The 72,089-nt window shown below is 34.4% G+C and overlaps 2 protein-coding genes across 4 annotated transcripts; one reads left to right on the top strand and one right to left on the bottom strand.

Moving 5' to 3' along the window:
* Positions 1-33,221: 33,221 nt before the first annotated feature.
* Positions 33,222-62,769, top strand: LOC127732430 (caspase-3-like). Of its 3 annotated transcripts, none has more exons than XR_007996254.1 (9): positions 33,222-33,316; positions 34,998-35,147; positions 35,875-36,142; positions 38,213-38,325; positions 39,933-40,112; positions 41,583-41,796; positions 58,935-59,085; positions 61,554-61,663; positions 62,495-62,523. XR_007996254.1 is itself a non-coding variant. In XM_052241468.1 (9 exons), exons 2-9 carry the CDS (start codon positions 35,013-35,015, stop codon positions 62,576-62,578), a joined length of 1,212 nt encoding a protein of 403 aa, XP_052097428.1. In that variant the 5' UTR covers positions 33,222-33,316; positions 34,998-35,012; the 3' UTR covers positions 62,579-62,769. The 3 variants fall into 3 exon arrangements, 2 of the variants coding, with proteins under 2 accessions (XP_052097428.1, XP_052097427.1); XM_052241468.1 differs by having other exon boundaries at positions 38,216-38,325; positions 58,935-59,045; positions 62,495-62,769; XM_052241467.1 differs by having other exon boundaries at positions 58,935-59,045; positions 62,495-62,769.
* Positions 62,770-65,277: 2,508 nt separating this feature from the next.
* LOC127732431 (leucine-rich repeat-containing protein 70-like) lies at positions 65,278-68,126 on the bottom strand. Its single transcript, XM_052241469.1, has 3 exons — positions 67,333-68,126; positions 66,776-66,841; positions 65,278-65,792 (listed from the first exon to the last, which is right to left on the bottom strand). The coding sequence occupies exons 1-3, from the start codon at positions 68,024-68,026 to the stop codon at positions 65,557-65,559; spliced, it is 996 nt and encodes a 331-aa protein (XP_052097429.1). The 5' UTR covers positions 68,027-68,126; the 3' UTR covers positions 65,278-65,556.
* Between the last annotated feature and the right edge of the window lie 3,963 nt (positions 68,127-72,089).

Here is a 72,089-nt window from a genome sequence, read left to right as displayed (position 1 = left end):
ACATAATCATCTTCAAAGACTAATATCAAAAGAAATCACGTCTATTTAGAAATAAACATGTCCTGTTAATTCAACAGAAATAGTTTCAAATAAAAATTCAAAGGACTTCATAATGTCTACTTTTCACAATTTCTTTGATTCGATGCGACAAAAGAAAATCTAGCTTTGTTTGGTCGTGTCATGTTGTGATAGATTATCCTACAGAAACAATTTCAGTCTACGCGAGTATGATATCTCATAAATTTTTATCATTGTTGAAGGCGGTACGGTTGTCTATAATTGCTCACATCCACTTTATTTGAACTTTGGTGGATAGTTGTCTCATTGGCAATCATACCTCATCTCCTTATTGTTATATTAAACTTTGTATTTATGGTCTAACAAATAATTTCGCTGATATGAAATTCAACTAGAAACAAAATGTTAGACGAAAAATGGCACAGAGAAGAAAGTCTTTAATATGTTTAAAATAGAGAGACTTGATATTTGCATAGCTTTACATATAGAATTCTACTTCTTCCCCATGATTTAGAATAGTAAAACACTTACAATGCTTCTTGCTTTTACTTGCTTTTGCTTGCTTTTGCTTGATTTAATTATGTTTTTGTATTGAATGTTTAAAAGGTTTGTCATATTATTACAACATTTAATAGAATTATCGTGTAAGTTATCTAAATTCTGTTGCCTTTCCTTTTATTTGACAATTATTGTATATATCGCGCTTTCCCTCGAATACCTAATATGTCATAATGAAAATGATTCTTAAAAAAAAACACTATCAAAAGTACATCTTGGTATCTTTACTTTTTCTTACAAATTGCATGTATGTTCATTGTACCATTCTTCATAAAATTGCATATTACGACTTTGTGACGTCAATTATGCTGGACCCTGCCTCAATAATTTGCCAAGGACATTATGCCAATGGCAAAATGTTAAACTTGACTTCGACAAATACAATGTATGTAAATAACAGCAATCCGAGCTATCGAACTATAGACCAGGCGATGTAAACAATGCAACAGAAGGTTGAGCATTATAACGCGATGGGTTCCATTATTTATCATTATTATTATTGACAATGAACGTTTAGATTCATCCAGATTTACCTGATTTTATGATAATATACAATTATATATGTCTGTCCCAAGTCATGGGGCCTGTAGTTCAGTGGTTGTCGTCGGTTCATGTCTGTCATATTTGTTTTACGTAAATTGTTTTGTCATAAATTAGGCCGTTAGTCTTTTCTCAATTGAATTGTTTCATATTTTTCATGTCGGGGCCTTTTATAGCCGACCATACGGTATGGGGTTTTCTCATTGTTGAAGGCCTTACGGTTGCCTATAATTGCTCACATCCACTTAATTTGAACTTTGGTGGATAGTTGTCTCATTGGCAATCACACCACATCTCCTTACTTTTATATTCATGAAAAGTTAATATCAAAATTATTGAGGGAAGGTTATTTAACGATATTACTATACTAGATTAAATACAAATATATAATTTTCCTTGAATGAACATCAAAATTCGAGAAAAATTTGCACTGTTTCTCTCGACTGTAACTAGAAAAATGAAGAGTTATCATTTATCTGTACTTATTGCATACTCATTTAAGGAGAGCAACGCAACTTGTGTAGCCTGCTAAGTGCTTTTTGAGTCTGTTTGTTTCAGAATGCTTTCAATGTCTACATCTGAGCATGTGCCAAATGTTGAGGCGGCCGCCATATTTTTCAGATGTAAAAAACGATAAAACGTCACTAGATTGTTATTATTTTTTAAGAGTTAACCTCGCTACGCGGATATGTCTGAATCGTAATTTTGCCAACGCGCATATTCCCAAACATTTATTTTGCCTACGCAGATATTACCAAGCAGTTATTTTTTGCCTACGCACATAGTCCCAAACACTTTTTTTTTTGCCTCTGCACATATTCCCAAACAGTATTTGCCTTCGCACATCTTCACAAACAGTTATTTTTTGCCTACCTGCATATTCCCAAACAGTTATATTTTGCCTAAGCGCAATCTGCAACAGCAAAAGGTGGGTTATTCTCCTTGAAAGAATGAAAAAACATAAAGTAATATCGTAATTATTTTATTAGTGGTTGCTACAGTGAAGTAAGATAATTATACTAGTAATAGTTATTGTTATTATAAATATTATCATTATTTTAGATGATTAACCAGATACAAATGTATGAGGGATATCAGGAATTAAGATGAAGATTTAAATCTGATCGACATATTTATGAATTTAGTGCATTAAGTACATTCAAATGTGTTTTCAATTCCTTGCAATCCGATTGTACTCAACTTAATTGAGCTCTGAATTTTATACGTAATGCGAAAATAGTCTAACTGGTTTTACATATTTGAACGAAAGACTTGCAAAATCACTTTACATTTAATCGCGAGAGAAAACCTTTGACACGTGATATGGTAATATCATTGATAAATGACCACAGATATATATTTTCCGAATGGATAATATTGGAAGGTGTGTTAAAACCACAAACCTTGATATATTATCGATACATTTGCAAATAAAATTAAAGTAATCCCAATTTAGAAGTATTATTCCACGCTTTACAGCTTTTTGTTGCAGCCTCCATGGGAACAATTACTTTTCTACGGCTAAGTAAAAGCAATGATACATGAGGCATGCTTCAGCGTTATCTATTTTGATTAGCGGAAGTTGAATGTTATAACCTTGATGGAATTACAATTTTTATTTACGTAAAAGGAATGGTCACGATAGACCTTACTATACTAGTATTGAATAAAGATTAGTACATTATTCCGTAAGGGGATGAGATAGGGAGATTGAGTAAAAATCAGAACAATACATTAAGGAGAGAGACGGGAGATTGAATAAAAATCACTACAATACATTAAGGAGAGAGACGGGAGATTTAATAAAAATCAGTACAATACATTGTAAAGGGGAGAGACGGGGAGATTGAGTAAAAATCAGTACAATACATTTTTAAGGAGAGAGACGGGGAGATTGGGTAAAAATCAGTGTAATACATGGTTAAGGAGAGAAACAGGGAGATTGAGTAAAAATCTGTTCAATACATGGTTAAGGAGAGAGACGAGAGATTGAATAAATATCAGTACAATACATTGTGAAGGAGAGAGACGGGGAGATTGGGTAAAAATCAGTACAACACATTGTGAAGGAGAGAGACAGGGAGATTGAGTAAAATTCAGTTCAAAACATTGTGAAGGAGAGAAACAGGGAGATTGAGTAAAAATCAGTACAATACATTGTGAAGGAGAGAGACGGGGAGATTGAGTAAAAATCAGTACAATACATTGTGAAGGAGAGAGACAGGGTGATTGAGTAAAAATCAGAACAATACAATGTAAAGGAGAGAGACGGGGAGATTGAGTAAAAATCAGTACAATACATTGTAAAGGAGAGAGAAGGGGAGATAGAGTAAAAATCAGTACAATACATTGTAAAAGAGAAAGACGGGGAGATGGGGTAAAAATCTGTACAATACATTTTTAAGGAGAGAGACATGGAGGTTGATTGTAAAGGAGAGAGACAGGGAGATTGATTGTAATGAAGAGAGAAAGGGAGATTGGGTTAAAACCAGTACAATACATTAAGGAGAGAGACAGGGAGATTGATTATAAAGGAGAGAGACGGGGAGATTGATTGTAAAGGAAAGAGAATGGGAGATTGGGTAAAAATCAGTACAATACATTGTAAAGGAGAGACACGGGGAGATTGGGTAAAAATCAGTACAATACATTGTTAAGGAGAGACACGGGGAGATTCAGTAAAAATCAGTACAATACATTGAAAAGGAGAGAGACGGGGAGATTGAGTAAAAATCTTAACTACGACAAGGAGCAGTGATAAATTACCAATAAAACACCGGAATCCTTTACTACTATTTTTGAACTATTTTCTGAAATTCAACATATCATTCCTTTTCTTTAGTAGATAAAAATGAGAGATGTGGTATGATTGCCATTTAGACAACTGTCCACCAGAGTTCAAATGAAGTGGATGGAAGCAAATAAATGTCTATTCTGAATTTATTTTCGAACAATTTTGAAAATAGACGGAACATCTACTTTCAGTCATTTTTTTTTGTCTTTCATTAACAGATCGATTTGCTGTAAAACTTTAATACAAATTTTAACATGCGCCTTCATAACTGATAAATTTCAAAACAAATTTATAAACTAAGTGAAATTAAAAAAAAAATTATCCTCTTAAAATATACAGTACTGTGTGATTGATGTATCAATACAGGTCTTTTAATCAGAACGTATGAATACATGACATCAACAGTTTATAAAAACCAAAAATAAATTAAACGTTTGAAAGCTAACCCAAACGAGAGTCTACAAGTTAGTATGATAGGTACATCTTTACTTATGTAACTGTAAATTGGAAGTTTTACTGAGTTTGAATGTCTCCGTGGTATCTATCGCCTCTCTTTTATTTATGTAACTGTTAATTGGAAGTTTTACTGAGTTTTGAATGTCTCCGTGGTATCTTTCGTCTCTCTTTTAATCGGTATTTATTTTCAAGCTGGAAAGTAATTATTATTATTATAGCATGATACAAGACGACGTGAGCTGTGTTTATCATTTTATCTTTTTTATACCAGTTTAATTTGTTATTGTTAATTATCCCCACTGATGCAAATTTAATAAAACCTAAAATTAGTCATAAAATAAATTTTAATTTAAGTTGCTCAATATTAGTCAAATCAAATTAGAAACATAATAACGACCACAAACAAATTACAGACTTTGAAATAGAAAACCGTATCACGGAATAACGGCACAATAATCTCTGAGGGATTTCGGCAAATAAAATTGAATATTAAATGTATCTTTATCTCAAAGTAATTTAAATGAACTATATGAAATAAAAGTCGTTAGTTCATCAAAGCCTTAAGATGTTATGTATTGATGAATAGTAGAATGTTATATTATTTCAAACTTTTCCCCAATTTATATTGAATCATATTATATATTCCCTCCTTAGATGTTTTGTATTATCTATTGACAATATATGTATTTAACCTTACTACATAGTTTCTACATATTGTCATCTAGCTTAGCCTTAATACAGTCCCATTTTGTCATTGCTTCATCAATGCCATCACTATTGTTAAATTTGATTACTTTTGACTACATCTTTTCATTTTACCCACAGGCACTTGTCTCAGATTTTTTTTCCCTATATACCTTAATGTGTTATATTAAGGTATATAGGGGGGAAAAATTCTGAGACAAGTGCCTGTGATTTTATCCCATTTTTTCCCTTTAAAAAAAAACAATTACTTTGAATTTTTGACAACTGTAAAACTCCCTTGTACATTCAAAGTTCTTAGAACCGGGTCCTTCTTATTTATAATTTTAGACTGTTTACCACGGTTAGACTCGGTAGACTCATGTTTTGATGCAGGTGACATGGATATAACATCCATTCATTTATTGAAACTAATTACACTTTTTATTCCCCACTAACAATGCATGTTTCCCGAACTTTTAGTGTATATTTTTATTCCCCTCTAACAATGCATGTTTCCCGAACTTTTTAGTCTATATTTGTATTCCCCACAAACAATGCATGATTTCCGAACGTTTTAGTATATATTTTTATCAAAGCGTTGACAGGTTTATTTCTTTATAAGACAAACGTATTTATGTAATTTGAATAGTCCACTTAATACATCAATCAAACTATTTACATCCGATCGGTGATTTTCTAGTATTAACGATTAAATGTCAAACTTTATTTGAAGAGAAGAGATGACACTGAGAGCTTATTTCCGTAATAATAGATTAATCCGAGCAAATAATACTTCTATAAACGACAAATGATTCGCGTTCTTTGACGAATTATGTAATGAATTGGTTTTTACATAGGCCAGAACAAATATTTAAATCTATTTAAAGAGACAGACTGTCCAAGGAAGAGAAAATGGTAATTTTCGTATAACACAATAAGCGTAAAATAGACCATAGTTTAAACTTTTTCAAAATAATCTTATCAGGCTTAAATTATCGAGGTGTACTGTGAGCTTTTGCATGCTCACCAATTATACCCTCGCTCAGGACACGAGTTTTTAGCATAAGGGAAGTGGAATATAAACAAATTGAAAACGTGTCAAATGTTATGACATAAAAGGAATTTGCTTTGTGTCAAAAACAAGCAGCCATATCTTGTATTTGATCATGAAAATAAAGCACGCATATGATAAGGACAGACACACGGGCTGGGGTAAACCAGTATACCTCTCCTTTAGTGGTATAAAAATATTACAATATTATGCTAAAATTATAAGGAAGGGAGATGCCAATAATAATTCCCTTATCTTTACAAGACACTGGGTGAAACATTTGGTTGATATCAATTTATGATAAAATGTCAAAAGATATAGTCCGTCTTATCATGAGATATATAAAATTAAATGTTTTACAACAGTTAAATATCAAAGAAAATGCTAAAAATTCGAAGTCATTTGCATGCGACTGTTTCATTCATAAACAAACATTATCTGTGTACTGAATCATGCTTGATGACCTTACAACACATAAATCGAAGAGATAAAACATTATTTGTGAACTAAATCATGCTTGGTGACCTTACAACACGTGATTCGAAGAGATAAAACATTATTTGTGAACTGAATCATGTTTGTGACCTTACAACACGTGAATCGAAGAGATAAAACATTATTTGTGAATTGAATCATATTTGGTGACCCTATAACACGTGAATCGAAGATATAAACCATTGTTTGTGAACTGAATCATGTTTGGTAATCCTACAACACGTGAATTGAACAGATAAACCATTATCTGTGAACTGAACCATGTTTGGTAATCATACAACACGTGAATTAAAGAGATATAACATTATCTGTGAACTAAATCATGTTTGGTGATCCTACAACACATAAATCGAAGAGAAAACATTATATGTGAACTGAATCATGTTAAGTGACCCTACAACACGTGACTCGAAGAGATAAAACATTATCTTGAACTGAATCATGTTTATTGATCCTACAACACGTGACTCGAAGAGATAAAACATTATCTTGAACTGAATCATGTTTAGTGATCCTACAACACGTGAATCGAAGAGATAAAAAAAGGAAAATAGAGCTCATTACAAATGTCTATTTTCCACAAAAAATAAAATTGAGAAAGACATACTTTTGTTTGCATTTTTTATTAGAACTAGTAGGCAATACACGCATCGTGGGCATTTTGTATGATAGCAATTGGAAAAAAGCCTTGAAATTGAAAACAATGGAAAAGACAAAACAAAAATATTTCACAAATTTATATTAGATAGTTTTCATCACAAATACTGAGCAATGCTTGTTGTATCTCAAGAATTAAAGAAACGTGATTTTTCAAAAAAGTCATTTTCATTTGTTAAAATGAGCATCTGTTACAGTAAATGTGTACTCATTTATATTTTTTAGCACATGATCGATACTTCCACTAACTGTTCGGTCCCCTAGGGTATCACCATTCCAGTAGCTCAGCATTTTGGTACTTGCATGGAAATCAGGATACTATTTTTGTTTTAATTGGCAGTGATACGATAAAGTAAATCATTTAGAATTAATGAATGCCTCATAAAAAGATCTGATTCACTGAAAGTTTTTATTTGGTTTTAGTTTATCAAATAATTTGGCGTGACTGAAGTGAAATTTTTTGTAACCAAGTGTAATACAATTGATATACATGTAATCGAATGTTATTCATATTTACTTTTATTGGAAAAAATTCACATATTATTAGTATCAAATTATACACTACGAAGTGTGAACTACGGGGTACCATTTTTGTTTTTGGATTAAATTCCATAATGACTAATTAAATTCCAGCATTACTAAGACCTCTGTTGGTTCATAAATAACAGCTCTTGTTTTTTGTGTTAGAATAACTGTTACAGGAGAAGGAAGCAAAACTTTCATATGGATATCAATTAAAAGAAATAGAAGTTGGATTTATATCAATGCCATTATTTTTTTAAGTCGTTTTATTATCTTGCTGCTACTAGAATAGAATACCCAGGATTAAACAGAATGTGGGATTCTGTAATGAAAGAAGTATTGTCTATTTGTGTATTATTCATCTGACCATATCTCTCCAATCTGATTTCCGTAATCACCTCATGTCCTTTATATATTTACAATTCAAATAGAAATGTGTTGGTGAAATATCAAGCAGAAAGCATTGTTGTTTTGTAATGGAAGAAGAATAGTTTCCGTTTCTTAATAATTAATGGCAAAATTGTAATTGAATGTGAAGCTCGGATAATGATCTCTGCCGCCTGGAACATAATTTGAAATAATCTGATCTGAAAGTCGTATTATTGTGGCGCAGCGACAATTCAGATACATCGCTGTGTCCAGTGACAACTGGGAATTGCAGATTACAATGCAATCACCTTGAGCCGTGAATATCTGATGGGCAGTACATAAAGCAATAATCAAATTAATCTCTGACAACAGTATTCACTAGAACATTCACACCGAACATATCTGCTTGATCAAACCATTAACACTGACCGAAACCTTGATCAAATGCGAATGACCTTGTTTGGTTAATGAGTGTAAAAACAAGAGCCTCGTTACAATTGATGTAAATGTAAATATATACAGAACTATGCACGCACACAAACATACAAATATATATATTTTGGAAAATGTTATTTGTGCTGTATTTAGACCCCTCTACAAAGAAATTTGTTTTGCATGCACACGTATAAAAATTGCAGTTTTTATCCAACGCAATCATAGGTTTGAACGTTGTTTTCAATTTAGACTTGTTTATATTTTTTCGTTTGGGCTTGTATTATATTTGCCTTCGGGTTTATATGATCCATTCATCCTATTTTGACTCTTTCAAAATTCAAGAGTCTATCCTAAATTGAGGTAAATTATATGGCCTTCCAAATACCGTTTCGATTCCTAACATCACTGAAGAGACATTATTTGTCGAAATCCGGATATGGTGTACAAATTTATGCACCTTATGTTTGCGGTATACCATCTTTTCCGCAAGTTTTTTGTTTTCTGTTTGGGTATAAATTAATAATAAGATCTATTTTGTTACATCTTGTGATCCGTTTATTTGCAATCGCCAATGGCAGTCAGCAGGGTTTAAGAACATCAGTTGTTCGACCTGCTAATCAAATGCGTTTTGTTAAAATATACCTTTTCACTCATTTGGTCTTTTGGAAAATGTTGTTTGTGCTGTATATAGACCCCTCTACAAAGAAATTTGTTTTGCATGCACATGTATAAAAATTGCGGTTTTTATCCAACGCAATCATAGGTTTGAACGTTGTTTTCAATTTAGACTTGTTTATATTTTTTCGTTTGGGCTTGTATTATATTTGCCTTCGGGTTTATATGATCCGTTCATCCTATTTTGACTCTTTCAAAATTCAAGAGTCTATCCTAAATTGAGGTAAATTATATGGCCTTCCAAATACCGTTTCGATTCCTAACATCACTGAAGGGACATTAATTGTCGAAATCCGGATATGGTGTACAAATTTTTGCACCTCATGCATGTTTGCGGTATACCATCTTTTCCGCAAGTTTATTGATTTCTGTTTGGTAATGAATTAATAATAAGATCTATTTTGTTACATCTTGTGGTCGGTTTATTTGGCAATCGCCAATGGCAGTCAGCATGGTTTAAGAACATCAGTTGTTCGAGCTGCTAGTCAAATGCGTTTTGTTAAAATATATTTTTCACTCATTTGGTCTTTTGGAAAATGTTGTTTGTGCTGTATTTAGACCCCTCTACAAAGTAATTTGTTTTGCATGCACACGTATGAAAATTGCAGTTTTTATCCAACGCAATCATAGGTTTGAACGTTGTTTTTAATTTAGACTTGTATATATATATATTAATATATACGTACGTCTGAACCAGTGACGACTCTACAACAGATTTTATCAATCGGATCATCAGCAGTGTTGGTGATACAAGGCTGAAAATACATTCTGTATATATAATTCGTCTAAACAACAGCCCAACAATGTTAGATCTGTAAATTTGCGGAAGCAAATTTTTTGTCTTCCCCGGCCGGGATTCGAACTAATGCCACTGAGATATCGTGGCACCAAATCGCCTTGCACTATGCCCGACGCGCTATATACAAGTCTAAATTGAAAACAACGTTCAAACCTATGATTGCGTTGGATAAAAACCGCAATTTTTATACGTGTGCATGCAAAACAAATTTCTTGGTAGAGGGGTTTAAATACAGCACAAACAACATGTTCCAAAAGACCAAAAAAGTGAAAAGTATATTTTAACAAAACGCATTTGACTAGCAGGTCGAACAACGGATGTTCTTAAACCCTGCTGACTGCCATTGGCAAATAAACGGATCACCAGATGTAACAAAACGGATATTAATTATTAATTTAATACCAAACAGAAAACAATAAACTGGCGGAAAAGATGATATACCGCAAACAAAAGTCGCAAAAATTAGTAAGCATATCCGGATTTCGACCATTAATATCTCTTCAGTGATGTTAGGAATCGAAACGGTATTTGGAAGGCCATATTATGATATTTTATAGTGTGTCTTTTTATGTTGTTATGTTACACTACTGTCTCAGGTTAGGGTGAAGGTTGGCGCCTGTTTAAACGTTTAAACCCGCTTCATTATGCACCTGTCCTAAGTCAGGAGCCTGTTGTTCAGTGGTTATCGTTTGTTGGTGTGGTTCATAGGTGTTTCTCGTTTCTCTTTTCTCGTTTTTTATTTTGATTAGACCGTTGGTTTTCTTGTTTGAATTGTTGTACACTAGTCATTTTGGGGCCCTTTATAGCTTGCTGTTCGGTGCGAGCCAAGGTTCCGTGTTGAAGGCCGTACTTTGGCCTATGATTGTTAACTTTTTATACATTGTGACTTGGATGGAGAGTTGTCTCATTGCCCACATACCACATCTTCTTATTTATATTTGTACTCACTACGAAACAGGAGAAAAGCTCGGCGTGCCTCGCGGTTCGTCTTGTTTCTAAAGCTTTTCCGACTATATACATATAAGTCTGCATTCAATGGATCAAAGATCGGAAATTTGAAAGGCTATTATAGTAATAACATTTTTTTTCACTTAATTGTTTTTGCAATTATTGATGGATGACTGTTTGGCGTCCAGTTTCAAATTAAATGCATATTCAGGACGAGAACATGATAATTAGTTATGAATATAAACCCTGCTTTCTACTAGACCGACACGTTGAGCCGGATTTTTTAACGCGCGTCCACAAGGAAACCGTCCACAGGCAGACATGTGACCCTACCCGGACACATCATTTTGACTCCGACCCGACCAGTCTGCTCTTACTCATAAATTACGAGTGTTTAGCGGAGAAGCAGCAATTACCAATTTTCATGTATTCGGTTTGAACCGGCGGACTGGAATTCAAGACCTCCCGCACTCCAGGGGAGCACTGCAGTGTTTTTTTATCCTCTCTAATGATTATTCATTTTGAGTTGGGGAGGGGGGGGATATCGTAAAACAGAAATGATTACCGAATGTTTTCTTTCCGGCATTACCGTCGGTTTCGGATTTTATGCCTACAATTTCTTTTTTTAGGTAGGTTTACATTTTCATTAACACCCTACATTTGTACCTTATAACTTCTAACGCTAGACAAGGACTATTACTTTTTTGACGGAGAAGAAATGTTTTCAAGCTTAGGATGAGTGGCAGATAAAAGGTGACGAAGGATGGGCATAGTGATTATTATATAACTCCTAATTGCTGAAGGTGCAATAGAATAAACAAGAGATATGAAATATGGACAGCCATTCCCATTATAAAATATCTGTACGTTCTAGCATAAAGCATAAGCTTAAAAGATTTATCTAAAGTCGGGTATACATATAACAACATAAGCTCTGTAGAGTTTTCAACGGACATAACCTTTCTTTAGAATCTTACAGATAACAATTCGCAAACATGCACCCCAATAAAACTTCGGACAAAGTAAGATTCCCCAGAAGGAAAATCAACTTCTGATCCACTCTGACAAACGTCCAGCTTCTCACGGCAGACATCAATTAGTATTAAACTTTAAACCCGCAGCATTTTTATGCACATGTCTTAAGTCAGGAGCCTGTTGTTCAGTGGTTGTCGTTTGTTGGTGTGGTTCATAAGTGTTTCTCGTTTCTAGTTTTTTATATAGATTATACCGTTGGTTTTCCTGTGTGAATTGTTTTACAATAGCCTTTTTGGGCCCTTTATAGCTTGCTGTTCGGTGTGAGCCAAGGCTCCGTGTTGAAGGCCATATTTTGACCTAGAATAATTGTTTACTTTTTACACATTGTGACTTGGATGGATAGCTGTCTCATTGGCACTCATACCACATCTTCTTATATATAAATAAGAAATCAACGACGGGTTCAAAAATAAACCTAATACTGTCCACCTAATTCAGTACGTGACTATATCAGATGACAATACACATACTAAAAACTCGGCTTAAAAGAAACACAGTAATTAAATTCATGCAGTCACGGATCCGCCTTGTCGCGAGTGTGACTGTTCTAGTCCAGTAGATTCCTAAAAATAAGAATCATAAGATATAAGTCTTTGTTTAGAAGTACTGCTCCTCATGCAGTAGATCCATCATGAGATATAAGTCTTTGTTTATAAGTACTCCTCCTCATGCAATAGATCCATCATGAGATATAAGTCTTTTGTTTATAAGTACTACTCCTCATGCAGAAGTTCCATCATGAGATATAAGTCTTTGTTTATAAGTACTGCTCCTCATGCAATAGATCCATCATGAGATATAAGTCTTTGTTTAGAAGTACTCCTCCTCATGCAGTAGATCCATCATGAGATATAGGTCTTTGTTTAGAAGAACTCCTCCTCTGGCAGTAGATCCATCATGAGATATAAGTCTTTGTTTAGAAGTACTCCTCCTCATGCAGAAGTTCCATCGTGAGATATAAGTCTTTGTTTAGAAGTACTCCTCCTCATGCAGTAGATCCATCATGAGATATAAGTCTTTGTTTATAAGTACTGCTCCTCATGCAATAGATCCATCATGAGATATAAGTTTTTGTTTAGAAGTACCCCTCCTCATGCAGTAGATCCATCATGAGCTATAAGTCTTTGTTTAGAAGTTCCCCTCCTCATGCAGTAGATCCATCATGAGATATAAGTCTTTGTTTATAAGTACTCCTCCTCATGCAATAGATCCATCATGAGATATATGTCTTTGTTTAGAAGTACACCTCCTCATGCAATAGATTTATCATGAGATATAAGTCTTTGTTTATAAGTACTCCTCCTCATGCAGTAGATCCATCATGAGATATAAGTCTTTGTTTAGAAGTACTCCTCCTCATGCAATAGATTTATCATGAGATATAAGTCTTTGTTTAGAAGTACTCCTCCTCATGCAGTAGATAGATATAGCTCTATTGTTAGAAGTACTGCTACTCATGCAGTAAATTCATCATGAGATTTACTGTTTTGTTTAGAAGTACTGACACTCATACAGTAGATTCATACTGAGATTCAATTGTTTTATTAGATGTACTGATACTCATGTGGTAGATTCATTTACATAGAACTTGGAGCACGAAACCTATTGAATACTTCCACCAATGTTAACTATTTATGGAATAGAAACTGTTTGATTGATTGTTCCTAATAAAAACTGCTTACTTGACATATATGTTTTAGAAATATTTAATCATCCTTTGTATTGGAGGCCTAAATTTCATTAGTGTTCGTACAAACAACGTTGTATTGCAAGGTTTGCCAAATGCACCATGAATTCTCGTTCTAAATTACTAATAAATTTTCCTTTGAAAATTCAAACCGAGGTTCAGAGTGATTGTAAAACAACCGGCACATATGTTGATACCAAAGAAGTAAAATATAGACAACTTGAATCTATATACAATGGAAGTCTCAACTGTTTACGCTTTCATATTTAACTTAAATAAACTTAACTAAGATCATCCCCGGTTTTTGGTTTGATTGGTCGGACTCAGACTTCTTTTAAACTGAGTTTTACTGTGCGTATTGCTGTGTGTTTGTTTATTCTACATTGGCTAGACGAATTAGGGGGGGGGGGTTGAAATCTCACAAAACTTGTTTAACACCGCCGCATTTTTGCGCATGTCCCAAGTCAGGAACCTCTGCATGGCCATTGTTAGTCTTGTGTCTTGTATGTTTTTTTTTTTAATTCGGTTCATTTATATGTTTCGGAGTTTAGTGTGACGTCCATTTTCTATGAACTAGTACACATTTTTGTTTAGGGGCCAGCTGAAGCCCTCCTCCGGGTGCTGGATTTTCTCGCTGTGTTGAGGACCGATTGGTGGCCTTGGGCTGTTTTCTGCTCTTTGGTTGGGTTATTGTTTCTTTGACACATTCCCCGTTTCCATTCTCACTTTTATCTTCATGATCCGCCATAGATGATGTCCTCTCGCTGAATAAATAAATGTTTAATATGTTGATTGGATCTATCCAATGGGACGAGATTTTGTATTTGAAGATGTACGGGTATAATGTATCAATCGGCGATTTCCTGGTAGCAAATTGGGTTAAGGACAAAACTGATAACTCGGGTACTATTAGTTATGCTTCCTTATGATACCACGGGTACTCTTAGGAATTCTTCCTTAGGATACCACAGGTACGGTAAAGCATGCTTCTTTAGGATACCACAGATACTGTAAGGTATGCTTCCGTAGAATATTACAGGTACTGTTATGAATGTTTTTGTAGAAAGCTACAAGTAATATGCATGTTTTCGTAGAAAGCTACAGGTACTGTTATGCATGTTTTCGTAGGAAGCTACAGGTAATGTTATGCATGTTTCCGTAATATACTATAGGTACTGTTATGCATGTTTCCGAAGAAAGCTCAGTGCAGGTACTGTATGCATGGTTCCGTAGGACGCTGCAGGTACTGTTATGCATGTTTCCGTAGGAAGCTACAGGTGCTTTTATATAAAAATAAGAAGAAGTGGTATGATTGCCTATGAGACAACTCTCCACAAGAGACCGAATGACACAGAAATTAACAACTATAGGTCACCGTAAGGCCTTCATCAATGAGCAAAGCCCATACCGTATAGTCAGCTATAAAAGGCCCCCAAATGACAAATGTAATACAATACAAACGAGAAAACTAACGGCCTAATTTATGTACAAAATAATGAACGAAAACCAAATATGTTACACAGCAACAAACGACAACCACTGAATTACAGGCTCCTGACTTGGGACATGCACATACAGAATGTGGCGGGGTTAAACTCGTTTGAAGGCGCCAACCCTCCCCCTAACCTGGGACAGTGGTGTAACAGTACAACATAAAACAAATTATAAAAATCAGTTGAAAAAGGCTTAACTCACCAGATGGATACAAATAGAAACAAATCTAAAAAAAACACAGAGTGGACGTGGACGGGTACTTATACATCCACACAACAGAAAGACACTGAGTACAGACCTGAGAGTACTCGTAGTTACTGACAGCTAGTTTAATACCAATAACAACTAATGAAGAAATCATGCATCTAAGACTAAAATATCAATCAGTACACATTCAATATCCAATGGATTTAGTGTAAAGACGTCATAAACTGTCATAGGAAAACATGACCTTGTGTTATGCATGTTTCCGTAAGATACTAATAGTACTACAGGTACTGTTACACATGTATGCATGTTTTCGTAGGAAACTACAGGTATTGTTACATGTATGAATGTTTTCGTGGGACACTATAGGTACTGTTATGCATGCAGTGGCGGATCCAGTTGGGGGGGGGGGGGGGGGGGGGGGGGTGTTTGGGGGTTGGAACCCGTCTTTTTTTGACGATCAATGCTTTCGAATGGGGACAATCTGGTTGGAACCCCCCTTTTTGGATCCACCCCTAGCATTTGTCCGTAGGAAGCTACAGGTACTGTTATGCATGTTTCCATAAGATACTACAGATACTGTTATGCAAGTTTCCATAAGATACTACAGGTACTGTTATGCATGTTTCCATAAGATACTACAGATACTGTTATGCATGTTTCCATAAGATACTACAGGTACTGTTATGCATGTTTCCGTAGAACACAACAGGTAATATTAGGCATTCTTCCTTAGGATACAACAGGTACTGTTGGTCATGGTTCCTTTGGAAACTATACCGGTACTGTTGGGAATGCTTCCTTTCTTTTTTGATAAATTCGACGTTGGTTTTGATCGCATTGATTGCAATTAAACTTAGAAACCAGCAGTAAAAATACTGTATAGATCATGAAGAATGGTGTCGCCTATCGAACAAGTTTGTGAATAGAGATTACAAAAACTCATTTCAGGAACTTTGACTCTTTAGCAATAAATCTCAATTCATGGATATCTTTATAGTCATATTGAAAAGCAGTAATAGTAGATCACGCTGCAGTCCAGAGGTTGCAATTGCTGTAATTTATATTAACGCTAACAGTATATATCTGACAAATTCTTGATCAAATCTTCATCGATCTGTTCATTTATTCGATTATATTCTATAATGTAAAGTTCATATAAAAAGCGAAGGGCAGACTTGATTAATGTTGCTGCTAATTCTAACAATAACAACATGTACATTGTATAGACTCGTAACAATTAATAGTTTACGTTTTTATTACCGTTGCTGTTGGGCTGCTAGTCCCCAAAGTGTATCATCAGTATTTAATTCATACCTTTCTTAACTTATTTATTGATAAGAATTTACTAAGAAAACTAGAGTTTCAATTCACACAAACAGCGTTGACCTTGTCTTAATTTGGTCATAAAGTCACTAACGTATAAAGATACTCAGATATCCTCGACTTTCACCTTTTTGTGATCGCTCCTAATGCATTTTAGTTCTAAACTTTAGTTAAAATTATAATGTCTTATATTGATTTTCTTTACGATAATTCATTAGCTATATACTTTTTAACTTACCGGATATTGAATTTAGCAAATCATTATTGCAAACTGTTTGAAATAACATCAAATGCAATCAGGTGGTAAATAATCCACAAATTGTATACGTTGTATAATTGAATATTTCAAGAACCTTTAATAGGGAACTTTATAGACTAAGTCTAAAAGTTTAACAAAATAATAAAAACAAAAAATTAAGATCAAATTAAAAGGGAGATATGTTTTTTTTATATTAGTCAAAGTGTCACTAGATGTCTACGGTTTACAGTTTTTCGAAGTAGAATAGAACTGAAATAATGTCATGGGATGGAAAACAATTTTCCTATTTGAAAGTATCGTTGAAAATCGTATGTTTATTACATTTTAATCTCACAATTGCATGTCTCTCCTTCAAGAACTTCACAACTCGGTTTAATTTGACAGACTTAATGTTTGGGACAATTTTAGAAATTATTTATGTTGCAATTAAATGCGAAAAATGAATATATAACATGCACATTATGCAAAAAGTTGTTGTTAATTATCTGAGTGAGACAGATGAAGTGACAGCATTTTAAGAGGGGCTCATTAGACAAGCAGTAATTAATAACCGAGTTTCTGTCGTGGTACGGATAAAGTAAACACAATGATTCAGAAATACATCAGAGTTGGACGACATATTAAAATCGAGGGTTCTTTAATTAGCAACAAAATTGATTAATTCTGAAGACAAACCTTAAAAGAACATGTATACACATGTCTTTCTTTGCACGGAATTTGTCTAAGAAAATGTTTTTTATGTATACACATGTCTTATCTTCGCACGGAATTTGACTTAGCAAATGTTTTGTATGTATACGCATGCTTTCTTCGCACGTAATTTGTCCTAGCAAATGTTTTGTATGTATACACGTTTTATCTTCGCACGGAATTTGTCTTAGCAAATGTTTTGTATGTATACACATGTCTTATTTTCACACGGAATTTGTCTTAGAAAATGTTTTGTATGTATACACATGTCTTTGTCTAAGCAAATGTTTTGTATATACACACATGTCTTTCTTCAAACGGAATTTGTCTTAGCGAAGGTTTTGTTTGTAAACCGGTTTTGTCCACAACTTATTCTTTCCAATTTCATCCAATTTATTTTTCAAAAACAACAACAAACACAAAAAAAACCCCAAATACTAAGTTAGTATTATAGTAGACAAAGGATAATCACCACCCCTAAAAATAATATTAGGAAATATCAAATGATACGGTCACTGTTTATTTTCATTTAGTAAGAGTTAAATGAGGTGAAATTTATTTGTATGTAAAGAATCTAAATGTTTGGTGTTGTTAGTTTGGGACTTTATGTTGCCCTCCAGATGTTTTGTGTTGTTAGTTTGGGACTGTATGTTGCCCTCCAGATGTTTTGTGTTGTTGGTTTGGGACTGTATGTTGCCCTCCAGATGTTTTGTGTTGTTAGTTTGGGACTGTATGTTGCCCTCCAGATGTTTTGTGTTGTTAGTTTGGGACTGTATGTTGCCCTCCAGATGTTTTGTGTTGTTGGTTTGGGACTGTATGTTGCCCTCCAGATGTTTTGTGTTGTTGGTTTGGGACTGTATATTGCCCTCCAGATGTTTTGTGTTGTTGGTTTGGGACTGTATGTTGCCCTCCAGATGTTTTGTTTTGTTGGTTTGGGACTGTATGTTGCCCTCCAGATGTTTGGTGTTGTTAGTTTGGGACTGTATGTTGCCCTCTAGATGTTTTTTTTGTTGGTTTTGGACTGTATGTTGCCCTCCAGATGTTTGGTGTTGTTGGTTTGGGACTGTATGTTGCCCTCCAGATGTTTGGTGTTGTTGGTTTGGGACTGTATGTTGCCCTCCAGATGTTTGGTGTTGTTAGTTTGTTTTCTGATTGACGTTTACCCTACCCTATATCATGTATGTAAATATCTTCACGTATTGATCAAATTTAAATATTTATCAAATGGTGTTTTTTTTTGCCTATATTTCACTTTGCCGTTAATAGTGATCAATGACCGTAAAGGAATACATCTGCAATAAAAGGGGCGCAGATAGATCCATCGGAATGCAAATCATTTTGTGCTTTTCATATTTTCAAACGAACATAAATTACTTAGCAAACAATTATGCCGTTTATCATTTTCCTGCATGTCAAAGTTAAGCAGTTGTCTTTATGAAAATGGTCGAACTTTAATTTTATTCAATTCAACTTGTTTTCTAAGTAGATTCTAGTAACGAAGTGTAGAATTTGTAACAATATATTCCTGATTGGTGCTAAACAAAATAACTTTGAATTGCATGGTCTCAGTCATACTATTACTTTCACATCAAATAATTTCAAATTAATTTCTTTCCGACAAGGATCATTTACTAAACTCCTCATTCAATAACATTTTTGCCATCAATTATTGAGAAACGGAAATCATTCTTCAGCATTTTCGAAATCATATTACATTTGGCTTGACTTTTCTACATCAAATTTCCATCTAAATTGTACCGATTACAATAAGACGTAAAAAGATTATGGCAATGAGATTGAGCAGACATATTTAAAACTAACTTATTGAATGAAGAAATGACCTTTTTCATCTGATTGCTTGTCTTATTTTCTCTATATTTTTGTTGTTATCATTTCCATATTTATCTTCAACTGCAGGCTCAATATAACGGTTACTGGTAGTCCCTGTGGTTGCCATGTGCAATGTAACCAGTTTTTCAGTAGTCCCTGTGGTTGCCATGTGCTATGTAACCAGGGTTTCGGTAGTCCCTGTGATTGCCATGTGCAATGTAACCTGTGGTTGGTACTAAAAAAACATGGTGTACGTGGACCTTAATAGTAAACTCAACAACACTTATCGTTATCTTGGTGATACTTTTTCGTTAAATAATCAATAATTCTCTAAATATACTTCTGAAATTTACCCAAAGGAACTTACTTTAAAGAAATCTAATATCAACAGCAATAACTGTCCTTTCCTAGATTTAGATATTTCAGTATTACACGAGAAACTCTACACAAAAATTTACGACAAAAGGGATGATTTTTCTTTTCCTATTGTTAATTTTCCATTTTTGCACGGTGATGTTCCTTTGGCACCATCTTACGGTGTTTATATATCCCAACTCGTTATCTATGCTCGTATCTGAAGTGACGTTTAGGATTTGAATGAGCGTAATCTATGTATTACTAGTAAATTATTAAATCAGGGATTTCGTTACCACAAATTACTTAAAACCTTTACTAAATTCTTTCATAGATACAAAGATTTGGTCTTGTAGATTGTAGATTTCAAACGGAATATACATCCTAAATTTTACGGTGATGTTGTAAACCGAGCCCGGAAAATATATAGATTCGATCCGGGTAAACTTATCAATCCTTTAAATAAACTTATCCTAAAAGGTTACCTATTCAACACTGTAATTAAATCTTTGAATATTGTTTTTATTGGCATAAATATTGATTTTGTTATCAGTAAATTAAAACCATACTAAATATTACACATATGTACTTTCACGGTAATACAATCTGTCGATACTTATAGTTTGGCATTGCACAGGGTCATGTTTTTCTCTGACTGTTAATGACGTCTTTACACTAAATCTATTGGATGTTGGATGTGCACTGATTGATATTTTAGTCTTAGATACATGATTTTTTTCATTAGTTGTTATTGGTTTTTGAACTAGCTGTCAGTAGCTGCGAGTACTCTCAGATCTGTACTTAGTGTCTTTTCGTTTTCGGGATGTATAAGTACCCCTCCACGTTCACTCTGTGTTTTTGTTAGATGTATTTCTATTTGTATCCATCTGATGAGTTAAGCCTTTTTCAACTGATTTTTATAGTTTGTTCTTATGGTGTACTGTTACATCACTGTCCCAGATTAGCGGAGGGTTAAGCGCTCACAAACATGTTTAACCCCGCCACAATCTTTATGTGCCTGTCCCAAGTCGGGAGCCTGTAGTTCAGTGGTTGTCGTTGGTTCATGTCTGTCATATTTGTTTTTCGTAAATTGGTTTGTTATAAATTAGGCCGTTAGTTTTTCTCAATTGAATTGTTTCATATTTTTATACGGTATGGGTTTTTTCATTGTTGAAGGCCGTGCGGTTGCCTATAATTGCTTATATCAACTTCATTTGAACTTTGGTGGATAGTTGTCTCATTGGCAATCATACCACATCTCCTTATTTTTATATTAAATACACCAGGTACGAAGAACTAATTTGTAGAGCAAGCTTCATTGGCGTATGGAGAACTCATATTACATGGAGACAGTAGTACATCTAACCCCGTTATGTATGAAGTACATTGAAGTATAGAACAGTGCACCAACTAAACATGGTGTACAGCTTTCTGATGAGTATACTCAATATAATGGTGTATGAAGTACATTGTAGTATAGAACAGTGCACCAACTAAACATGGTGTACAGCTTACTGATGAGTATACTCAATATAATGGTGTATGAAGTACATTGTAGTATAGAACAGTGCACCAACTAAACATGGTGTACAGCTTACTGATGAGTATACTCAATATAATGGTGTATGAAGTACATTGTAGTACACAATACTGTACAAACTAAATGATATACTGGGAACTCAATTGTACAACAACCTTTAAGGTGTACTGAAAATTTAAAAGTACACCAAATTTCAATGGTGTACGGTGAACTATCAATAAAACTCAATCAAGCTAGTTACCAATATGATAGACGTAGGTTGCTAAGTAACCAAACAGACATACGTAGATAGCTTAGTTACCAAACAGACACACGTAGATAGCTTAGTTACCAAACAGACACACGAAGGTAGCTTAGTTACCAAACACACACACGTAGATAGCTTAGTAACCAAACAGATACACCGCGGTAGCTTAGTACCAAATTAGACACATGTCGGTAGCTTAGTTACCAAACAGACGACACACGTAGATAGCTTAGTAACCAAACCGATACACGTCGGGATAAATACACGTCGGTAGCTTGGTATCCAGACAGATACACGTCGGTAGCTTGGTATCCAGACAGATACACGTTAGTTGCTTGGTATCCAGACAAACACACGTCGGTAGCTTGGTATTCAGACAGATACACGTCGGTAACTTGATATTCAGACAGATACACGTCGGTAGCTTGGTATCCAGACAGATACACGTCGGTAGCATGGTATCCAGACAGATACACGTCGGTAGCACTTAAATTTGAAATAATGTTGTTACATTTTTACCAAGGGCTACAAAATACTTCCGAGCCTAGACACATGACACCATTACATTGATGTTTTGTCAAAACCATGACAACAATAACCCAACATTACTTTATTTTGTAATTTTCAATTTTTAAGTCCGTAATTTTTCCTTTAATCTCCATACCATAATTTCAATGAATTCTAACATTATATGTCTACCATTCCATTGAAAGTTTGCAGATTCTGTCGGAAAAGGACAGAAATAATGATCGTTTTTGGTTAAGTACCCAGATTCTTCAGTGGAACATCAACACAGTTTGCTTTTTGCGCGCTTTTTGAAAATGAAGCAGTAAGTTTTAAATTTCAAAATTAAATTGTATTTCCATTAATAAGCAGTACAAAAGATATGACTCTTTGGATACAGAATAAGTCTTCACAAAGCACATTTAATCCAAGGTCTCGTTTTAGGAACAAAAATTGAGTTTAATAATCTTTTTTTTTTTTGTAGTGAGAGAACATCGATTTTTAATGTGTTGATATAAGTAGTTTATAAGTATCAGGCAAATAGAGGTGTTTCCACATCACTCTTTATAAGTCAACAACTGCTGTAGAAGATTTTCAAACAGAGACTTTAATACTATTGCCGTTGAAAATATTAATTTGTGGTTCTTAACATTTTTGTTGAGTTTATATGTCATGGGTAATATATGTCGAACACAATTATTTGTATTTTTGACTAATGTACTCTGTTATCTGATCTTATATACACAATGATCAATGTGTTATTTTAGTATGTTATAAGAGAGAAACATTACAATGAGCATGGACAGGAATCGATATTTTTACAAGAATTTGCATCTCTACTTAAAACATTGGTTCTAATGTGGAAACTGGTTATTTTGACTATTTATAATATACGTTATCTTGTATAACACTGAATACGGGCTTTTAATTCTGGTATCAAGGGATTTCATTTAATCGTTAAGTACAAAAGCGTTTTAGGTAAAGAATTATTCACTACAAAATATTTACAATCTTAGTAACGAATTACAATAAATTGTAAGATCGTAATGTGACACGCGTGTCAAGTCTTAATACAAATCATAAAAGTAGAACAGTTTTATTCTGATTGGCTGTCAAATTATATAATAAATATTTCTTCTTGAGTAAAACAAAACATTCAATTATATACGCATTAAGATTTGTAATAAAACAAGTCATTATATCCTGTAGAGGATTTACGTCTTTCTGATGAAAGAAGATATGTTTATAGTTCTGTGACTGACAGCGAAGCGGGAGTCGGTCATCATTGACTTTCTTCCGATTGCTTGGAGAAACATTGAATAAATGCTATAAAGAAATATTAATGGCAATCTGTAAATATAAAACGGATGCTGTAAAATAAGATTTCTGAGTTGTCAAATGTCCATTTTTAAGTTATTACCATAAGTGTTTAATTCAAACATAAAACATTCTTATCATGAAGGTTGCAGTCTTGTTTTGACTGCTACAAAGACTTGCAGGCTAATAAGCGTATTGTTGCTACAAAGACTTGCAGGCTAATAAGCGTATTGTTGCTACAAAGACTTGCAGGTTAATAAGCGTATTGTTGCTACAAAGACTTGCAGGTTAATAAGCGTATTGTTGCTACAAAGACTTGCAGGCTAATAAGCGTATTATTGCTACAAAGACTTGCAGGCTAATAAGCGTATTATTTTTTTTTAAGAATAAAATAACTATATAGCGAAACAATTCCTGTATGTAGTAATAGAATACTAGCTGTGATGGTGCTACAAGACACGAAGGTTAAAAAGTTATGAAAACATGAAGTCAAAATTAGTTTTTATACTTTGTGTTTCCTGCTTTCACTGGGTCGCACCACTTCCAGTAGTCATGTTATTCTTCCACTTCCCTGGTTTGATGTCTCCAGTTACATGTTTGTCATATTCAGACAGATGTTTCATTCAGCATAAATTTTGAATTAAACAGAAATATTGAATGCAGCAAAATGGATTTTTTTTTCTCACTCTGCGTTTATCTTAGTTTGTGTTACATTTCTAAGATAGATAAAATGGCGACATCTCACTGTGACTTTAAGATGAAGAGCAGCAACGAAAGCGCTGTTTCTTTGCATTTTGTTTGCTTTTTATGCGCATGTACTAAGTTTGTGTCATGGATGGATATTCTATATCCTTTGTTTTTCTATAACATGAACTTAATCAATGCTTTAAACATAGTAAATAACAACTTCACTTGTTGCGATTCGTTTGTGTTATATTATAGGGAGACGTAAAATTGATGTTGCTGTGACAATTTGATAGACCTTATTGGATGTGTTTATTTCTTGAATCAAAGTTCAACCCACACTTAATTGATACTGAACTGTTCGTCATGTAGTGGTGTTATGAAATGGCAGGAAATTAGATGTTTGTAATCTAGTTAGCGTCATAATTAAAAGAGAGGCGTAAGATACCAAAGGGACATTCAAACTCATAAGTCGAAAATAAACTGACAACGCCATGGCTGAAAATAAAATAAACTGACAACGCCATGGCTGAAAAGAAAATAAACTGACAACGCCATGGCTGAAAAGAAAAAGACAAACAGAAGAAACAACAGTACACTAAACACAGCATAAAGACTGAGTAACACGAACCCCACCAAACACTGAGGGTGATCTCAGGTGCTCCGGTACGGTAAGCAGATCCTGTTCCACATGTGGCACCCGTGACAATTTCGTAATTCTCATTCCTGTATATACATTTTCGTTATCAATAGATTATAACTTTGGGTTATTTCCATAACCGTCAGTACTATGCGAATATCAAAATACAACGGGGACATTTTCATTATCAATAGATTATAACTTCGGGTTATTTCCATAACCGTCAGTACTATGCGAATATCAAAATAAAACGGGGACATTTTCATTATCAATAGATTATAACTTCGGGTTATTTCCATAACCGTCAGTACTATGCGAATATCAAAATACAACGGGGACATTTTCATTATCAATAGATTATAACTTCGGGTTATTTCCATAACCGTCAGTACTATGCGAATATCAAAATACAACGGGGACATTTTCATTATCAATAGATTATAACTTCGGGTTATTTCCATAACCGTCAGTACTATGCGAATATCAAAATACAACGGGGACATTTTCATTATCAATAGATCATAACTTCGGGTTATTTCTATAACCGTCAATACTATGTGAATATCAAAATACAACGGCGAATAACACAAAAATGTTAACCGTCTAAAAGCCCAACAAGTTGAAAAACTCCTCAATATCAATTTTAGTTTTATAGAAAACAAATTTGCAATAATAAATTTTCAGTCGAAGAAGTATCTTAAAGGAGAAAAACACGAATTATTAACAGAAAAAAAAATATAGCTTGAACAAGACGATAAAGGCGCTCCATTCTATTAAAGGCAACCTTCGTGTTGCTCATGATAAGTAAACACCAATTGAAACGTAGAATGTTAATATATATTATCTAGAAAAGGAAAACGGAATTAAGGTACACACCAATTGAAAAGTAGAATGTTGAGAAATATATTATCGAGAAAAGGAAAACAGAATTAAAGTACACACCAATTGAAACGTAGAATGTTGAGAAATATATTATCGAGAAAAGGAGAACGGAATTAAAGTACACACCAATTGAAACGTAGAATGTTAATATATATTATCGAGAAAAGGAAAACGGAATTAAAGTACACACCAATTGAAACGTAGAATGTTGAGAAATATATTATCGAGAAAAGGAGAACGGAATTAAAGTACACACCCATTAACATATATTATCGAGAAAAGGAGAACGGAATTAAAGTACACACCCATTAACATATATTATCGAGAAAAGGAGAACGGAATTAAAGTACACACCCATTAACATATATTATCGAGAAAAGGAGAACGGAATTATAACTAAGAACAATGAAACATATTCATGGAAATTTATGACACCGATATTTTGTAACGGTAAACCAATTCGTGGTGCTCCCAGTGAACTTTCTAAAAGGTGACTTAATTCATCCTTACTTTTAAGAATGTTTGTTTGAGTAGCTTCAGGTAGACATCTTTATTCAACTTTATATTAAAGATATTCTGTTATCAAGAATTAACTATTGTTTATGAACAGAACTTTATACAGCATTCACTTTTTTCTAGAAATAGTTCCAATTTTTCCACTTTATAGGACCTATCTTATAGAATACACATATGATTAGTTTTTGCCACTTGAAACTTGAAATATTTGCCACTGGATATTACACAAATAGTAATGAAATGGTTAAGACAAAACAATCGTTTCAGAACAACGTTTAGATATTCGTTGTTATTAGTTTTAGTCGTTTGTAAAGTAATTTGAATTCAGTTAAGTGAAAACATACTGCAGTGTTTGTGGCCTTAATTAGAAAAATTGTACTTTAATTTACGTAAATGAAATATCAGTGCGTCTTTCATAGCTTCGGCTACCACAATAATTAAGACAATAATGAAATAGTAAGTGATAAGATCATTGAAATCGGGTTAAAAGTAATACCATATATCCTAACGGGAAGACAAAGACATTTCATCAATCAGTATTACACGATTCCGATCTAATATCATTGGAAACCAGTAGACTGTATTGATACGATTAGACATGAAGTTGATTGTCAATACTCGATCACACTTATGATAAATCTATACATTTACGAAACAAAAGTATTATTGATACACAACAGTGCGCATGACACGTTTATCTGTAATTAACGAGACAAACGTATTATTGATACACAACGGTGCGTATGACACGTTTATCAGTAATTAAGGTACTATCTATACGTCTACGAGACAAAAGTGTTATTAATTGATACGCTTATCAGTAATTACGGTACTATCTATACGTCTACGAGACAAAAGTATTATTGATACGTTTATCAGTAATTAAGGTTCTATCTATACGTCTACGAGACAAAAGTATAATTGATTGATACGTATATCAGTAATTAAGGTACTATCTATACGTCTACGAGACAAAAGTATTATTGATTGATACGTATATCAGTAATTAAGGTACTATCTATACGTCTACGATACAAGAGTATTATTGATACGTTTATCAGTAATTAAGGTACTAGCTATACGTCTACGAGAAAAAAGTATTATTGATACGTTTATCAGTAATTAAGGTACTATCTATACGTCTACGAGACAAAAGTATTATTGATACGTTTATCAGTAATTAAGGTACTATCTATTCGTCTACGAGACAAAAGTATTATTGATACGTTTATCAGTAATTAAGGTACTATCTTTACGTCTACGAGACAAAAGTATTATTGATACGTTTATCAGTAATTAAGGTACTATATATACGTCTACGAGACAAAAGTATTATTGATACGTTTTTCAGTAATTGAGGCACTATCTATACGTCTATGAGACAAAAGTATTATTGATACGTTTATCAGTAATTAAGGTACTACTGTAATGAAATTATACTCTATATATTTGTTGCGTCGGAAGCGCTTTCCTGGATTTACCTTCATTAGGAACGCTCATGCCTCAACAATTGAAAGTCAAAGATGTATAAATATCAAAACACACGAAGAGCTATATAATGAAAAAAGGGGCATAAAAGTAAAACTAAATTTATCTAAGGTCAGATTAAGGGAGATGAACCTTAATGTATAGTCTATTATTAGCACTGATGGACATATATACACTACACAATCTTGAAATTATGCACAGGAAAATGCTTCAAATTGCTGACACATTAATAGTGCTGTACAACAAATTAAAATCTTTGAATTAAATGTATCGGCTAAATGAGATCTGCTCAAGTCATTTGAAATCTTTACCAAGATGAAATAAATCATCCACCTTAAAAAATAGGAAGACAGAGTGCGACTAAAGATGCGGAACGATACTGTTATTTTTTATTGTAACTCTAAAATTGTTTTTTCTTCTTCTGCAAATAATATAACTATTAAAAATCTTTGCCGAATAAAAGGTTAAAACAACCATGCTTTTTGAAGCTGTCATTGCTATTTTTAATTTAGATTATAATCGTAAGTTGAACAGTATAAGAAGATTTTTTATAAGATATATATTTTTGATTGTTTTCTGAATTTATTTATTATTTTACATTTACTATTAGTGTCTGATTTTAAAGATTTACAGAGATGTTTATACTAGATATAGGAAGATGTGGTATGAGTGCCAATGAGACAACTCTCCATCCAAGTTACAATTTATAAAAGTAAACCATTATAGGTCAAGGTACGGCCTTCAACACGGAGCATTGGCTCACACCGAACAGCAAGCTATAAAGGGCCCCAAAAAAAATACTAGTGTAAAACCATTCAAATGGAAAAAACAACGGTCTAATCTATATAAAAACGAGAAACGAGAAACACGTATGAACTACATAAACAGACGACAACTACTGTAATCAGATTCCTGACTTAGGACAGGTGCAAACATTTGCAGCGGGATTAAACGTTTTAATGGTACCAAACCTTCTCCCTTTTCTGAAACAATAGTATAACATCACAACATAGAAAAACACACTATAAAATATCAATTGGAAGCTGTCTTGTATTAGAAAACGGATGCCATTTTGCCATTTTTATTTTTATGAACATGACACTAATAACTACAATACATTAACCAAGAAATAACCCATGCTTACTATTGTAAGATATTAAGATTTGCTCCGAATTGATATAAAATAAAATCATGTTCATACATAACCTACATTTTCTAAATGCACCAATTAAAGAATAAGCTTCAAATCCTAGCTTGATACAACTTGGTTTCGGGAAGAGTGGCATGTTTCCTGCATACTGATTATTTGTGAGTTTCTACGCTTAAAACAGGCTCAGCGTATCGTACTATTTCAGAATAGGAATTTACATTCACACCATATTAAAAAAAAAACACGTTATTGTTCTGATTTCTAGTATTCCTGTATTTGCATGCAATATTTCCCACTGGACGTTTAGGAAGCAAAAAATCAATTAATCAAATATTTCCCGTTGGACATAAAACTGTCGTTTACCTGAAAAAGACGAATTTATACGTTTTAGTATTTAGCTAGATTTTCCCTAGAATGACCCTAGATTTAACTTCGAATAACCTTTTGACGTCACATTACATTCACTTTTTATACGCCTGTTTACGGGACGTATTATGGTATACCGTTATCCTTCTGTCCGTCTGTCCGTCCGTCGTCAACATGTCGGACAATAACTCAAAAATGCTTAAACCAATTTGCATGAAACTTTGGCGAATTGTTTATATCTATTGACGTGAGCTTCCTTTCGATTTTTATAAATTTTAGATTTTACGTTTCCGAGTAATAGGGTTTTATTCATTAAAAAAGGGGGATTTTCCAGTTTTCGGACAATAACTCAAAAATGCTTTGAGCAGTTTTCGTGAAACTGTTTATATCTATTGACGTAAGGTCCCTTTCGATTTTTATTAATTTTCGATTTTAATTTTCCGAGTAATGGGATTTTATTCACAAAAAGGGGGGATTGTCCAGTTTTCGGACAATAACTCAAAAGCGCTTTGAGCAATTTTCATAAAAATTTGGTGACTGTTTTATATCACAAGAGTGCGTATGTTGTGTAAATATCTTGTAGATTAGTCTAAGAACGACAACTCTAATACAACTATCATCAACACAAAAATGTTTTCTACGCGAACTTTTCCAATTGGTCAAAATGTGTAAAATGAAGAAGATTGGGGTAAGATACAATAACCAGACAACATGTGAATATGTTTCTGGCTTGAGATAGGCATATCAACATTTTGTGGGTTAGGGTTAGGGTTAGGAACATGTGAAAAGGTTTCTGGTTTGAGATAGGCATGTAGACATCTTGTGGGCTAAACTAGTTTTATAGCATTCAACTATTCATTTTCAAAAACGTTAACAGAAAAATGTACTAAAAATGTTAGTTCACAAAATTGTTTGAACAGTACAGGAAAAATTTATGAACTACTATCAGGTTTTCGCAAATCTTTCTGAAAAAATGCCACACTCGAAAGCAAAAACCAACTTTCTATATCAATACTACTAACATTATTCTTGCCAATGGAGATGCATGGTTTGGTGGGTAAAGGACATTAACAATTAAATAATTAACATTAATTTGAGGTTCATCTTTCTATCTAGTATTCATGTTACCTCTATGCAAACGTACATCTATATAATACATTGTATTGGTTTATTTAGATTATTAAAAAAAAGCTCTTCATGAAAGTCGTGATTGCGTTCCTTCAATTCCGTATTCTTTAATTTTTTTATGCCATTTTACTCCATTCTTTATACATTATGCCCATTATTCTCTATTCTTTATACATTATGCCCATTATTCTCTATTCTTTATACATTATGCCCATTATTCTCTATTCTTTATACATTATGCCCATTATTCTCTATTATTTTTATTTTATCACCCAATTATTCTTTATTCTTTATTTTTTAGCCATTTATTCTGCACGTTTTCACATTATTCTGTATTCTGTAAACCCCATCCAGACCCCCTCCATGTATTCATTATGTCAACTATAATCTAGGAGTTGTCGTTTACCCGTCCTTTGCATACACATGTAAGCCATAATTACATCTACCTCTTTATTACCCATAAGCTTTAGGGACATTATCCCCCCTGTTCCTTGAGCAGTCTTACAATTATATACAATGTATATAAATTATTTAGTAGATATGAAGTATACCCAAATTAGACAGCTACCAAATGAATCGCGCAAATTTACATCCTCTCGCATTCGAGGCGAGCACCCTACTTCTAAATCATCTCATCTCTAGCGTGCTTGTCTTGAGCGCGGGAGATTGCGGGTTCGAATCCAGGTCCGAGACGCTCTGGGTCAAACCAGATACTTGAAATAGCTTGTTTAAATAGGAATAAGAGTTTCGATCTAGTACAAAGGAGGTCCCATTTCATATCACAGTTACAAGTCATGATATACATGAAATATTTGCCACTTGACGTTTAATAGTTAAACACCAATCTATCATAAATTATATTGTCCTGTATCTTATAATGTTCACAGCAATATGTCTTGATCTATTCCATCAAATCCAATAAAAGGATTATAAGCGTACCTTATGAAACTAAAAAGATGTGGCATGATTGCTAATGAGACAACACTCCATCAGAGACCAAAGGAAGTACACAATTAAGAAGTAAGCAACTATAGGTGACCGTACCGCCTTCGACAATGAGAATTACCCATACCGCATAGCAAGCTATATAAAAGATACATGATAAATGTAAAACAATTCCAACGAGAAAACTAATGACCTGATGTATGTACACAACAATAAGCTTACCTTGCCTATATAACTAAATGGTACAATAAGGACACATACTTATTTAATTGGAAAGATTTCACATGTATTATCTATATTTAACCCAGTAATTACGATGACGTCAGAATTAATGCTATTTTTATCTTTGATAATCCTAATTAAATTTATAGAAGACACGGGTGGTTGGTTTCATAAAAAGTGTTCACTGTTGTTAAATAAAAAAAAAACTTTGTTTGAAAATGTTTTTGTGACATTGCTTTTGTTGGAAATAACAGATAGAAGACTTATTTTTGGACCCGTGTGGTGACTGAAGTGATACATGATGGGGTTTAAAAAAGATTCTTGCCACGAAAATTTGAGTAATGCCTGGAATATTGGTCATGGAGTAAAATACAAGAATTTGAACGAGTATGGTTGTCCAAATGTAGACACAGACAAGACTATTCCCGTCAACAAACATCACATGATAATAACAGCTTGGTTAATTCCTGACAATTAATTATTGGTGGAAGAAAATGATCCAGAAGTGGCTGAGTTGAGGCAAGAGCTTGACAGAACCAATGAAGATTTGAAGAATAAATGCAAAGAGACAGAGAAGGAGAGATTAAAGCAGGAGATTGAAGAGAAAGGGAAAAACCTAAGACAGTTAAGACAGAGATCGAGGTTAGATAAAGTGAAAAAGAAATACATGTAGGTCTAAACAGAATTAAGAACAGACGATTTAAAGCAAATGAAAAACATTAATATAAAAAAGAATGAATCTGACAGATTTAGGCAAATAAAAAGACAAAATAAAAAAAAACAAGAAGCCAGAAAAACAAGAAAAAGGGTAAAGTCTGAAATAAAATCCAACCATGTTACAACAAGTGTGGCTGCAGGTAGTTTGAAAATGAGAATGTAGATTTGAAACAATTTGTAGCGGGTGAGTTAAAAATATATAATTCTGAGTCAGATTCTGTGATATTAAAGAATGAGAGAAAATGGTTAGGCTTTATCTTCTAGAGAACGTGTGTATATAGTTAGAAGGGGTTGCTTAGTTTTTATTAGCTAAGCCCAGAAAAAAGTTTAATTCGGACTGATAGATTTCATTGTCAATTAATGCTTTTTAAATTCTTTCCTAAAATGTACATGTGTACCCGGGGTTGTACATGTGTAGTATCGAATATGGGGTTTATCGAATAGAGAGTATTGAAAAAAATAGAGAATAAAGGGCTAATAATGTAAAGAATAGAGAAAAAGACAGAAATGATTTTAAGTCCCCCCCCCCCCCCCCCCAAAAAAAAATCCAAACCTTTATATTTGATATTTGATATTTTGTAAATAAATTTCGTTCAAAACAACAATTTCTAAGTAACATTCTCAGTATTTATGTACTACTTCTATTCTTTTAAGATTAACTTTTACTATATTTAGGCAAGCTTTTAAAATAGCTAATGTTTATGTTATTTTCAGACCACTTTGTTTTCCGTGTCTGGTTCCCTGTTTAATCATTTGAAACCATAGTAGTGATCTGAAATCTGTCCAATTTATATTCTATTTTTAGGAGAAATCAACATGTGGACGCAGAATGAACTGATGTTATTTTCATTTCCCTCTAATATAAATCTAAATAGTACGCATAGCGGTTGACCATCTCCTTTTGTATACTTAAATAAAAATACACACGAACCTTGAAATGGTTATCAGATTGTTTGTTTATGTATTTTAACTACGTGGTGTCAATAATCTATTTATAGATACGGATTTTACCTAATCTTTCCATAGTGTGAATATTCCCCTTGTTAATACGCGGACAGAACACATCTCGAGGAACACATTGACGCAGGTAAGGATAACATTTAATTGTAAAAGAAGGTTACTTAAACAAAGCTTTATTTTATGCTGCATACATAAAGTACATAAAGCTTTTTTTCTCATTAAAATGAAATCTGACAGTTTTAGCATTTTGACCTCATATATTTTGCACAGACGCTTTATACACATTTTTGAGTTATTGATACTGTGATGCATGCAATGCAGGATACACTTACCCTGTCATGTCGATGGCGTGCATCGACATGACAGGGTTTATGCGATTCCCTCATTTGTTGTCCTATAACCCTGGCCTATAACATGTAATTAATGACAACGAGGTCAATATTTTCTTTCCATTTTACTTTATTTGCTATTTGTTATGAATAATAATACCAAGTTGTATGTTGATAGACTTAGTTTTATGGTTGTTACCTTGATTGTTCGCATCTTGATTGATTCACAAGATTTGAACATTGGTTAACTAATCAAATCAAATCAAAGCAAATGTATTTATTCCTAATTAAAGGGCCGGGGCCCATATAGAGCATATAAATCAACACAGTTCATACAATATCCACACAAACAACACATGCAATCTAACATATATACTGATTGTTAATAATTTAAAATGATTAAAAACAAATTAAAACATATAATACATGATTGGAGAGAGCCAATACAAAGAGGGATAACTCCATTTGTTTGCCTTAACTTGTGTCTCTTTTTTCCTGTCTGTATAAATAAGAAGATGTGTTATGAGTGCCAATGAGACAACTCTCTATCTGGAAAAGTTTTATTTAGGTAAAGACTAAAAACTGTATTAAAATCTTAATCTTCATTTGTCATGATCTAGATAAAGAGATTTTCTAAATTTTTTTTTGAAATAAACTTTGTAAGAATTCTAATGCAGTGACACAGTGTGTGTATGAGTATGGGGAAAAGGGGTGGGAGCTAACTCTCAAAGTGACAAGCAAACACAAATGTAGTACATGTAATGTCCCACTCATATCCTAGTGTACTGTTGTCTTAACTTACTGATTTCCTTTTCTATTTAAGATATTTACTTTCATTCATTTTTTACTTGTCAATGTCAAAACAACAGTACAGTAACTGAAGATATTGACAGCACACAGGAATTGCTGCTTCGTTAGTTTATTACCAGGAGAGTAACGATTCCGTGTACTCCAATATAACAACACAGGAATCAGATTCAAGTTTACAATGACTAAGTTTATTGTCTTTTGTGATAGAAAACATTTTGATGAAGTGCAAGATTAAACTTTGAAGACACAATTAGGGTTTACATTCATATATGAAGGAAATTATCGTCAATTAAATTTTGGAGATATTTCTTCTTCATTGTTATTAAATTAATTTCACGTACGGACTTAAATGACATGAATCTGTTCAGATAACGAACTCGTGTTTAATTCATTGTGAGGAATGCCGCGACAAAACATAAAATAGTCGTGAGAATAGCAGACTCTGGATATTACGTTAACGTTATTGTATGTATCTATCTATGGAACAAATATGTGGCAGCCCATTTAAAAATCTATGGTTAATTCACAGTCTCCATATTTTGGGTTGTAGTTCATCGTTATCAAATATCAAATCAAACTTACAGTGAAATAAATCTCATCATGAAATTAACTTGTGTCAACTTAGTGAACAACAAGTTCTTGAATTGTGGTTTATATAACATTTTACAGAAATAATTAAAAGACATGGACGAACGTTCCCGTACGATCCTAAGGAAAGGCCGCACTATTTTAATCAAAGGACTATGTGATATCCCTGGTATATGTGATAAATTGTTCGCATATGGAGTGCTGTCAGAGGGTATGATGTCAGAAATTACGGTAGGTACCATGTACATTTCATACATTTATGGATAGAAACATTAAAACGTATATATATGTAAGATTTAAGGCAATTAGCTAGACTTGTCTCCATTTCAGTAAGTTATTTTGCTTGAGTTGTCTACCTTTGTGGTTAATATTTTTGCTTTAAACAGTTGTCTCCAATAGGAAACGGTATGTTTGCTGTAATTGTCTCCAATTTGGGTGTTTTGATGTCTAATGTGATATAGGAAAGTGAACCATCATTGTCTTTTATGAGCCATGGAATAGCTTTTAAGAAAAGGAAAAAAGATCAAAGTAAATAGTTCAAAATAAATATAAAAACCTAAATGAGTTGAGATTCAGGACATTATTTCCGGAAAAAAAATATATTGCTTATTGGTAACACCGTTGCTGAACGTCTTGTAGGAAAAGAATAAAAAAGATATATTAAATTGTAATATAGAATACCTACTCAATATCTGCTATCGAATTAGAAAATACATTCCTTTTCGTGTGTATATATATATATATATATATATATAAATGACTGCTTGGTTCGTTTAATTCAGAACTTAATTGGACCCATCTTTGTCTATTTGGGTTTTCGTTTGTAACCATACTGCAATTTTTTTTGTTATATAAATTATGTCGTTCAAAATCATCCCAAAAGGAAATTATTGATTTTGATAATTTGCACTTTTCATAAAAAATCTCTCTAAATTAATATTCTAACTTCAAATTACAGTGTGAACATACTAGAGAACAACAAGCTCGAGCACTTCTGGATATACTTCCACGTAGAGGTCAATCAGCTTACGATTTTTTTCACCAAGCACTTGTAGAAACGCACCAGCAAGAACTCGCCGATGTCCTTAAGCCTGAATTTGCAAGCAGACCAGAATTGTCAAAAGCTAAAACAGTAGAAGAAGCACCACAGCGTTACGACAGGACAACATTACATCATGCTGCATCTGTTGGTTCGCCAATAACTGATCCTCAATCATTATTTCTAGGTAAGAACTAGATATAACCAATAACATTACAATAGACTACCAACAAATAGAAAAACAACATAGATTAACAACAAAATATACAGATATCAAATATAATGACTTGATACAGGCATACAATGTGGTGGTTAAGCCAGTTACATAAACTAACTTCGTAATTAAATTGATTTTCAAAATTGTTTTGATTCGAGCACCACTGACGAGTCTTATGTAGACGAATAGGGTTTCTGGTGTACTATATCACAAGCCTGGTAACTTTGATGACAAAAGGGTGTCTAGTGTACTATATCACAAGCCTGGTATCTTTGATGACAAAAGGGTGTCTGGTGTACTATATCACAAGCCTGGTAACTTTGATGACAAAAGGGTGTCTGGTGTACTATATCACAAGCCTGGTAACTTTGATGAGAATAGGGTGTCTGGTGTACTATATCACAAGCCTGGTATCTTTGAGGAGAATAGGGTGTCTGGTGTACTATATCACAAGCCTGGTATCTTTGAGGAGAATAGGGTGTCTGGTGTACTATATCACAAGCCTGGTATCTTTGAGGAGAAAAGGGTGTCTGGTGTACTATATCACAGGCCTGGTATCTTTGATGAGAATAGGGTGTCTGGTGTACTATATCACAAGCCTGGTATCTTTGAGGAGAAAAGGGTGTCTGGTGTACTATATCACAGGCCTGGTATCTTTGAGGAGAAAAGGGTGTCTGGTGTACTATATCACAAGCCTGGTATCTTTGAGGAAAATAGGGTGTCTGGTGTACTATATCACAAGCCTGGTATCTTTGAGGAGAAAAGGGTGTCTGGTGTACTATATCACAGGCCTGGTATCTTTGAGGAGAAAAGGGTGTCTGGTGTACTATATCACAGGCCTGGTAACTTTGAGGAGAAAAGGATGTCTGGTGTACTATATCACAGGATGGTATCTTTGAGGAGAATAGGGTGTCTGGTGTACTATATCACAGGCCTGGTATCTTTGAGGAGAATAGGGTGTCTGGTGTACTATATCACAAGTCTGGTAACTTTGAGGAGAAAAGGGTGTCTGGTGTACTATATCACAAGCCTGGTATCATTGAGGAGAAAAGGGTGTCTGGTGTACTATATCACAAGTCTGGTAACTTTGAAGAGAAAAGGGTGTCTGGTTTACTATATCACAGGCCTGGTATCTTTGAGGTGAATAGGGTGTCTGGTGTACTATATCACAAGCCTGGTATCTTTGATGAAAATAGGGTGTCTGGTGTACTATATCACAAGCCTGGTAACTTTGATGATAAAAGCGTGTCTGGTGTACTATATCACAAGCCTGGTAACTTTGAGGAGAATAGGGTGTCTGGTGTACTATATCACAAGCCTGGTATCTTTGAGGAGAATAGGGTGTCTGGTGTACTATATCACAAGCCTGGTATCTTTGAGGAGAATAGGGTGTCTGGTGTACTATATCACAAGCCTGGTATCTTTGAGGAGAATAGGGTGTCTGGTGTACTATATCACAGGCCTGGTATCTTTGAGGAGAATAGGGTGTCTGGTGTACTATATCACAAGCCTGGTATCTTTGAGGAGTTTTACAAAGTAGATATTGATTATTAATTATTCATGTGTGTTCCTCATCACAAGAATGCCTTTGCATTCCAATTTTTTTTATCTGCCTTCATATAGTACAGAATTGTCTTTAATCAGTTGAAAAAGTGATTAAAGATCTATAGAGGAACTATACAATAAAAGCATTTGGTCAGCAGATTTTGAAAGCGTTGTTTATGGCTCTGTTTCTACACATAGATTAAAGCAATACATAAAATGAATAGACAAAGCCTTATATCCATGCATGTGTGCTCGAAGACTTGGATCATGATGTTCATTTGTTTTCAATGGTTGCTATCTGCTTTAATTGTATTTCGTTATTATATATTGAATAATATAAATCATACCGGTTGTATATTTTCATTTATATTGTTTCACATTTTTTAGTTATCCCGGTCCGTACTGCAGCAGCATAAAGCTATATATATGTAGCCTACTATACGATATTGGCAACATATCCTCACTTTACCATAACCAGTTCAAAATCTTTTTTAGTAGGAAGCATTGATATACATTCTACAGACACTGTTCCTCCATTTACTCCAGAGACTGTAGAACCAATGAAAATCAAAATGCAAAAATGCAACAGACAACTGATTCAACCGGATGTATGTCAACTATTTTTCTAAAATATTATTGTGTTGTCAGAAAACATATGTTGTTTATAAAGCCCGTAAATTTAGATACGATCCATGTAAAATAGGTACTAACAGTGCTTTTGTTTTTGAAAAATTGTACGGTTATGAGAACTCATCCTACATCCTGCTGATACTGTTTACTTATATTTTGGGATTGCACAAGGTCACGCGTTTCTCAGACGGTTTATGTCGTCTTTACACTAAATCCGTTGGATGTTTACTTATTGATACTTTAGTCTGGGATAACATGATCTGTTTATTAGCTGTAATGCTGTAATGGCTTTGAACTAGCTTTCAGTAACTGCGAGTACCTTTGTGTCTATTGTGTTTAAGTCAGTTGTTTTTGTGCCTCTTACCGATCTTTTGAGTTAATCCAATTGCTACTGGTCTTTACAGTTTGTTCTTATGTTGTGCTTTTATACGACTGTCCCAGGTTTAAAAGGGGGAGGGTTGAGCCCTCACAAACATTTTTAACGCGCCACATTCTTTATGTGCCTGTCCAAGTCAGAAATATGTCAGTTCCCCCTTGGTTCATGTCTGTCATATTTGTTTTTCGTAAATTGTTTTTGTTATAAATTAAGCTGTTTGTTTTCTCGTATAAATTGTTTCACATTTTTCATGTCGGGGCCTTTTATAGCCGAATAGTTATGGGTTTTTCTCATTGTTGAAGGCCATACGGTCGCCTATAATTACTTACATCCACTTCATTTGAACTCTGGCGGATAGTTGTCTCGTTAGCAATAATACCACTTCTCCTTTTTTTTTATATAAGTGTTGCTATAAACATAAAGAAATAATCCTTTCTGTCATGCTCGTTTTAACATAACTTTGAATTGCTGACAAACAACTACATAATAAAACCAACAAAACGAACCCCAGCAAAAGCGGGTTGATCATCGGATGCTGTGGAAGAGAAAGCAGATCCTGCTCAACGAATGGCACTCGTCGTGTAGTAAGTGCCAAAACAGGCTGAAAATACCAACGGATATTCAAAAGTCAAAGTCTTAAAACAAACAGATAACGCCATGGCAAAAAACGAAAACGACGAAAAGTCGAACAAGTCGGTGATGCATTTCAGTCAGTGATATCACATTCATCATACAAATTCGATAAGGAGTCTCAGCTAGACTAGAGATGTCACAGTCAAATAAATGAGCATATGGTATGATCGTATTGTCAATGAAAAGTAAAAATCAATCTTAGTCGCATTTCATAACACTTCCTGCTGCTCTCGCGACTTCCATCGTATTGATATCGACCAAAGGGTCAAATACAAAATGAAATTATAACCGGATTTAACTTGATGTACCATATTTGTACTTTGAAATCCCACCAATAAAGAATTATCGTTATCGTTATACATCATAAAACTCGGAATAATCAAATGCAGCATGAATAAGTGGAAGCACATGTAAAATAAAATTTCTTTATTTGACCGACTGAGTAATGTTAAAGGGATTAAATTTGCAAAGATCATGAAATTTTAGTAGTTTCTATTATATTTAGTGACTGTAAAACTTCTATCATGAGTTCACGTTTATACCTGTTTATATTTTTTAACCTTTTGGCCATTACAGTGTTACAGCATGGACAGTAAACCAAGAGGAAAACTCATAATCATTAACATAATGTCATTCGATAACCATGGTATTCCAACACGTGACAAACAGGCGCATGATCTGTCAGCATCAAGTTTAACGCTGTTATTCCAACAGCTTAGATTCAAAGTTGTGCTAAAAACAAATATTAATACAATGGTAAGTGCTTTTATATCGACGTCAAAACATTAAGTTTTATATGGTGTATCGTACAATATTCTTTTGCTTCAAACGCATGAAATTTATAAAATACAAAAATAAAAAGATGTGGTATGATTACCAATGAGACAACTCTCCACCAGAGACCAAATGACATAGAAGATATGCAATTATAGTTCACCGTACGACCTTTAACAACGAGTAAAACCCATACCACATAGTAAGCTATAAAAGGCCCCGAAATGACAAATGTAAAACAATGCCAACTAGAAAACTTACGGCCAAATTTATGTACAAAACAATAAAAGAAAAAAACAAATATGATATACAGCAAAACAAAGACAACCACTGAATAACAGGCTTCTGACTTGCGACAGACACATACTGAATGTGGCGGAATGAAACATGTTTGAAGGCGCCAAACCATCCCTCCCCTTAACCTGGGACAATTGTCTAAAAGTACAACATAAAAACAAACTGTACAAATCAGTTAAAAAGTGTTGTTTTTAATTTTTATGTCTTAAGATATAATATTCGTTGTTACGAGTCTAGATACAAAAGAAAACAATGTATCGAGTTAACTCAGAGATTATATTTATGATAATTTATATTGTAATTTAGTAGATTGATGTGTTAATTAATTATATTTTACATGAACAAACGATTGGGTTGCTGTCTCTTTGACATAAACTCAAAATCTATTTTTCAGAATGTTAAGTTGAATATCTGTTAAATATTTCACAGTTAAAAATTTTAAAACCTTGTTTGTAAAAAATGCAATTGAGTAAAAAAGAAAATTAGAATAATAGTAGCATTTTTTAGATTTGGTGGTTTTCTGGATTTACCCTCCTCGGGTACACTCAAACCCAACATTTTTGAAAGCCATTGTCGTATGACTACTTAAGTAATTGAGGAGCTACAATATAAAACCGAAAGGGGCCGTAAAGGAAAGCAAAATTCGCCTACTAAAGGTCAACATTCCTTATGGAGTTGGATCCCTTCGTTTCTTGATAATTTTAAAGAGACCTATAAATATATGTGTTGCTTTTCCGGCTACGTCAACAGTTGTTAATTTTTCTGTATATATCTCCTCAGATAGAATTTTCTTATACTTTGCCAACATGTAGATTTGAACTAGCTTTTTTCAAAAATATAATAAAAGTAAGGGTCACAACAAATTTCGAGGCCCTGTCCCTTAGGTCATGGTCCAGTGACTTTGAATTAATATGCGATTTTCAATGTTAAGTTTTCTGCTTAACGGTCAGTTTGATAGGAACTACTTGTGATAGACAATGATATTTTCAATATAGTTGCATCTCAGTTTGTCGACCATTTCGATGCCGTGCCCCTAATTCATGGTTCTGCAACTTTGAATTAATAATTAGCATCGTTGCTGTTCATCAGATTGTCTTTTGCTGAATTTTCTGCCGACAGTTTATTGAAAAGTATATTACATGTTCTTTTTTCAAGGAATTATTAAGTCTGATAAAGGCAGAACAAACCAGTGCTGAAACTTACGACTGTTTTGCTATGGTTATTTTATCTCATGGACTTGGTGATCTGATATTCATGAAGGATGGAGAACCTTTGAAAATGCAAAATATAATAGATCAGTTTGATACTGAAAATTGTCCAAAACTGAAGGGGAAGCCAAAGCTTTTCTTCATTCATGCATGCCCGTCAGGTAAGTTTTACAGTATGTCTATAGTTTTATTTACTATTATTGCCTGATCTATCTGCTGCTATTATTTTTCAGTTAATTCTCCTTTCCTATCATTTTTAAAGTACTGCTTTTCTTGTCTGACTGCAAGAATCGTTAATCTTGGCGAACTGTAATGTAAGTTTCTCTTTTCTTGTTTGACGGTAGACTGTCCCTTTTTTGTCGCACAATTAGAACCCTCTTTCTTGTCTGACTGTATGCACCCCCTTTTCTGTCTTACTGTAAGTACCTTCTTTCTTGTCTAATTGGAGACCTCCCTCTCTTCTACTGTAAGTACCCCCTTTTTGTCTCATTGTAAATATCTCTTTCTTGTCGTATTTTAAGTATCTCTTGTCTTGTCTCATTGTAAATACTCCCTTTCCTTTCGTATAGCAAGTATCTCTTTTTGTTTCATTGTTAGTATTCCCTCTCCTGTCGTATGGTAAGTAATTCCTGTCTTGTATCGTGGTAAACCCCCTCTCCTGTCGTATTTTAAGTATCCCTTTTCTTGTCTCGTTGTAAATACCTCTTTCTTGTCGTTTTGTTATTAATCATTTTTCTTGTCCCATTGTAAATACCCCCTTTCATGTCGTAAAGTAAGTAAACCCCTACTTATCTCACTGTAAATACTCCATTTCATGTCGTACTGTAAGTCTCCTTTCTTGTCTAATTATAATCACAACTGCCTTGTTGTATTATAATTATCATATTTCTTGTCTTATTGTGAATACACTCTCTCCTGTCTTATGATAATTCCTGCGTTTCTCATTATAAATACCCCCTTTCATGTTGCTTGGTGAGTAACTCCTGTCTTGTCTCATTGTAAATACCCTCTTTCATGTCGCTTGGTGAGTATTCCTTTTCTTGTTGGACTTTTTAATTACCTCCTTTCTAGTCTCATTGTAAAAACACTCTCGACTGTCGTATGGTAAGTATCTCCTTCCTTGTCTCATTGAAAATATCCCTGCCATGTCGTTTTGTAATTTATGTCTCATTTTTAATACCCCCTTTCAATTCGGTTGGTTAGTAACTCCTCTCTTGTCTCCTTATAAATACCCCCTTTCTTGTCGTATTGTAATTATCTCTTTTCCTGTCTCATTGTAAATACCCCCGTTCCTGTCGTATGGCTAGTAACTTCTGTCTTGTCTCCTTGTAAATATCTCTTCCCTGTCGTGTTGTAATTTTTTTCCTTTCTTGTCTCATTGTGAATACCCCTGTTCCTGTCGTATGGTAAGTATCTCATTTTGTGTCTCATAGTAAATATCCCTGCCCTGTCGTGTTGAAAATTATCTATTGTTATTGTGTAATTCGTAATACCCCCGTTCCTGTCCTATGGTATGTATCTCTTCTTGGGTCTTATTTAAATTAACCTTTTTGATGTCGTTTGGTAAATAACACCTGTCATGTCTTATTGTAAATACCCCCGTTCCTGTCGTATTGTTAATATCTCCTTTTGTGTCTCATTGTAAATACTCCCTTTCATGTCGTTTGGTTTATAACTCCTGTGACACAGTCTTATCTAATAGTAAACACCCCCGTTCCTTTCGTATGGTGAGCATCTCCTTTTGTGTCTCACAGTACATATCCCTGCCCTGTCGTGTTGTAAATTATCTCCTGTCTTGTCTTATTGTAAATATTCCCGGTCCTGTCTGATGGAGAGAGTCTCATTTTAAATACCCCCTTTCATGTCGTTTGGTTAATAACTCCTGTGACACAGTCTTGGTTCATTGTAAATACCCCCTTTCATTCTCGTGTTTTAACTATCTCGTTTCTTGTCTCATTGTAAATACCTCCGTTTGTGTCGTTTGGTAAGTAACTTCTGTAGTGTCTCCTTGTAAATATCTCTCCATTGTCGTGTTGGTATTTTTCTTCTTTCTTCTCTAATTGAAAATATCCCCGTTCCTTTCGTATGCTAAGTATCTCCTTTTGTGTCTCATAGCAAACATCCCTGCCTTGTCGTGTTGTAAATTGTCTCCTGTCTTGTCTTCCCCGTTCCTGTCGTTTGGAAAGTTCCTCCTTTTTTGACTCATTTTAAATATCCCTTTTTTGTCTGTTTTCTTGTCTCGTTGTAAAAACCCCCGTTACTGTCTCATAGTAAATATCCCTGTCCTATCGTATTGTTTATTATCTCTCTTCTTGTCTAATTGGGGGCCTCGGTGGCCGAGTGGTCTAAGTAGTTACTACTGTAATCACTAGCCAGTCAACACTGAGGTTGTGAGTTCGAACCCCGCTGGTGCGGGTGCACTCGACTCCAATCTTAATTGACTAGGATTGTCAGTTTTCCTATTGAAAGTCGGTGGTTTTCTCCGGGCACTCCGGCTTCCTCCACCAATAAAAACTGGCCGCCACGAAATAGCCCAAAAGCGGTGCTTAAAAGTGGCGTTAAAACACCAAAAATCAAATCAAATCAAATCTTGTCTAATTGGTAATACCCCCGTTCCTGTCGTATGTTTATTAACTCCTTTTGTGTTTCATTATAAATACCTCCGTTCCTGCCGTATTGTAATTATCTCTTTTCCTGTCTCATTGTAAATACCCCCTTCCATCTCGTTTGGTTAGTAACTCCTGTCTTGTCTCATTGTAAATACCTCCTTTCTTGTCGTGTTGTAATGATCTCTTCTCTTGTATCATTTTAAATATCCCTGCCTTGTCGTGTCGTAAATATCTCTTTTCATGTCTCATTATAAATACCCCCGTTCCTGTCGTATGGTGGGTATCTGCTTTTGTGTTTCATAGTAAATACCCCTGTTCTTTCGTGTTGAAAAATTATCTCTCTTCTTGTATAATTGTTCATACCCCGGCCCCGTTCTTGTAGTATGGTAGGTATTTGCTTTTGTGTCTCATTTTAAATACCCCCTTTCATGTCGTTTTGTAAGAAACTCCTGTCTTGTCTCATTGTAAATAGCCCCTTCTTATCGTGTAGTAATAATCTCTTTTCTTTTCTCATTGTAAATACCCCCGTTCCTGTCGTATGATAAGTGTCTCTGTTTGTGTCTCATTGTTAATACCTCCGTTTCTGTTGTTTGGTTTGTAACTCCTGTCTTGTCTCATTGTAAATACCCCTTTCTTGTCGTTTTGTAATTATCTCCTTTCTTGTCTCATTTTAGAAATCACTGCCTTGTCGTGTTGTAATTATCTGTTTTCTTATCTTATTATAAAAACCCCGTTAATGTCTCACAGTAAATATCCCTGCCCTATCGTGTAGTAAATTATCTCTCTTCTTGTCTAATTGGTAATACACCGTTCCTGTCGTTTGTTTAGTAACTCCTTTTGTGTTTCATTTTAAATACCCCGTTCCTGCCGTATTGTAATTATCTCTATTTCTGTCTCATTGTAAATATTCCCGTTCCTGTCGTATGGTAAGTATCTCTTTTTGTGTCTTATAGTAAATATCCCTGCCCTGTCGTGTTGAAAATTATCTCTCTTCTTGTCTGATTTGTAATACCCCCGTTTCTGTCATATAGTAGGTATCTTCTTTTGTGTTTCATTTTCAATACCCACTATCATGTTGTTTATTAAGTAACTCTTGTCTTGTCTAATTGTAAATACTCCTTTTCTCGTCGTGTTGTAATTGTTTCTTTTCTTGTCTCAATTTAAATATCCCAGAGCTGTCATATTGTAATTTTTTGTTTTCTCCGTTTCTGTTGTTTGATAAGTAACTCCTGTATTATCTTCTTGTAAGTTCCTGCCTTGTCGTGTTATAATTTATGTCCTTTCCTGTCTCATTGTAAATACCCCCGTTCCTGTCTTATGATCAGTTTTTCCTTTTAGGTATCATGGTAAATACGCCATTTTTTTTGTCGTATTGTAATTATCTCTTTTCTTGTCTCATTTTAAATATTCCTGCCTTGTTGTGTTGTAATTATCTCTTTTCATGTCTCATTGATTATAAATACACCCGTTCCTGTCGTATGGTAAGTAACTCTGTTTGTGTCTTATTGTAAATACCTCCGTTTCTGTCGTTTGGTTAGTAAATCCTGTCTTGTCTCCTTCTAAATACCCCCTTTCTTGTCGTCTTGTAATTATCTCTTTTCTTGTCTCATTGTAAATACCCCGTTCCTGTCGTATGGTAAGAAGAATCGATTGTGTCTCATTGTCAATACCCCCTTTTTGTCGTGTTGTAATTATCTCTTTTCTTGTCTAATAGGCAATACCACCGTTCTTGCGTATGGTAGGTATACCCTTTTTTTGTCTCATTTTGAATACCCCCTTTCATGTCGTTTCGAAAAAACTCCTGTCTTGTTTCATTGTAAATACCCCTGTATTCGTCGATTTGTAATTATCTCTTTTCCTGTCTCCTTGTAAATACCCTCGTTCCTGTCTTCTGGTAAATATCGCCTATTGTGTCTCATTTTGAAAAACCCCTTTTAATGCCGTTTAGTAAGTAACACCTGTTGTGTTTCATGAATATCCTGTTCTATGTTTAGAAACTTCTGTATTGTCTAATTGTAAAAACTCGTTTTTTTGTCGTGTTGTAATTATCTCTTTTTTTTTTCATTTTAAATATCCCTGTCTTGTCGTGTTGTAATTATTTCTTTTCATGTCTCATTATAAATACCCCTGTTCCTGTCGTTTGGTTAATAACTTCTGTCGTGTCTCCTTGTAAATATGCCTCCAATGTCGTGTTCTCCTTTCCTGTCTAATTGTAAATACCCCCGTTTCTGTTGTATGGTAAGTATCTCCTATTGTGTCTAATGGTAAATATCCCTGCCCTGTCGTGTTGTAAATTATCCCTCTTCTTGTCTAGTTGGTTATACCCCCGTTCCTGTCCTATAGTAGGTAACTCTTCTTGGGTCTCATATAAAATACCCCTTTTGATGTCGTTTGTTAAGTAACTCCGGTCATGTCTTTTTGTAAATACTCCCGTTCCTGTCGTAATGGTTAATATCTCCTTTTGTGTCTCATTGTCGAGCCTGCGACTTTTGTCGCAGAAAGCTTGACATAGGGATAGTGATGCGGCGGAGGCGGCGGCGGCATTAGCTAACTTCTTAAAAGCTTTATATTTTAGAAGCTAGACGTTTTTGAGTTTTGGTCTTTTTTTCTAATACTATATGCAATAGGTCAACTATAAATAGTGTATGGAAATATTTTATGATGTACTTGCCAGTCTCACAGGTTTTATTTGACCTTGACCTCATTTTCAGGGTTCATTTCTCAGTGTTAAGTTTTTGTGTTTTGGTCTGTTTTTCTTCAACTATAAGCAATAGATCAACTATATTTGATGTATGGAAGGATTGTAAGGTGTATATGTCTGTCTGGCAGGTATCATCTGACCTTGACCTCATTTTCATGGTTCATTGGTCAATGTCAAGTTTTCATGGTTAAGTTTGTTTCTTGGATACTATAAGCAATAGGTCAACTATATTTAATGCCTAAATTGATTGTAAGGTGTACATGTCTGTCTGGCATGGTTCATCTGACCTTGACCTCATTTTCATTGTTCATTGTCAATGTTTAGTTTTCTTGTTTAAGACTGTTTCGTAGAAACAATAAGCAATAGGTCAACTATGTTTGGTTTATTGAATTATTGTTAGGTGTACATGTATTTCTCGTTTGGTTTATCTGACCTTGACCTCATTTTCTTGGATCATGTTAAGTTTATGTGTTATTTGTAGTAAAGCTCTGTATTTAGGACTATCAACATAAAATCAATGGTAAGTAAAGAAGGCCAGACATTTCAGCGTGTGCACTCTTGTTTTAAATACCACCATTATGTCATTTGTCTCCCTGCCCTATCGTGTTGTAAATTATCTCCTTTCTTGTCTCATTGTTAATAACCCCTTTCTTGTCCTGTTGTAATTATCTCTTTTCGTTTCTCATTATAAATATCCCTCTCCTGTCGTGTTCTAATTTATATCCTTTCTTGTCTTATTGTAAATATCCCCGTTCCTGCCGTATGGTAAGTATCTCCTTTTGTGTCTCATTGTAAATACCTCCTTTCTTGTCGTGTTGTAATTATCTTTTTTCTTGTCTCATTGTAAGTAACCCATTCTTGTCGTGTTGTAATTATCTCTTTTTTGTCTCATTGTAAAAGCCCACGTTACCGTCTCATTGTAAAAATCCCTGCCCTATCATGTTGTAAAAATATTTCTCTTCTTGTCTAATTGGTAATACCCCGTCCATGTCGTATGTAACTCCTTTTGCGTTTCATTTTAAATTCCCCCGTTCCTGTCGTATTGTAATGATCTCTTTTCTTGCCTAATGGTAAATACCCCCTTTCTCGTCGTGTTGTAATTATCTTTTTTACTGTCTCATTTTGAATATTCCCGCCTTGTGTTGTAATTATCTCTTTTCTTGTCTCATTGTAAATACCCCCGTTCCTGTCGTATGGTAGGTATCTCCTTTTGTGTCTCATAGTAAATATCCCTGCTCTTTTTTGTTAAAAATTATCTCTCTTCTTGTCTTATTGGTAATACCCACGTTCTTGTCGTATGGTAGGTATCTGCTTTTGTGTCTCATTTTAAATACCCCCTTTCATGTCGTTTGGTAAGTAACTCCTGTCTTGTCTCATTGTAAATACCCCCTTCTTTATGTGTTGTAATTATCTCTTTTCTTGTCTCATTGTAAATACCCCCGTTCCTGTCCTATGGTAAGTATCTCTGTTTGTGTCTCATTGTAAATACCTCCTTTCTGTCGTTTGGTAAGTAACTCCTGTCTTGTCTCCTTCTCAATACTCCCCTCTCGTCGTGTTTACATCTCTTTACCTGTCTAATTGTAAATACCCTCTTCCGGTCGTGTGGTTAGTTTTTCCTTTTTTGTCTCATAGTAAATAACCATCCTCTTTCGTGTTGATAATTGTCTCTCTTCTTGTCTAATTGTTTATACTTCGTTCTTGTCGTATGGTAGGTATCTGCTTTTGTGTCTCATTTTAAATACCCCCTTCTTGTGGGTAGTGTTAGTAACTTCTTTCTTGTCTCATTGAAAATACTCCTATTTCTTGTCGAGTTGTAATGATGTCTTTTTTTGTCTTATTTTAAATATTCCTGCCTTGTAGTGTTGTAATTATCTGTTTTTTCTGTCTCATTTTTAAAACACCCGTTAATGTCTCACAGTTAATATCCCTGCCCTATTGTGTTGTAAATTATCTCTCTTCTTGTCTAATTGGTAATACCCCCGTTCCTGTCGTTTGTTTAGTAAATCCTTTTGAGTTTCATTTTAAATACCCCCGTTCCTGCCGTATTGTAATTATCTCTATTTCTGTCTCATTATAAATATCCCCTTTCATGTCGTTTGGTAAGTAACTCCTGTCTTGTCTCATTGTAAATACCTCCTTTCTTGTCGTGTTGTGATTATCTCTTTTCTTGTGTCATTTGAAATACCCCCGTTCCTGTCGTATGGTAAGTATCTCTGTTTGTGTCTCATTGTAAATACCTCCGTTTCTGTCGTTTGGTTAGTAACTCCTGCCTTGTCTCATTCTAAATACTCCCTTTCTCGTCATGTTGTAATTATCTCTTTTCCTGTCTAATTGTAAATACCCAGTTCCGGTGGTATGTTAAGTATCTCCTTTTGTGTCTCATAGTAAATAACCCTGCTCTTTTGTGTTGAAAATTGTCTCTCTTCTAGTCTAAATCGTAATACCCCCATTCCTGTCGTATGGTAGGTATCTGCTTTTGTGTCTCATTTTAAATACCCCCTTCTTGTCGTGTTGTAATTATCTGTTTTCTTGTCTCATTGTAAATACCCCTGTTAATGTCTCATAGTAAATATCCCTGCCTTATCGTGTTATAAATTATCTCTCTTCTTGTATAATTAGTAATACCCCCGTTCCTGTCGTTTGGCTAGTAACTCTTGTATTGTCTTCTTGTAAATATCTCCCCCCTGTCGTGTTGTAATTTTTCTCCTTTCTCGTCTAATTGTAAATACCTCGTTCCTTTCGTATGGTAAGTATCTCCTTTTGTTTGTCAAAGTAAATATCCCTGTTCTGTCGTGTTGTAAATTATCTCTTTTCTTGGCTCTTTGTAAATATTCCTGCGCTGTCGTGTTGTAATTATCTGTTTTCTTGTCTCATTATAAATACCCCCTGTTAATGTCTCATAGTAAATATCCCTGCCTTATCGTGTTATAAATTATCTCTCTTCTTGTATAATTAGTAATACCCCCGTTCCTGTCGTTTGGCTAGTAACTCTTGTATTGTCTTTTTGTAAATATCTCCCCCCTGTCGTGTTTTTATTTTTCTCCTTTCTCGTCTAATTGTATGGTAAGTATCTCCTTTTGTGTCTCATAGTAAATATCCCTACCCTGTCGAGTTGTAAATTATCACCTGTCTCGACTTATTGTAAATATCCCCGTTCCTGTCGTATGGAAAGTTCCTCCTTTTTTGTCTCATTTTAAACATCCCTGCCTTGTCGTGTTGTAATTATCTGTTTTCTTGTCTCATTGAAAAACCCCCGTTAATGTCTCACAGTAAATATCCCTGCCCTATCGTGTTGTAAATTAGCTCTCTTCTTGTCTTATTGGTAATACACCGTTCCTGTTGTATGTTAAGAAACTCCTTTTGTGTTTCATTTTAAATACCCCCATTCCTGCCGTATTGTAATTATCTCTTTTACTGTCTAATTGTAAATACCCTGTTCCGGTCGTATGGTAAGTATCTCCTTTTGTGTCTCATAGTAAATAACCTTGCTTTTTCGTGTTGTAATTATCTCCTTTCTTGTCTCATTGTAAATACCCCCGTTTCTGTCGTTTGGTTAGTAACTCCTGTCTTGTCTTCTTCTAAATACTCCCTTTCTCGTCGTGTTGTAATTATCTCTTTTCCTGTCTAATTGTAAAAAACCCGTTTCGGTCGTATGGTAAGTATCTCCTTTTGTGTCTCATAGTAAACAACCCTGCTCTTTCGTGTTGAAAGTTGTTTCTCTTCTAGCCTAATTGTTAATACCCCCTTTCATGTTGTTTGGTTAGTAACTCCTGTCTTGTTTCATTGTAAGTATCCCCTTCTTGTCGTGTTGTAATTATCTCTTTTCTTGTCTCATTGTAAATACCCCTGTTAATGTTTCATAGTAAATATCCCTGCCCTATCGTGTTATAAATTATCTATCTTCTTGTATAATTGATAATACCCCCGTTCTTGTCGTTTGGCTAGTAACTCTTGTATTGTCTCCTTGTAAATATCTCCCCCTGTCGTGTTGTTATTTTTCTCCTTTCTCGTCTAATTGTATGGTAAGTATATCCTTTTGTGTCTCATAGTAAATATCCCTACCCTATCGAGTTGTAAATTATCTCCTGTCTTGATTTATTGTAAATATCCCCGTTCCTGTCGTATGGAAAGATCCTCCTTTTTTGTCTCATTTTAAATATCCCTGCCTTGTCGTGTTGTAATTATCTGTTTTCTTGTGTCATTATAAAAACCCCTGTTAATGTCTCACAGTAAATATCCCTGCCCTATCGTTTTGTAAATTATCTCTCCTCATGTCTAATTGGTAATACACCGTTCCTGTCGTATGTTTTGTAACTGCTTTTGTGTTTCATATCAAATACCCCAGTTCCTGCCGTATTGTAATTATCTCTATTTCTGTCTCATTATAAATATCCCCTTTCATGTCGTTTGGTAAGTAACTCATGTTTTGTCTCATTGTAAATACCTCCTTAATTGTTGTGTTGTAATTATCTCTTTTCTTGTGTCATTTGAAATACCCCCGTTCCTGTCGTATGATCAGTATCTCTGTTTGTGTCTCATTGTAAATACCTCCGTTTCTGTCGTTTGGTTAGTAACTCCTGTCTTGTCTCATTCTAAATACTCCCTTTCTCGTCATGTTGTAATTATCTCTTTTCCTGTCTGATTGTAAATACCCAGTTCCGGTGGTATGTTAAGTATCTCCTTTTGTGTCTCATAGTAAATAACCCTGCTCTTTTGTGTTGAAAATTGTCTCTCTTCTAGTCTAATTCGTAATACCCCCATTCCTGTCGTATGGTAGGTATCTGCTTTTGTGTCTCATTTTAAATACCCCCTTCTTGTTGTGTTGTAATTATCTGTTTTCTTGTCTCATTGTAAATACCCCTGTTAATGTCTCACAGTAAATATCCCTGCCCTATCGTGTTATAAATTATCTCTCTTCTTGTCTAATTGGTAATACCCCGTTCCTGTCGTTTGTTTAGTAACTCCTTCATTGTCTCCTTGTAAATATCTCCCCCTGTCGTGTTGTAATTTTTCTCCTTTCTCGTCTAATTGTAAAACCTCGTTTCTTTCGTATGGTAAGTATCTCCTTTTGTGTGTCATAGTAAATATCCTTGTTCTGTCGAGTTGTAAATTATCTCTTTTCTAGCCTCTTTCTTAATATTCCTGCGCTGTCGTGTTGTAATTATCTCCTTTCTTGGCTCATTGTAAATACCTCCGTTTCTGTCGTTTGGTTACTAAATCCTGTATTGTCTCCTAGTAAATACACCACCCTGTCGTGTTGTTATTTTTCTCCTTTTTCGTCTAATTGTAAATACCCCGTTCCTTTCGTATGGTAAGTATCTCTTTTTGTGTCTCATATAGTAAATATCCCTGCCCTGTCGTGTTGTACGTATTGTATATTATCTGTTTTCTTGTCTCATTGTAAAAACCCCCGTTACTGTCTCATTGTGAATTTCCCTGCCCTATCATGTTGTAAAATTAATTCTCTTCTTGTCTAATTTTTAATACCCCCGTTCCTGTCGTATGTAACTCCTTTTGTGTTTCATTTTAAATGCCCCTGTTTGCCGTATTGTAATGATCTCTTTTCTTGTCTCATTGTAAATTCTACCTTTTATTGTTTGGTAAGTTACTCCTGTATTTTCATCTTTTAAAGATCCCTGCCCTGTCGGGTTGTAATTTATGTCCTTTCTTGTCTAATTAAAAATACCCCCGTTTCTGTCGTTTGGTAAGTCTCTCCTGTATTGTCTTATTGTAAATATCCGCGTTTCTGTGTGATGGAAAGCTCCTCCTTTTGAGTCTCATTTTTAATACCCCTTTCATATCGTTTGGTTAATAATTCCCGTGACACAGTCTTGTCTCATTACCCCCCAAGGGTGACTGGGGAATAGAAGTATGGTCACCATTGGTCTTCCTCCGACCGGCAGTAAAACCCTTGCTAAAGTGGGGCGTCCGTTTGGCTGTGCGGGATGTACAAATTTGCAGCCACGTCCGGTCAGAATGGGGACGTTAAATCCGATGCCTCGTGTAAAGAGAGTGCCACGCTCTTTGCACGTTAAGAACCCTTGCAACAACTCTTTGAGGGGTCCGTAGGTGACCTGTTGCAAGGCAAAATTTCTGTCCCTATCCAATATATCCTCATTTCCCGTGGCAGTCTAAATTTATCCGACCTTAATCCTGGAAGCCCCTATTACAGAACCTACCTATTGTATTTATTGTTAACTTGTTCTCGTCCTGAATATGCATGAAATATTTGCCACTGGACGTTAAGCAACCAACAATCAATCAATCAATCTTGTCTCATTGTTAATACCCCTTTCATTCTCGTGTTGTAATTATCTCTTTTCCTGTCTTTTTGTAAATACTCCTGCGCTGTCGTGTTGTAATTATCTCGTTTCTTGTCTCATTGTAAATACCTCCGTTTCTGTCGTTTGGTTAGTAGCTCCTGTATTGTCTCCTTGAAAATATCTCTCTCCTGTTGTGTTGTTATTTTTCTCCTTTCTTCTCTAATTGAAAATATCCTTGTTCCTCTCGTATGGTAAGTATCTCCTTTTTTGTCTCATAGTAAATATCCCTTCCCTGTCGTGTTGTAAATAGTAAAATCACAAAAATACTTAACTGTCATATTCGTATAATTATCTCCTGTCTTGTCTTATTGTAAATATTCCGGTTCCTGTCGTATGGAAAGTTCATCCTTTTGAGTCTCATTTTAAATACCCCTGCCTTGTCGTTTGGTTAGTAACTTCTGTCTTGTGTCATTGTAAATACACTTTTTTCTTGTCGTGTTGTAGTTATGTCTTTTTTTTGTCTCATTGTAAATATCCCTGCCATATCGTTTTGTAAATTATCTCTCTTCTGGTCCTATTTATAATACCCCCGTTCCTGTCGTATGTTTAGTAACTCCTTGTGTTTCATTTTAAAAACCCCGTTCTTGCCGTATTGTAATTATCTCTTTTCCTATCTCATTGTAAATATCCCCTTTCATGTCGTTTGATTAGTAAGTCCTGTCTTGTCTCATTGTAAATACTCCCTTTCTTGTTGTGTTGTAATTACCTCTTTTCTTGTCTCATTGTAAATAACCCCTTTCTCGTCATGTTGTAATTATCGCTTTTCCTATCTCATTTTAAATTTCCCTGCATTGTCGTTTGGTTTATAACTCATGTCTTGTCTTATTGTAAATACCCCTTTTCTTGTCTAATTGTAAATACCCCCGTTCCTGTTGTTTGGTTAGTAACTCCCGTCTTGTTTCATAATAAATAACCTTCCCCTGTCGTGTTGTAATTTTTCTCCTTTATTGTTTAATTGTAAATACCACCGTTCCTGTCGTATGGCATGTATCTCTTTTTGTGTCTCACAGTAAATACCCCCTGCTCTGTCGTGTTAAAAATTATCTCTCTTCTTGACTAATTGTTAATACCCCTATTCCTGTCGTATGGTAGGTATCTCATTTTAAATACCCCCATTCATTTCGTTAGGTAAGTAACTCCTGTCTTGTCTCATTGTAAATACTCCTTTTTGTTTTGTAATTATCTATTTTCTTGTCTCAGTTTAAATATCCCTGCCTTGTCGTGTAGCAATTTTTCTCCTTGTCTAATTTTAAATACCCCCTTCCTGTTGTATGTTAAGTGTTTCTTTTTGTGTCTCATTGTGAATACCACCTCTCCTGTTGTATGTTTGATTACTCCTGTTTTGTCTCATTGTAAATACCCCCTTTCATGTCGTTTGGTAGGTAACTCCTGGCTTGTGTCTTTGTAAATACCCCCTTTCATGTCGTTTGGTAGGTAACTCCTGTTTTGTCTCATTGTAAATACCCCTTTTCTTGTCTTGATGTAATTATCTTTTTTTCTCGTCTCATTTTAAAGATCCCGGCCTTGTCGTGTGATGTCTCATTGTAAATATCCCCGTTCCTGTTTAATGGTAAGTATCTTCTTTTGTGTTTCATTTTAAAACCCCTTTTCATGTTGTTTGGTACATTGTAGGTACCTCCTGTCATATCTCATTGTAAATACCCTTGTTCCTGTCGTATGGTAGGTATCTCTTTTTGTGTCATTGTAAATATACTTTTTCTTGTCTAATTGTAAATGCCCTTGCCTTGTCGTGTTGTAAATACCCCCTCTTCTTTTCTTGTCGTGTTGTAATTATGTCTTTACTTTTCTCATTTTAACCCTTGTCTTGTCGTGTCTCACAGTAAATACCCCCTGCTCTGTCGTGTTAAAAATTATCTCTCTTCTTGACTAATTGTTAATACCCCTATTCCTGTCGTATGGTAGGTATCTCATTTTAAATACCCCCATTCATTTCGTTAGGTAAGTAACTCCTGTCTTGTCTCATTGTAAATACTCCTTTTTGTTTTGTAATTATCTATTTTCTTGTCTCAGTTTAAATATCCCTGCCTTGTCGTGTAGCAATTTTTCTCCTTGTCTAATTTTAAATACCCCCTTCCTGTTGTATTTTAAGTGTTTCTTTTTGTGTCTCATTGTGAATACCACCTCTCCTGTTGTATGTTTGATTACTCCTGTTTTGTCTCATTGTAAATACCCCCTTTCATGTCGTTTGGTAGGTAACTCCTGGCTTGTGTCTTTGTAAATACCCCCTTTCATGTCGTTTGGTAGGTAACTCCTGTTTTGTCTCATTGTAAATACCCCTTTTCTTGTCTTGATGTAATTATCTTTTTTTCTCGTCTCATTTTAAAGATCCCGGCCTTGTCGTGTGATGTCTCATTGTAAATATCCCCGTTCCTGTTTAATGGTAAGTATCTTCTTTTGTGTTTCATTTTAAAACCCCTTTTCATGTTGTTTGGTACATTGTAGGTACCTCCTGTCATATCTCATTGTAAATACCCTTGTTCCTGTCGTATGGTAGGTATCTCTTTTTGTGTCATTGTAAATATACTTTTTCTTGTCTAATTGTAAATGCCCTTGCCTTGTCGTGTTGTAAATACCCCCTCTTCTTTTCTTGTCGTGTTGTAATTATGTCTTTACTTTTCTCATTTTAACCCTTGTCTTGTCGTGTTCTAATTATCTCTTTTTTTGTCTCCTTGTAAGCATCCCTCCCATATCGTGTTATAATTTATGTCCTTTCTTGTTCAATTTTAATTACCCTCCGTTCCTGTTGTATGGTAAGTATCTCCTTTTGTGTCTCATAGTTAATATCTGCCCTTTCGTGCTGCTAATTATCTCCATTCTTGTCTTATTGGTTAAACCCCGTTCCTGCCGTATGGTAGGTATCTCCTTTTGTGTCTCAGTAACTCCTAGCATGTCTCTTTGTAAATATATCTACCCTGTCGTGTTTTATATTTTATCTCCTTTCTTGACTCATTGTAAGTGGTGTATCTCCTTTCTTGACTCATTGTAAGTGTTGTATCTCCTTTCTTGTCTCATTGTAAGTGTTGTATATCCTTTCCTGACTCATTGTAAGTGTTGTATCTCCTTTCTTGTCTCATTGTAAGAGTTGTATCTCCTTTCTTGTCTCATTGTAAGTGTTGTATCTCCTTTCTTGTCTCATTGTAAGTGTTGTATCTCCTTTCTTGTCTCATTGTTAGTGTTGTATCTCCTTTCTTGTCTCATTGTAAGTGCTCTATCTCCTTTCTTGTCTCATTGTTAGTGTTGTATCTCCTTTCTTGACTCATTGTTAGTGTTGTATCTCCTTTCTTGACACATTGTAAGTGTTGTATCTCCTTTCTTGTCTCATTGTTAGTGTTGTATCTCCTTTCTTGTCTCATTGTAAGTGCTCTATCTCCTTTCTTGTCTCATTGTTAGTGTTGTATCTCCTTTCTTGACTCATTGTTAGTGTTGTATCTCCTTTCTTGACTCATTGTAAGTGTTGTATCTCCTTTCTTGTCTCATAGTAAGTGTTGTATCTCCTTTCTTGTCTCATTGTAAGTGTTGTTTTTTTCCTTTCTTGTCTCATTGTAAGTGTTGTATCTCCTTTTTTGTCCCACTGTAAGTGTTGTGTCTCCTTTCTTGTCTCATTGTAAGTGTTGTATCTCCTTTCTTGTCTCATTGTAAGTGTTGTATTTCCTTTCTTGTCTCATTGTAAATGTTGTATCTCCTTTCTTGTCTCATTGTAAGTGCTCTATCTCCTTTCTTGTCTCATTGTTAGTGTTGTATCTCCTTTCTTGACTCATTGTTAGTGTTGTATCTCCTTTCTTGACACATTGTAAGTGTTGTATCTCCTTTCTTGTCTCATTGTTAGTGTTGTATCTCCTTTCTTGTCTCATTGTAAGTGCTCTATCTCCTTTCTTGTCTCATTGTTAGTGTTGTATCTCCTTTCTTGACTCTTTGTTAGTGTTGTATCTCCTTTCTTGACTCATTGTAAGTGTTGTATCTCCTTTCTTGTCTCATAGTAAGTGTTGTATCTCCTTTCTTGTCTCATTGTAAGTGTTGGTTTTTTTTCCTTTCTTGTCTCATTGTAAGTGTTGGTTTTTTTTCCTTTCTTGTCTCATTGTAAGTGTTGTATCTCCTTTTTTGTCCCACTGTAAGTGTTGTGTCTCCTTTCTTGTCTCATTGTAAGTGTTGTATCTCCTTTCTTGTCTCATTGTAAGTGTTGTATTTCCTTTTTTGTCTCATTGTAAGTGTTGTATCTCCTTTCTTGACTCATTGTAAGTGTTGTATCTCCTTTCTTGTCTCATAGTAAGTGTTGTATCTCCTTTCTTGTCTCATTGTAAGTTTTGTTTTTTTTCCTTTCTTGTCTCATTGTAAGTGTTGTATCTCCTTTTTTGTCCCACTGTAAGTGTTGTGTCTCCTTTCTTGTCTCATTGTAAGTGTTGTATCTCCTTTCTTGTCTCATTGTAAGTGTTGTATTTCTTTCTTGTCTCATTGTAAATGTTGTATCTCCTTTCTTGTCTCATTGTAAGTGATCTATCTCCTTTCTTGACTCATTGTTAATGTTGTATCTCCTTTCTTGACACATTGTAAGTGTTGTATCTCCTTTCTTGTCTCATTGTTAGTGTTGTATCTCCTTTCTTGTCTCATTGTAAGTGCTCTATCTCCTTTCTTGTCTCATTGTTAGTGTTGTATCTCCTTTCTTGACTCATTGTTAGTGTTGTATCTCCTTTCTTGACTCATTGTAAGTGTTGTATCTCCTTTCTTGTCTCATAGTAAGTGTTGTATCTCCTTTCTTGTCCCACTGTAAGTGTTGTGTCTCCTTTCTTGTCTCATTGTAAGTGTTGTATCTCCTTTTTTGTCCCACTGTAAGTGTTGTGTCTCCTTTCTTGTCTCATTGTAAATGTTGTATCTCCTTTCTTGTCTCATTGTAAGTGTTTTATCTCCTTTCTTGACTCATTGTAAGTGTTGTATCTCCTTTCTTGACTAATTAAAATCCGTTCTTGTTGTTATTTGTCTCCTCCCTTGTATTATTGTAAATATCTCTCCTGTCGTATTTTTGTTTATCTCCTTTTTTGTCTCATTATAAATACCCCTTGTCCGTACTTGTTGTTATTATCTCTTTTCTTGTCTCATTTTAAAAATCCTTGCCTTATCGTGTTGTAAATACCCCCTCTCCCTTTTATATGTTTGAGATATTAAATGGTCACAAATGATGAGATGTATATCGACAAAAGTCCACAAGATCAGAAATTTCCACTGTTCGGTAGGTTATGATAGGTTCTCAAATATTAATCCAGCCAATGTCATTCCTTACAGAATCAATGTGTTGCATCTTTATTAAACTGTCGACTTGTCAAAGACAGTATAATCACTTGCTTACATGGGTATAAACTTTCCCAGTCAATCAATAAATCTCGTACTTGGTAACTATACTGTATGTTTTTTTTTGTCATTGTTGGTCGTACGGTGACCTATAGGTGCTTACGTCTACAACCACTTGGATTCTGGTGTATAGTTGTCTCATTGGTATTCAGATCACATCTTATTGTTTTTTTTATATATATATATACAGTGATAGTTGTTATTGATATGCAGTGTATATTATTGTTGTTTATATGCAGTGTATATTATTGTTGTTTATATGCAGTGTATATTATTGCTCTTTTTATGCAGTGTATATATTTTAGACTGTGGAGAACCAGAAAATACTGATATGAGCAATATATTTCCACGTATTCACGAAGACCATCATACTCTTACTAAAGCAGATATTTTCTTAGCGAGGGCTACTAAATACGGTAATTCCATATGTTATCTTAGCGAGGGCTACTAAATACGGTAATTCCATATATTATCTTAGCGAGAGCTACTAAATACGGTAATTTCATATATTATCTTAGCGAGGGCTACTAAATACGGTAATTCCACATATTATCTTAGCGAGGGCTACTGAATACGGTAATTTCATATATCATCTTAGCGAGGGCTACTAAAAACGGTAATTCCATATATCATCTTAGCGAGGAGCGAGAGCTACTAAATACGGCAATTACACATATAATCTTAGCGAGGGCTACTAAATACGGTAGTTCCTTATATTATCTTAGCGAGGCCTACTAAATACGGTAATTCCATATATTATCTTAGCGAGAGGTACTAAATACGGTAATTCCATATATTATCTTAGCGAGAGGTACTTAATACGGTAATTCCATATATTATCTTAGCGAGGGCTACTAAATACGGTAATTCCATATATTATCTTAGCGAGAGGTACTAAATACGGTAATTCCATATATTATCTTAGCGAGGGCTAATAAATACGGTAATTCCATATATCATTTTAGCGAGGGCTAATAAATACGGTAATTCCATATATCATCTTAGCGAGGAGCGAGACCTACTAAATACGGCAATTCCACATATTATCTTAGCGAGGGCTACTAAATACGGTAGTTCCTTATATCATCTTAGCGAGGGCTACTAAATACGGTAGTTCCTTATATTATCTTAGCGAGAGGTACTAAATACGGTAATTCCATATATTATCTTAGCGAGGGCTACTAAATACGGTAATTCCTTATATTATCTTAGCGAGTGTTACTAAATACGGTAATTCCTTATATTATCTTAGCGAGGGCTACTAAATACGGTTATTTCACATATTGTCTTAGCGAGGAGCGAGAGCTACCAAATACGGCAATTCCACATATATTATCTTAGCGAGAGCAACTAAATACGGTAATTCCCAATATTATTTTAGCAAGGGCTACTAAATACGGTAATTCAATATATTATCTTAGCGAGGGCTACTAAATACGGTAATACCATATATCATCTTAGCGAGGGCTACTAAATTCGGCAATTCTACATATTATCTTAGCTAGCTACTAAATACGGTAATTCCTTATCTTATCTTAGCGAGGGCTACTAAATACGGTAATTCCTTATATTATCTTAGCGAGGGTTACTAAATACGGTAATTCCTTATATTATCTTAGCGAGGGCTAATAAATACGGTAATTCCATATATTATCTTAGCGAGGGCTAATAAATACGGTAATTCCATATATTATCTTAGCGAGGAGCGAGAGCTATTTAATACGGCAATTCCACATGTTATCTTAGCGAGGGCTACTAAATACGGTAATTCCACATATTGTCTTAGCGAGGAGCGAGAGCTACTAAATACGGCAATTCCACATATTATCTTAGCGAGGGCTACTAAATACGGTAATTCCATATATAATCTTAGCGAGGGCTATTTAATACGGTAATTCCACATATTATCTTAGCGAGGGCTACTTATTACGGTAATTCCACATATTATCTTAGGGAGGCTTCTAAATACGGTAATTCTATATTTCATCTTAGCGAGACAATTAAATACGGTAATTCCCAATATTATCTTAGCGACGGCTACTAAATACGGTAATTCCATATATTATCTTAGCGAGGGCTACTAAATACGGTAATTCCATATATTATCTTAGCGAGAGGTACTTAATACGGTAATTCCATATATTATCTTAGCGAGGGCTACTAAATACGGTAATTCCATATATTATCTTAGCGAGAGGTACTTAATACGGTAATTCCATATATTATCTTAGCGAGGGCTACTAAATACGGTAACTTCATATATTATCTTAGCGAGAGGTACTAAATACGGTAATTCCACATATTATCTTAGCGAGAGGTGCTAAATATGGTAATTTCATATATTATCTTAGCGAGAGGTACTAAATATGGTCATTTCATATATTATCTTAGCGAGGCTACTAAATACGGTAATTTCATATGTTATCTTAGCGAGGGTTACTAAATACGGTAATTTCATATATTATCTTAGCGAGAGCTACTAAATACGGTAATTTCATATATTATCTTAGCGAGAGCTACTAAATACGGCAATTTTATATATTATCTGTAAAAAATATATGTTTTATTCTCATTTACCACACTTCGAAAGACAGATTTAATTTTACTTTCGTCGTTTTCACTTTTAGTTGATTGTTCAAAATTTTGTTTTCAGGATAATAAACGAAGAACCCCTCTTTTAAATTGATTGAAATTTTAAATTGAATGTTTTTGAACAAATTTATGATCTCTCAGTTTCTGCGATAGGGTATTTGTGATCACTATCTAGATCACTTGTTTAGTAATTGTAGGAAATATTCTTATCTTCGATGAGTTATTTGTTTGATTCCATTCAAATTGATAAATATGATCATTAATAATTACTATATGTGTTTGATTGATGCGAAAATATCCATGATATATATAGATGAATTGTTTGATTTCAGACCCCATCGTTTCTAATACGGAATCCAAGGGTTTCTGGTTCATCCAAGCGTTTGTACACATAATGAAGTACCATGCACATCACAATCATCTGTTAGATATAATGACAAAGGTAAACATTGTCAAGTATTTTACAAAATTTTCATAATTTTATCCGAAACGAAATATTTGAATGTATACATAAATGTGACATAAAAGAGAGAACATTTAGTTTGAAACAACACGGACATTTAAAATGTAATACATGTATCACTTCACATACACGGAAAACATATCAAAAGCAAACCCGAGTAAACTGAAAACCGTAACGAGAGTATTCTCCATGAGAAAAGACAAAACAAAGTGGACTCGCTGAATAATTTTAAAATTACGCTGTGGAATTACTTGTGATACAAAAAATTTACATCATTGAGCATTATAAATTTCACTTTTAAATAAAAAATACAAACAATGCTGGGAATGAATGATGAACTTGATAGTTATTTCCCCCAAAGGGCACAATATTAGTTTCTATGGATCAAGCAAAAGAGTGTGATAGTTTGGATGTCCTATTGATTTGTTTTAAAGGGCAATGCAACTTAACGTTTTATTCATTTACTTTCTTTCAAATACTTTTTTTCTGAAAATGGTGGAAGTGCTAAGATATAGTTTTGTATCCCAACTTTTGAGAATGGAAGGGATGATAATTCTCCCCTTCTTTTTACCACGTATGTGTACGTTATAAACTTTAGGGTTTAATAGAAGAACAGAAGATCTGGCATAATTGCCTATGAGACAACTATCCACCAGAGACCAAATGATAACGAGAACATTTTATATATTTGATCATACTTGTAAACAAACAAACGAACCTATATTGTGTATTTCTTAAACTAACTCATTGTTTTACAATAGCCCATGAATTTTCACAAACCTTTTCTTAAACAATGTTTTATTTTATTAGGTGAATGGATTAGCACAAGAAGATGATCAACTTGTTGACAGTATGAATACATTGACTAGACCCTTATACTTCTTCCCAGACTAGATCCTTATACTTCTTCCCAGACTAATGTATATTGACTATGGAGAATTTGTCAAATGGAATGAATGTTGTCATTTTCTATGTATATTTTAGTAGATAAGCTGAACAATTGTGAAATGTATATTTATTTTATCATTGTTTTGACTTGTAGACTATATAATTATGTTTTCAAATTAATTAGATTTTTTTTGCTGTTTTGTGTTATTAATCAACAGATGTCTGAATCAAAGAAATGTTTCTTTTTTGTTTTGTTTCACCCAGAAGGAAATTTACCCAAAGGAACTTATTTTAAACAAATCAAATATAAACGGTAATAGCTGTCCTTTCCTAGATTTACATATTTCAGTTTTACACCAAAATGTACGATAAAGGGGACGACTTTTCGTTCCCTATTGTTATTTTCCTTTTTTGGATGGTGATGTGCCTTTGGTACCACCTTACGGTGTTTATATATCCCAAGTCATTCGCTATGACCGTGTTTATATATCCCAAGTCGTTCGCTATGACCGTGTTTGAAGTGACGTTTTGGATTTCAATGAACGCAATCTATGCCATTTCAGCACGTGCACTTTTGTTGTATTAGTTGTTATTGGCTTTGAACTAGCTGTCAGTAACTACGAGTACTCTCAGATCTGTACTTAGTACAGACTTTATAGCTGACTATGCGGTATGGGCTTTGCTCATTGTTGAAGGCCGTACTGTGACCGATAGTTGTTAATTTCTGTGTCGTATATAGTCTCTTGTGGAGAGTTATCTCATTGGCAATCATACCACATCTTCTTATTTTTATATTTAGTGTCTTTTTTGTTGTGTGGAGGGGGCCTCGGTGGCCAAGTGGTCTAAGTAGTTCTACTACTGTAATCACTAGCCAGTCAACACTGCTCGTGCTGGTGCACTCGACTCCAATCTTAATTGACTAGGATTTTCAGTTTTCCTATCGAAGGTCGGTGGTTTTCTCCTGGCACTCCGGCTTCCTCCACCAATAAAAACTGGCCGCCACGAAATAGCCCAAATGTGGCGCTTAAAAGTGGCGTTTAAACTCCAACAATCAATCAATTAATCAATTTTGTTGTGTGGATGTATAAATACCCTGTCACGTCCGGTCCGTTTTTTTTTTTTTGTAAGCTGTTTTTTTCTGCTTTTTATCGATCTAATGAGTTTGGCTCTTTTCAACTGATTTTTATAGTTTGTTTATATGCTGTACTGTTACACCACTGTCCTAGGTTAGGGCAGGGTTTGTCGCCAGCAAACTAGTATAACCCAACTGTCCCAAGTAATCATACTACATCTTATTTTTATATGAATAGACAAACAACAGTATAAAACGCTACACTTAACACTAAAGTAATACCATCAACACACGGATTGAACTCAGAATCTCCGGATAGGTCACAAATTATTTCCTGAAAAATAATTTGTTGAATCATTTGATTTGTCATAATTGGTGACATGGTCTCATTCTTTAATCTTGTCAAACCCTTACACTTTAACTTCACTGTTCTTGACACAAGCAAAAGGGGATGTAGGTGTACGTCAATGAGACAGCAACCCAACAACAAAATTAACTAGTAACGGTAACGGTTCCAATTCTACTGCCACAGATGCGCATTTCGATAAGTAATCATGCCTGTTTAACGGTGGCCAGAAATCATGCCCGAGGCCAAATCTATTACAAACATTGGATAGCTGATAGAAACGAAAAGGACCAAAATGTGTAGCCACGACGGGGAATACGAGCTCTGAAGTAATAGAGCAACACACAGTCTCAACAATAGTGTCTATACTCTTATTGTTAAAGCTCCAATTCATCCCATACTGTTCCTACCCACTTATTATTGTGTTGAAACACGGTGGATACGATCATGCAGAGTTGTTGTCATATGGCACGAATTTTCTTTTGTGTTTTTCTTTGTATTCTTCATTACTGAAATGCAACAGGTCGTTAACTGTCTCGGTTTACCAAATTATGTCTAAAATAAAATGATCAATGATAGAACTGAGTCCCATATTTGTATTATTTATTTTAGATTTGAACAGAACGTCTATTTATTTCCTTTTTTAATCACCGATGGCGATTAAATATTACAATACTTCTACTGAAGACAAATGATCCATAGATAGAATATGTTATTTTCAAAAACTGAAATTGAAGCAGTCATGTTAGAGAAATAAGATTTTATGAGATATATGTAACCATTAACGACAATGATACAACATGCACCGTCCACGAATGCAACTTTACATGATGTCTCCTAATTCTCCTTATGCATTTTCAATAAAACAAACAGGAAATTGAAATAATTTTGTTCTTGAAAATAAAAAATCACATTAACCGAATATTTGTTAGATATTTTGCTAAAAGAATGATCTATGTTTATATTAAGTAAAACAAACATCATAAAAAGTAAAATCACAAAAATACTGAACTACGAGGAAAATTCAAAAAGGAAAGTCCCATATCAAATGGCAAAATAAAAAAAAAACGAAACGCATCAAACGAATGGATAACAACTGTCATATTCCTGACTTGGTACAGGCATTTTCTTATATAGAAAATGGTGGATTAAACCTGGTTTTATAGCTAGCTAAACCTCTCACTTGTATGACAGTCGCATCAAATTATAAAATATCATTTTACAAAAGATCACGACAGCTTTTACAAGAGCAAAAGAACAAAACAAAAAACAGGAAAACTTGTTCATTACCTGCTTTACTCAATCGTTTAGTCTAAAAAGGTCAAACATAACTCCGGTTAAGTCCATTATTTATTTATCATCATTAGGTAAATTAATATAGTATAAAACAGAATACAAATGAATATACTCTGTATTGAAATCCATTAAATTTGCGGAGCTACTATGATCACTTTCTGTGTTCGGATTGACATTATTAAATGGCAAGGTCTTGGTCGCCTGGTATTCGTCAAAAGAAGGGTCCCGTGGTTTGACTACATTGAACGTTTTAGTCTTTGCCTGCTGGTATTAGTCAAATGAAGGGTCCCGTGGTTTGACTACATTGAACGTTTTAGTTTTGGCCTGCTCAACACCAAACATTCTTCGTAACATAAAACCTCTTCTTTTGTCTTTAATTTCTTTAAGGCGGAGGAAAAGATGCAACACGAGACCAAAGGCTATACAAGCAATGATAGTATTGAGAACGAAGAATACATAGCTTATGATATCTAAAACAGTTATACACTTTCCACCACTCGCAAAACCTGGAAAACAAAAAACATATGTTAAATACAAGTTAACATAAATCTTCCATAATCAACAAGTATACATACAAGTTAGTACAAATAGTTCTTATTTAAATGTCACTCCAGATTAAAAATGTGTTTAAATCACGACCTTTGCATTACAGAGACTTTATCACGTGATTTATTGTTTGATTGATATTGATTGGAGGTTGTTTAACATGTTTAAGGTCTAGCGGAAAATTGATTGGTGGTTATTTAAGGTCTAGCGGAAAATTGATTGGTGGTTGTTTAAGGTCTAGCGAAAAATTGATGGGTGGTTGTTTAAGGTCTAGCGGAGAATCGATGTGTGGTCTCTTTTGTCGTGTAGCTATGTGGCAAATTTATATCGAACAATACACATGTAAATAGAAAAAGTGAAAGCATTTTCCGAATGGTCATGATGGTTTAAACTTTCAATTGAATGTCAACTATAAATCTCTGCACGCTAAAGGACTTTTTCAATAGTCTTCGTAGTGGTCGGTTAGAATGAAAAACAATCTGATTTAATCCAATATACCATTGTTTTAAAAAGGCATTCCAAGCCTCACGTCCTATACATAGGCCAACGATCTACAAATTCATTTTAATTTCACTTTGTTCTCATCCTGAATATTAAATTACATATTACATAATAGCACAGCACGAAACATGAACACAAAGATGCATGTACGATATGTCGAGCACAAACACAAATGTCTATACGAAAAATATCATAATAACTGACATCTGACACGTTTAACACAATTGTGAAATGGACACACTATATAAAGGACAGGAAGGAAATATAAACAAGGACAGAAAAGTCGTTCTGTTTGAAATATAAACAATAAAAGAAGGAACGAACGAAACAATACCACTTTTCTTAGTATGAACAAAATATTTCATTTTTTGTTTATACCCCATTACTATCACTATGGGATTAACGCTGATTTATTTATAAAAGAAAATTCTGGAATACTGACCTGTTTGACCTGCACAAACATCATAACTTATACAGTTCGTGGCATAATAAACAGCTCCTCTCTGATCTGTAAAACGAAATCAAATGGCCGTTAATGTAAACATCCTCAAGAGATAAAAGTATACATGTAATATTTTAAACTGACAAGATCTACTCTTTTATTAAACCACTGCACGTATGAACATTCCTTATCATTATTTACTTTTAAACGTACAATGGTCCTTCTCTTTCTTGAAGTCCTACCTAAAGTCAGTGTTTTTAAACGTGTACTTTTAGAGAGATACAGTGCATATTTCCGTGATATACATGTTCCACAAAATCCGGGCATTATATTGTGACAGAAACCTACTTGGGTAACAATGCCATGTCTAGTCACTTTATGTACTAATATCATATTTTGATTCTATTAAACAGGTCTTAAAATTACAGTGAAACTTCAAGAACAAATCAAGTTCTTTTAAAAAAAGACAAACTGTACATAGCCTTTTTGGAATACAAATTTAAAGCTATGTTGATAAAGCAGTGTATAAAGATAAGAAAATGTTAATTATAACTTACTTGCATAATTCGCAGGCGAAGTACAAACTATATCTCCTTCCAAAGTGATGTTATTGTTGATGACATAAGGGATAAACCCGAGAGAGCTGCATGCACATGCCCAAGGGATTCCGTATATCCGAACGTATTGTAAAGAACTTGACTGGAGAAACAAATTGTCTGGGATACTAGTTAAGTCATTGTAACTTATAGATAAATTAGTAAGTTTCAGGTTGTTATAAAATGTATCAGTGCGAAGGGAGCTCAGGTGAATATTATCCAGTATAATTGTTGATGCATTGCTCTGAGTGAAGAGACCACCGTATGGCAAAGAACCGCCAATAATTTCAGTGTTCCGAAGTATAAATTCCCCTTTGGGTGTGACAGCAGACGCCATTTTGTTAACATTTAATCCATAGAAAGTGTCTGCGACCATAGCGTCCATTGATCCACCCTCAATGATTAACGAATTAAGCTCACCAAAATGTGCGAATACTTGCGCGGGAAGCGAAATAATGTCACAATCCTGTATAATCAGTTCTTCAACCCATCCAAAATCTTGAAATGCATCTTTTACCATCATGAGAAAGCCATTAGCGACACACATAATATGTAAAGATGGCGGGAATCTAACATCAAATAATGCAGTATTGATCGCACTAAAGCCACTAAACACGGGTCCATTTGGAGCCGACGCTGCAAGCTCTCCGGACATGTCTTTGATCAGAAGTCTCTGTGGCTGCACCGTAAACTGTGAATAATCTAAAGGTAACACCCATAATCGGCTGTCGCAGGAATATAACAGGTTGTCTGTACTGTACGTACATCCGGTCGGATTAGACAGTGTGAAAGGTACAAATATCAAAATCAAAATGCATCGGAGAACCATATCTCTTAAATCATCCCAAAAAATATCAACAAAAGGCTGGATGTGTCTTCTTGATATTATTATGATGACGCCATTTTAATTTGTTCTTAATGTAATGTAACCAAAATATAATCGATTAATATTTAATCTTGTAATCGAAATAAATCATATATTGTAATCTTAAAAAAGGATTATGATATTTCAAATGTAAGGCAAACCTCTTATAAGGGTCAATTTTAGGTGTGCTTTATTTTAAAGTTAAATGTTATACATGTATGTCGTTACATTATAGGGACAAACATCTGATTTCTACCTTGATGTCTTAGTGATATTTTGGTAAGGGAACGACCATTTTACTATAAAAAGAGGGAGGAGAGGTGGTTGAATTTTTTTTTTCGTACTACGCAAGCATCAAATTATCTTCTTTTTTGTTAATGCATGGCAAACATCTTTTGAAGAACGTAACATTAAGCTTGATGACAAAACTCTCAATCAAAATATTTTTTTTTCAAAGTTGGGGATAAGAATACCCCCGAGCTGAATCTTCGTTCCCTAACTTGAGTAGCTGTTACATCATTCTACAATTTATTTAGACTGAGTCTAGAGGGTAGGGAATGATTTCTTTTTTATTCACATTTACAAAATTGAGGATTTAAATGGCATAAACTATTTCGATCTATACAAACTATATCATGAGTCAGAATCTAATATTTTCGATTTCCAACCATTTTTATTTTGGCTTTCAAAACACAATACATGAAAATGATTGAGGTCGGATACTTTTGCTCATTTTACCCCCACCCCTTTTTGAACAAAATGCTATATCGCCAATGATGAGTTGTTGGTTATTAAAACAATGCAATACGCCTGTTCCTGCACTGACTTATAACCATTTCAATAGTAATAATTTCATTTATATAATGGTGTAGTCCATAAGACAGAATATACCGTAAATATGATTAAAATATTCACTATATCGGACTCGAACTTCTTTTAAACTGAGTTTTACTGTGCGTATTGCTGTGTGTTTGTTTATTCTACATTGGCTAGAGGTATAGGGGAGGGTTGAGATATCACAAAACATGTTTAACCCCGCCGCATTTTTGCGCCTGTCCCAATTCAGGAGCCTCTGGCCTTTGTTAGTCTTGTTTGTTTTTTTATTTTAGTTCATTTATATGTTTTTGAGTTTAGTATGACGTCCATTTTTACTGAACTAGTTCATTTTTGTTTAGGGGCCAGCGGAAGCCCGCCTACGGGTGCGGGATTTTCTCGCTGTGTTGAAGACCCATTGGTGGCCTTGGGCTGTTTTCTGCTCTTTGGTCGGGTTGTTGTCTCTTTGACACATTCCTCATTTCCATTCTCAATTTTACTATTGATAGTTTAAGTTCTTTAAATATCCATCTGCAAAATCTTGTATCCGGTAAAGAATCGAACATTGCAAAAAACATTTGACGGTCCATGTAATTTGTTTAAGATTCCCTCCCTAACTCCGATAAAACGGAGCATTTTTGTAAGTTTATTTTAAATAATAGTTCATCATAACTTTAGTGACTTTGTACTGCCAGCTTTCGAGCATTTCGTTGCATGAGTTTGGCCGAGTGGTTTAAGTAGTTAAAAAACTGTACATGAATAAATAGCCTGTCAACACTGAGGTTGTCAGTCCTGCACGTGCGCTCGACACCAATCTTAATTGCCTAAGATTGTCAGTTTACCAACCGAAGGCCGGTTGTATTCTGGGCACTCCGGCTTACTCCATCAATAAAAACTGTCCACCACAAAATAACATAATAGTGCTTAAAAAAGTGATAAACACCAATCAATCAATCTATCAATCAATCAATCTTATATAACTGAGACAAGATCATCATACATTAGAATAGAAAATAATGTAGGCGATAAAATGCATCCATGCTGTTTTTTACTTTTTTTTTGTTTAAATGTCTTTTTGATCGAGTTCAGCTATTTCAATTGATATTTAAGGAATGACTGTAATAGTTTTTCTGTCTATGAAGAAGTAACCTCAAAAATGTGCACGTGGTGCACACTGAATAACCTACGTAGCGGGTTATTTAAAAGTGTGCACCACGTTTTTGAGGTTATTTCGAATAGACAGAAAAAATATTAGTCATTCCTTATAATTTAATTCTAAATTCAATTTTTAAGGAGTAAATTTTGAAACAAAAGTTGGTGACGTCACGGTCACATGCCAAAATTCTGTCTATGAGCTGATAGACAAACAACTTTCAGCCAATCAGAAGACGTGTTACATCCAAATTTAAATTATTTTATAGTACATCTTTTTATGTTGTAATGTTACACTACTGTCTCGGGTTAGGGTGAAGGTTGGCGCCTGTTAAAACGTTTAGACCCGTTGCATTTAAGTTAGGAGCCTGTTGTTTCTCGTTTCTCGTTTCTCGTTTTTTGTATAGATTAGACCGGTGATTTTCCTTTTTGAATTGTTTTACGCCAGTCTTTGTGGGGCCCTTTATAGCTTGCTGTTCGGTGTGAGCCAATGCTCCGTGTTGAAGGCCGTACTTTGACCTATAATTTTTTTAACTTTTTATACATTGTGACTTGGATGGAGAGTTGTCTCATTGGCATTGATACCACTTCTTATTTATAGTTTGTATTTGTCTTGTCATGTCTTAATATCGTTTCTTTGTGTCATTTTGGAGAACTTGGTATTGTAAGCAAATCTTTTATATTCTATGATAAACGTATTCAGACTATACTGTCTAACATCGTAATAATTAAGAGCTTAGCATGTCGAAAAGACATTTGTTTTGTTGAAGACCGTATGTTGGAATGTGCATGTCTCTAGTTTTGTTGTTTGCTTTCTTTGCTGTCTCCTATTCATATTACTAGTCCAATATCCATAATCACTGCAAATGAACCAGGGATAACATCCCGCTTAGGATAAGAAATACATAAATACATAAAAGTTTTAACAGAATTAAAATCGAAATAAACAAAAACAGAGTAAAATAGATAGAGGTCAGTTTTACCTCAAGAAGTTTAAACCTTAGATCAAGTTTAATAAACATATTATTAATCGGAAATTTAAATTTGCTTTACTGGAGCATTACCTAATATATAAGTGCTGTAAAAATGAAACTGACGGTTGATAATCTAGTTGTAGCTACATTGCATTGGAAAATATGCATGCAATTTTCCTGGAATGGTCTCTTGAGATTTCCTGTTATTCTTGTCGTTGAATTAATATTTCATTAATATATAAACCCATATCTCTTTTCATTCATAACTTCACGACATGAGCCGCGACCAAAAGTTAGCCGCAACCAAAACACTTTTGGTCGCGAAAAACATATAGTACCCGGAACCATCAGATCCAGAATTGCCAAATAGAACATTTTAAACCCCTGAAGTCAACCTACCTTCAATTACTTAAGAAAATTTATAATATGTAAAGACCAGTTCTTACACGGACCTTTATTAAACTGTCGGTGAAAAGGGATGAAAATAATGTATTTCATGTAACTAATGGTGCCTAAAGACTTATGTACAGTTTGTTCAATTCCCAAGAAGTTCTGTAATGTTCCCTCGAAATACAAGGGAATTGCGGGTATACAGAATGCTACGCATAATGATCAAAATCCGTTTTTTTTCTTTTTTTTCCAGAAAGGGTATGATTGGCAAGATGAAAGAGAGTTGATACGACCATATTAATTTTTGCAACAACTCTGAAGTTTTATGTAATTCATAGATATATATTTTATTATTTGCACATTATGTGTTAATGAAACTTGTAAACTTTTGTTCAGTGACAACTATCACTTTCTTCACGGGTTTCTAAATCTGTTTCGCTGCTTTGGTATTCACTTTCGTCTAGATCATCGTCGTCTTTCGAGTATTCACTTTCGTCTAGATCATTGTCGTCTCTCGAGTATTC

This window comes from Mytilus californianus, unplaced genomic scaffold (genome assembly GCF_021869535.1).
Source record: "Mytilus californianus isolate M0D057914Y unplaced genomic scaffold, xbMytCali1.0.p SCAF_24, whole genome shotgun sequence".
NCBI classification, from domain to species: Eukaryota; Metazoa; Mollusca; class Bivalvia; order Mytilida; family Mytilidae; genus Mytilus; species Mytilus californianus.
The sequence above is the reverse complement of the archived record's forward strand: the minus strand, read 5'-3'. Positions and strand labels throughout refer to the sequence as shown.

Bases quoted from the DNA above. Each gene is read 5' to 3' on its own strand.
- LOC127732430 (XM_052241467.1), top strand. From the start codon at position 35,013: ATGGACGAACGTTCCCGTACGATCCTAAGGAAAGGCCGCACTATTTTA. The intron at 38,326-39,932 runs GTATGTCAACTA...TGGCCATTACAG, and splicing joins GACAACTGATTCAACCGGAT to TGTTACAGCATGGACAGTAA. The intron at 61,664-62,494 runs GTAAACATTGTC...TTATTTTATTAG, and splicing joins TGTTAGATATAATGACAAAG to GTGAATGGATTAGCACAAGA.
- LOC127732431 (XM_052241469.1), bottom strand. From the start codon at position 68,026: ATGTCCGGAGAGCTTGCAGCGTCGGCTCCAAATGGACCCGTGTTTAGT. The intron at 66,842-67,332 runs GTAAGTTATAAT...TTCGTTTTACAG, and splicing joins TTCGCCTGCGAATTATGCAA to ATCAGAGAGGAGCTGTTTAT. The intron at 65,793-66,775 runs GTCAGTATTCCA...TTTGTTTTCCAG, and splicing joins TGTTTGTGCAGGTCAAACAG to GTTTTGCGAGTGGTGGAAAG.